The 70,279-nt window shown below is 39.2% G+C and overlaps 8 protein-coding genes across 8 annotated transcripts in view; 3 read left to right on the top strand and 5 right to left on the bottom strand.

The window, feature by feature from the left end:
- The window catches only part of chatb (choline O-acetyltransferase b), a 13,506-nt gene extending 9,783 nt beyond the window's left edge, over window positions 1-3,723 (bottom strand). Inside the window, exons 1-5 of the mRNA XM_086140065.1 lie at window positions 3,391-3,723; window positions 2,863-2,956; window positions 2,194-2,388; window positions 1,582-1,700; window positions 1-7 (exon numbers count right to left, since the gene is read on the bottom strand). The exon at window positions 1-7 is cut by the window's left edge and continues 47 nt beyond it. Of these exons, the coding sequence (XP_085996191.1) occupies window positions 1-7; window positions 1,582-1,700; window positions 2,194-2,388; window positions 2,863-2,907 (366 nt within the window). The 5' untranslated portion in view covers window positions 2,908-2,956; window positions 3,391-3,723. The remainder of the gene's footprint in view (window positions 8-1,581; window positions 1,701-2,193; window positions 2,389-2,862; window positions 2,957-3,390) is intronic.
- Window positions 3,724-4,401: 678 nt separating this feature from the next.
- slc18a3b (solute carrier family 18 member 3b) lies at window positions 4,402-6,866 on the bottom strand. The gene has a single exon (XM_086139651.1). It carries the CDS (start codon window positions 6,804-6,806, stop codon window positions 5,238-5,240), a length of 1,569 nt encoding a protein of 522 aa, XP_085995777.1. The 5' UTR covers window positions 6,807-6,866; the 3' UTR covers window positions 4,402-5,237.
- Window positions 6,867-13,263: 6,397 nt separating this feature from the next.
- On the bottom strand, window positions 13,264-18,159 carry rgrb (retinal G protein coupled receptor b). The gene is made up of 7 exons (XM_086140021.1): window positions 17,640-18,159; window positions 16,773-16,929; window positions 15,663-15,784; window positions 15,155-15,308; window positions 14,803-14,920; window positions 14,029-14,142; window positions 13,264-13,814 (listed from the first exon to the last, which is right to left on the bottom strand). The coding sequence occupies exons 1-7, from the start codon at window positions 17,713-17,715 to the stop codon at window positions 13,674-13,676; spliced, it is 882 nt and encodes a 293-aa protein (XP_085996147.1). The 5' UTR covers window positions 17,716-18,159; the 3' UTR covers window positions 13,264-13,673.
- A 3,926-nt stretch (window positions 18,160-22,085) lies between these two features.
- Window positions 22,086-25,137, top strand: lrit1b (leucine-rich repeat, immunoglobulin-like and transmembrane domains 1b). The gene is made up of 4 exons (XM_086139796.1): window positions 22,086-22,396; window positions 22,766-23,226; window positions 23,458-23,763; window positions 23,897-25,137. The coding sequence occupies exons 1-4, from the start codon at window positions 22,275-22,277 to the stop codon at window positions 24,964-24,966; spliced, it is 1,959 nt and encodes a 652-aa protein (XP_085995922.1). The 5' UTR covers window positions 22,086-22,274; the 3' UTR covers window positions 24,967-25,137.
- A 1,890-nt stretch (window positions 25,138-27,027) lies between these two features.
- On the top strand, window positions 27,028-29,609 carry LOC147215212 (leucine-rich repeat, immunoglobulin-like domain and transmembrane domain-containing protein 2). Its single transcript, XM_086139956.1, has 3 exons — window positions 27,028-27,161; window positions 27,360-28,141; window positions 28,333-29,609. Exons 1-3 carry the CDS (start codon window positions 27,052-27,054, stop codon window positions 29,118-29,120), a joined length of 1,680 nt encoding a protein of 559 aa, XP_085996082.1. The 5' UTR covers window positions 27,028-27,051; the 3' UTR covers window positions 29,121-29,609.
- Window positions 29,610-30,450: 841 nt separating this feature from the next.
- LOC147215211 (cadherin-related family member 1a) lies at window positions 30,451-44,031 on the bottom strand. Its single transcript, XM_086139957.1, has 18 exons — window positions 43,800-44,031; window positions 43,564-43,568; window positions 43,335-43,455; window positions 42,883-43,028; window positions 42,756-42,806; window positions 42,404-42,493; window positions 42,225-42,311; window positions 41,204-41,320; window positions 40,591-40,734; window positions 40,403-40,481; window positions 40,185-40,285; window positions 39,878-40,081; window positions 39,269-39,421; window positions 38,177-38,341; window positions 37,501-37,568; window positions 36,260-36,488; window positions 34,972-35,226; window positions 30,451-32,140 (listed from the first exon to the last, which is right to left on the bottom strand). Exons 1-18 carry the CDS (start codon window positions 43,858-43,860, stop codon window positions 31,598-31,600), a joined length of 2,619 nt encoding a protein of 872 aa, XP_085996083.1. The 5' UTR covers window positions 43,861-44,031; the 3' UTR covers window positions 30,451-31,597.
- A 1,490-nt stretch (window positions 44,032-45,521) lies between these two features.
- Window positions 45,522-51,250, bottom strand: ghitm (growth hormone inducible transmembrane protein). Its single transcript, XM_086139668.1, has 9 exons — window positions 51,162-51,250; window positions 50,489-50,647; window positions 50,221-50,323; window positions 49,688-49,799; window positions 49,440-49,581; window positions 48,315-48,423; window positions 48,014-48,202; window positions 47,426-47,597; window positions 45,522-47,313 (listed from the first exon to the last, which is right to left on the bottom strand). The coding sequence occupies exons 2-9, from the start codon at window positions 50,618-50,620 to the stop codon at window positions 47,226-47,228; spliced, it is 1,047 nt and encodes a 348-aa protein (XP_085995794.1). The 5' UTR covers window positions 50,621-50,647; window positions 51,162-51,250; the 3' UTR covers window positions 45,522-47,225.
- A 954-nt stretch (window positions 51,251-52,204) lies between these two features.
- chst3b (carbohydrate (chondroitin 6) sulfotransferase 3b) lies at window positions 52,205-59,074 on the top strand. The gene is made up of 3 exons (XM_086139738.1): window positions 52,205-52,472; window positions 56,500-56,728; window positions 56,899-59,074. Exons 2-3 carry the CDS (start codon window positions 56,649-56,651, stop codon window positions 58,127-58,129), a joined length of 1,311 nt encoding a protein of 436 aa, XP_085995864.1. The 5' UTR covers window positions 52,205-52,472; window positions 56,500-56,648; the 3' UTR covers window positions 58,130-59,074.
- Window positions 59,075-70,279: the final 11,205 nt, after the last annotated feature.

Raw genomic sequence — 70,279 nt, 5'->3', positions numbered from 1 at the left:
TGAATATCTTAAAAGAATGAAAAGGAGGGAGTCAGTGGACACGTGGTTTGCTGTAGAACACCGATCAGACAGAATGTACCGGTAAATGATTATAATTATACGTACTTCTACCTCGAAGGACTAACAGTAATCACATTATGGGAAATTACGAGGCTACACGAGGAAAGCTGTGTGCGTTTATCTGAGTTTGTGCGAGAGAGAGAGCCCCGACCAAGATGCTTGAGTGGGTGGTGTGGGCAAATAGGGAAACACAGTGCCTTGTCAGGTCTTATGTTGTATGTAATTTGTCTTGGTGTTATTACGTTCAAAGCTGGATCAATACAAAGGAGGCGGCCGCTGTGCACCCTACCCCTAAATGAGGCCTGACTAGCGGTCTCTGTGGAGAGCTTGGCCCTGTCACTTCCAATCTAATAAGTGGCAGTGTCAGTAGATTACCAGCTGCTCAGGTTGCTCTGGAAATATTTAGTTAGTGAAATGCAAGCTCCTGATGAGTTACAGACTGGTGTAAAGTTTGCAGATACCTTATTAACAGGCAAATATTTGACTGTAGATATGTATACTTTCCAGGTATAGATTCTTCTTATTCTGTAGATTATCACTGAGCTCTTTTCAGGTCGTCAAACTGAATGACGGAGGTCTCTAGTACAACTTTGTCAAAACTATCGTTCACCTTACAGGTCTGAGATACTTTCCCTTAACTGACCCTAACTCATTTGCCACATCGTGCCACACAAACATTAAGGTTTGAAAATACATATGAACAATACATATGAACAACTTTATTATTTGTCTGATACATATTTCATTGGGAGAAAGTATATAGTGGGTATACACAACTATTTTCACCATCATGTGACACAGTCGATGAGATGATAATGTGACATGACAAAAATTCTGGACAGCTATTGATAATGTGCAAGTACACGGTAGATAGATAGATAGATAGATAGATAGATAGATAGATAGATAGATAGATAGATAGATAGATAGATAGATAGATAGATAGATAGATAGATAGATAGATAGATAGATAGATAGATAGATATGCAATTATATATGCACATAAGCACCCACACACATACCTATATGTATATGTATATGTATATGTATATGTATATGTATATGTATATGTAGAAGTTGAAAACAGACATTATGTGTAAAATCCTACAATACATCCTTCTGCATAATGGAGGTCAAAAAAACAACAAGTGAGAAGTAAAACAAATTTGACTGGAGGGGGGAGCTTTAATCAAAATATTTTTACCCATGGTAAGATATCATGTTATATGATGCTGTCCAATTTGGTTTTAATTGTTGAGTATTGGGTTCTTTATTTGCCACATTTCTCTGATCAACTTTGAATGTGTTCGAAACAATTTTAAGTAAATAGGGGTGGGGTGTAAAGCTAGTTTTTACCTGTAACAAAAACCATAGGTAGATTCTGTTGGGAAAAGGAAAACCCTATTTTTCTTTTATCAATTTAACAGGATATGTTGTTGGAAAAGAAATAAAGAACAATTGGTGTATGCACATTCCTTATAGGGTCGGTGTAAAATTTGGAAATAAACTTCCAGCACGTACCTGAGAGCATCTTTATAGTCTCGAAATGTCTGCTTCGGAAACACCATGACAGGACTGGAATTGACCGGGAGGGCCAACCTGTTGTTCAGGTACATGTCTTCAAGCCAGTAGTCATAGACCTAAGACACACACAGATGTTTTTTTTTTAGATACATCGCCTCATTAAGTGATTAAGTGACTCAAGTAATTATAATCAGACTTGAGACTTGTGGGCATTGGAGTAAAAATCCTATTACAGTGCTGCCTGGTGCAAGGGAGAGTGGGTGAGAGTCAGTGTGAGAGTAGGAGTGTGATAGATTTCACTGAGCTGGATGAGTTCTGACTGATCACCTAGAGTCTGAGGTGAGATTGAAGAAACAAACACAAGTTTCATTTCAATCTGATCCAAAACTCTCTTATCAATGGATCTCACACATAACATACATGTATACTTGATACATGAATATGTCTGAAGGATTTTGAGGGTGATTAATGACATTTCTTTATATGATAATGATGTGGTAATGATTTTATTCAGAGAACTAACTTTACCTCGATACAGGAGGAAGAAATTTTTGTATAGATTTATATTTCTTTTCTCTCGCTCAGGTAAACACAGGGAGGGATTTTTACCCAGTTTATTGTCTTGTCCCTCCTCTCCAGAAGCTTCTTTTGCAGAACCTCCCCGATCCCTCCCGGAGCCCCGAACCTTTCCACGATCGCCTTGGTTTTCTTAAACTGCTCCACCTCCACCAGATGCTGGACACACTTCAGGTATGTTTCAAGGGTCTGCTTCAGTGGCGGTACAGGGACCTTTGGCAACAGCAGCTGAGAACAGTTGAAAAATTAAAGTGATCAAATCTGGAATGAGGTGGCACTTATCAGATATGCAGATATACAGAAACTGGTCTGAAGGAGGAAAAACGCAGCTTGATTATCTTTTCTGTCTGATTTTTTTTTTCCCATTTGCAAAAAACGTCACCAATTTGAAAGCGATCCAGAGATTTTATTTTGGACATGTCGTTATTGACCGTGCTGACGTTTTACGAGGAATATCAATATCATAAATGTTTTCAAAAGTCATGAAATAATTCATCACCTGCTTAAGCATTATAGTGTAAGTGCTATCAGGCTTTCAGAGGCCTAGAATCAAATCTGTGCCTCTAGTGGTCAGTGAATGGTGGTAGCGACCCGTGGTGCTGAACTCAACACCAGTGAAAAGGCATCCAGTATACTTTAAGACGTCGGTGAGTGACACCTTAACACCGGTGTGAACAAAAACACTTATAAACGAAGCAATACCTGGTGGCCTTGGTCCCTGGCGGTCTCCTCATCCAGAATAGGCATGTTTGCACTCCGGACCGGTCAAAGGAAACGTTGAAACTTCCAAGAGGAGCTTGAATCCAACACAAAAGATGCCCGGATAATTCAAAAGAAAGTTCTCTAACTGACAATTTCTTTGACACTAAGAAATGACAGAACCATTTTTTGCAATTCACATTGTCGGGTGTCCTTGAGCATCAGTCGCATCTCATCACTCACTAGAGAAAGAAACTCATTTTCTGTCATTAAAAGTTGTTTTTTTTTTTACTCATCCCCCAAAAAATACAGCTATATACATTTGTAGTTTCAGTGTACTTGTACTTTAAATTTTGTGTAACAATAATCTCACCATACAAAACAAATCCTTGACTGTATAAGAATATGAAAACTTTTGTTTGTTTGTTTGTTTTGACTTCAAATAGGGTCAGTGTTTGCTTTCCTTGCATTTTATATGAAAAAGAAATAAAAAAAATAAATAAAAACTCTTTGAAAAGACAGAGTAGTTACCTTGTGAAGAGGTCAGATAAGTTTGTGGCAGAGCAAATTGGCTCCCACGTCCAGGTCCAGATATCCCATATCAGAGTTGGGCTCCGGCCGGGCGGCGATCCGCTCCCCGGTCTGCACGCCACGCCATACGGCTGTGACTCCACGATGGAGCGTGTCTTGCAAAAAGATGCTGAAGGTGTTCGCATCCATCCCCCCCGCCACCCACCCACCCACCCATCCCCTTGAGGCAAGAAACTCCTCCCATCGAAATCTATTCGTGGAACATAATATTATCTGACGGCCAACGCCGCCACCCACACCCTCCTGCACACACCCAATAATGATATTAATGTGTAGAGAAAAAAAAAAAGAAATAAAGTGAGTGTCTTTCATTCGTCCTGCAGTTGAGCAGAGTGAGCAGGAGACGTTTACTATGAAGATTGAACGTTTTTATTTTAATTTTTTTTTTCCAGAATGGGACCCTGGCACGGCAGATCAGTGTTTTGCAACAGCAGCCGGATTCCCTGAACTCACACATATTTACTCATTTAATGTTCAGAAACGTTTATTGTAAATTGCATAAATCCCCACAGCACCTGTCATGCGTCAACAATTACATGTACCTGACCGTCACTTTATGTATTATTATTATTATTTCATTTTGCACCACCTCGTTGATTCGTCTCGAAGGATTAACTGTATACATGCACAAATGTACTGTTTTTAAATACAGGTGTATCATTTATTTATATATGTTGAATCTGCAGAGGTTTATAATACCCATGCGCCCTCGGGAACAAATCAAATGATTCGGATTCGGATTTCCTTCCTGATTCGCTCGGAACTGAAGTTCGAATCTTTCCGTGGATCGGAGAGTCATAACGGAGAGGAAGTTATTTGTTTGGTTGTCTCCCGCAGGTGCGGTTCTGGTGCGGTTCGATCGACCATAAATTTGCTCCTAACGAAGTCCCACAACCTTCTCTCCTTTTTTTTTGAAATAACAGAAGAATCAGCGCAGTCGCACGGATCCGAACAGAGATTTATTAAAACGACAATTTGGTAAATGAATACATGTCTGTTCATCTTCAGGAGGTTGACTTCTTGACAAAAAAAATAAAAGTTACTTACATACGCGCGCCCGCGAACACACACACGCACACACGCACACAGACGCACTTACGCAACCTTTGCAGAGGTCCACGCATCTTTCAACAATTTACATTGTGTATATATACATATATATACAAAAAAAAACAAAACACTAATGATACATTTAATTTTCAACAACAATAACAACAACAACAAAACCCCATCTAAATGATAAAGAATAGTAACAATAACAAACAGGTCCGTATTTTTTCGAATTAAAACTAAATAATTAAGAATAAAAAATAAAATCGGGCCTTAGATGTGCAAGTAAAAAATGGTCCTCCGGCCGGAGACTAAAAATAGAGGCTATTTGTGTGCTGGGTGGGTTAGGGGGAGTTTGTGTGTGCTGTTTATTGTTGGTCCCATATAATCGTACTTACATTTAATCTATTTATATTTTTTCTTTTTTTCTTTTTTTTACAATACTCAATTATACACAAAAGTTCAACATTAGATCTCTCACGAAACTCCGGTTACACGTCCGTGACAAACGCTACGTACACTTGTTGGACACGATGGAATCAACCAGTAGAAGAAAAGATAGAAAGAAAGAAAGACAGGATGGAAGGAAGGAAGAAAATGAAAGAACTTTGGATAAACGGGTCACACAATCGTGATTTTGGTGATTGTTGGGTATCGATATTGCACGTCGGTACTCACATAAACTAGTCTATAAAGCGCTTGCTCGGCAGAGGAGCCGGTTTGTCTGCGCGGCCGCCTCAGGTGAACTCCGGACCGGACGACTCCTCTGACAGGGATCGCTGTGCTTTAAAGGGATCGAAGCCGTTTTCGTCTACCGGCAGGCAATTCGCCGACGAACTGTAGCCCTTCTTTTTCCCCCTCCTCTCCTCCATCTTGATGGTGTCGTACAGCCCCTGCGGAGCCTCGTCTAACAGGTTATCCCTCTCCGAGAAGGACGGTTTCATTTGGCACACGTTGCGCAGCAGCAACAGAGCCGGCGCGTAAAGCACATTGACCAGACCCATCCCCAGGTTGAGCTGCACGAAGCCCAGGTTGTGCACGATTTGGCCGGCGACTATGGGACCCATGGCGTACGCGACGGAGTAGGAGATATCCGCGATCGCGTACACGCTGCCGTACACGGACACATGACGCACGTCGACCAGAAACGCGAGCGTGGGCAGCAGCGCGGTGTCCACCAGGGCGATGCCGAAGCAGATCCCGCACAGGGGAGCGATGAGCTGCCCGAAAGTTTTGCACGCCGGCACCGTGCAGGAACTCGCCCCGATGATGACCATCCCCAGGGCGCCGTAGAACCACTGCAGATTCGGGTTCTGGGCGGCCAGTTTGACGGTTATATACACACCGAGGACGTGGGGGAAGAAGGCGGGGAGCCACGTGAGTCCCATCTCCCACTGCGAGGAGTGCATGGTGGTCTCCATCCAGCTGGCAATGGTGGGTTCCAGGAAGGCCAGCGGGATGTTGCACACGGTCAGCGCCCCGGCGACCACCGCGATGTAGGGGTCGATCATGAGTCTGTAAATGGGGGTGCCCACCGGCATGTTCTCTCTAGTCCTGTTGGAGAAGGGCTTGATCACGGTGAGCAGCAGGAAACCGTCCGCCAGGCAAATGCAGGCGAGCACTATGAACGGCACTTTCTTGCCGGCGAACTCGTACAGGACGCCCCCGAAGGGAGGCGCCACCAGGCTCCCGAACGAGATAAACGCCAGGGCGATGCCGAGCGCCTTGCTCCTCTCCGCCTCCTCGGTGTATTTGTCGGCGATCATCGCGATGCCCGACGTGTCCGCGAAAGCGGAGCCCAGACCTTGGAGACTCCGAGCCGCGAAGAGCGTCGCGTAATTCTCCCCGACGGCGAATATGCAGGTGGACACGAACATGACGGTCAAGCCAATTAAAAGTGGGATGTCGTATCCGACCCGGTCTATGAAAGTTCCCGACAGCGGGTTCACTAGCAGCTGCAGGATGGCTTTGGATGCGAAAAGGACTCCTATCTGCACGTCTAAATTGTCCTTGTTGATTTTGGCTTGACTCGTGCTGTTGGCCGAAGTGTTGGGATGCATCACAACGTGGACGTGCTCTGACTGCTCGCTCTCCAGATCAGCCAGATAGTCTGGAATAATTGGCACGATCACCATGTAGAGCATGTTGTCCAGCAGGAGAGCCACGCAAACGATCACTAATATGATCCGTCTTTGCTGGTGGGGATCCTTCATCGCGCTTCCCAACTGCTTGGTTCTCTCGCCCATCTCGGAGAGTTTAACCGCGGCGGACTTGGCCAGCCCGGACGGTCCAACTTCGGCGTTCATGATGTGCTTTTAAAATGATCTTCGATTGAAAATCGTGCGGTTGTGCGGGTCCCCCCCCCTCCACCCACCACCCACCACCACCACCACCAAGCCACCCACCCCCGGTCTTTCAGCACCTCTGATGACTCATTGGTGTTTTCTCTACCTTGACGCGCTGCCCCCAGTCCTCGCCTCGCCTTGTGCGTAAAGGAAGAGGCGCAGAGGAACTCGGCTGCTTCATCGGTGTAGATGGCACTCCTCGGCGTCCTCTTCGTGTCCTCGCGTCGTCCGGTGCTGTCTCATGATATTCCCAAGAAGCTGACTCGGTGAGATCGTAGACTTTGGCCTTTCTCACATGGCAACGTTTGTTTGGAGCGGTTTATGTTATTTGTTTGCGACACGTCGGACACTCGGAGTCTCTGGATTCATCACCTGTGGCACTTTGGCGCTGCGCTCTGGAACCACGAGTGGCCATCGGCGCGCATTGACTCGTCAGGTTGAGCGCTATTTTTATTCTTCTTCCTTTTTTTTTCTCTCCCTCCCTCCCTCTCTCCCATTTTCATCGAGTGATATGACGCATCACCAGTTTGCCCCCGAGTGGATCCATTCGCCACTTGCCTCCTTTATGTTAATTTTCCAAACCGTGGCTGCAATCACTTCAACCAATAAGAACCAGTTGGCCAGTGAGCAGTACATCACGACTTTCCACAAGAGCGAGGAAGGAAGAAAAACAAAATAGAGAGAAAACAAACGGAACACTTGTCTTCGGTGTTGGGGGGAGGGGGTTACAAGATTCACCCTCATGCGGACACCAGACAGTAATAGATCAGCTGTGATTTATGCCTCATTTTAAAGCAAAATCAATTCACGCCATGAATTGTAATTTTTTGCTTTTTTGAGCTATAGAGGAAAAAAAAGGCAGACCTAATTGACAGCAACAAATCTAAACTGAAAACAGAATACAATTAATCATTTGAAATCAATTAGTTTCAGTGTGCTGCAGATAAATTGTCATACTTTAAAAGTAATTATCATAAATTAAAAGTAACAAATCATGCAGAAAGAACAACGACATTACTGTTTAATGCATGTAAAAATATGAATGTTAACTTTTCCAGACATTATCCTCCGGGTGATGGCCGATCTTTTCCGCCATCGGATGAGAGTGTTTCGGCTCCAGATCCTGACTTTGCTTTATCATTATGACCCAAATGTTAATTATGTGATTCAATTTGATAACATGAAAGTGAAATTAAGACTATTGAAAAGCAAGGTTCGAGTCCGGGGGTGATTTCATGTCGATGATAGTTTCTTTTTTAGAAAATTTCTGCAAAAAAAATATTATCCAAAGGATTCGGAGGACATCTCGTGGCAAATACCCGCAGGTACATTTCCTGTCCCAAGAAATAATCCCATGCCTTGTACGTGTAATTAAAAAGTGCAATGAAAATACGTCACGAGCAAAGCATTAACACAATTTAATGCACAATTAAGTTGGATTAAAAAAACAATAATAATGATAATAAAAAAATAATAATATATTGATTGTGTTTTGTGGAATGTTTCCCCTGTTTATTTGCTCGGTTTCTGTAAGTCTGTTACTTCAATGTTATTTTGTTGTTTCCACAAGCATCCGAGGAGTATAACAACGTATTTAGTGAACCGCGTCTTTTCCAGCAGAGGGCAGTAACAGCTCATAAGTAGAAAATCAGGGACAAGTCATGGAACTCCTTCTGTACCTCCTGGTGATGAAATAATATAGAAACTACAGTTTAAACGGTTGGTTCCATGTATAAAAACAAATTCTAGCTTGCTACATCTCATAAACAGTTATTTGATTATGACAAACAAGTCATTCTATATTTGCAATTTACACAATTTCAATGTTTTTTAGTATGTAAAATCAAAAAAGTATTTCATCTAGTTGATGAGGTGGCCTTGTGGGACCTCATGTGACATATCCCATCACCCATGTCAAAGATTACACTTTAAAATGTTTGTTGAAATTATTGCAAGCAGTTTCTTCAATGCACATTTGTAAATGAATTCATAGTTGTATTTATTCATTTTGTTTATTTCAGATTTCAAAAAAATTGTGCTTATTGTGATTTCTTCCCTCAGCCGCAGGAAATCTTCAAATCTTTGTACTTAAGACCATAAACCACTTGATAGCCTTAACCTTGACAATTGATATTTTATTGTATTTCTTATTCTCACTCCTTCCTACTATTATCTATCATTGTTATGTTTTTGCTTGAAACTCTGGCACAACAATTTCCTTCGGGATAAATAAAGTTGTTCTTTTCTTATCTTATCTTATCTTATCTTATCTTATCTTATCTTATCTTATCTTATCTTATCTTATCTTATCTTATCTTATCTTAACTTATCTTATCTTATCTTATCTTTAACTTTTTTAATCAGGTAAATTTGGGCTTATTTAAAAAAAAGAATTGGGACTCATTTTTTTTGGTATTTTTCTAATCATTTAAATTTCCTTCCATGGCTACCCACTCTAAATGCTCCTTATCTGTACACCACCAAATGATAATTTAGCAATTGATTAAACGCATTCCTGTATATTTCTATAAAAAAAGAAAGTGTAAATTGTTTTATTCCAGGTCCTTGTTTAGTCAAGTGGTTCCCCCAGGTACATATCCAATACCATATGTGGCTAATTTGACTAAATTTATTCTGCATATTTATAAAAAATAGCAAAATATTTTATGTACTGTTTTACATTCGCAGGTCATAACCAGACGCAGCCCTTTCTTCTCAATCTTCAACACTTATGCTGATTACTGTTTGGTTGAGGTGGAGGGGCGTTTCAAATGTCCCCAGCAGATGATTTGATGCAGAAATGCGGCAACAGGAGGATTAACATGGCACAGGGAAAAAAAAAAAGAACACAATTTCACTAATGAGAAAGGCTTGGCACATTGAAACTTGTGTGGGTGTGTTTATATGCGTGTGTGTATGTGTGTGTGTGTGTGTGCTATAACCAAATAAACAAAAAGATAAATGAACAGAATGCAGAGTTCATTTACTCCAGGAAATTTTGTTTCAATGAGGCCAACCAAGACATTATTGGTCTGTTATTTCCTCCCTTGTGATGAGTTAGAGAAGACATCTCAGGTCCAAAGGCGACATGAGAAACGGTTTCAATGAATGAAACTTGAAGAAATTCTGTCTTGAGCAACAGTGACACATCCAACCTCTAATCCAAGATTACAGGGCAATAGATTGCAAAAATGATTTCAAGAAAAACCTGCAGGGATAGACGAGGTCCTATCTTAGAATCTTAGATTCTGTTTGCCAGGGGGGACTCAATCTGAATATCAGTGACATTTATGAAAAATAAATGATTATGGTTCCAGAGCAGACATGGTATTATGTAACGCCTCTGTTTCCACCGCCCAAGTCTTCTCTCCGTGTCGGCCGACTGACCTCTGAACTGTAGTGTTTAATGTGTTATGACATGTCCACGCTCTGTTTCTGTTTCTGTTTCCAACACGTCGCTCTCGCCTCGATTCACCTCGAATTTCTTTCCCAAGCGATTGACAAAATTATCACATAATTAATGTAATTCTTATACACAAAAATAAATGCCAACTACTTCGCTTATCAAACAAATATGAAGTTGATCAGTAACTAGGCTTTCATGATCTCACCCCAGTTGATTCGGCTCAGTTGAGTCATGTGTAATTTGTTTATCTTGGGATTTTAAAAACAATCTTTTGATGGCCTCATCTCATTCCATTATCCTCGGAAAGATCTTTGACACAAGCAGAGTTCACCTGGCAAATGCATTTAAATATTTGCCCTAAAATCAATCTTATTATTACTTGCTTCTTCTGACTGATCTTCACATGGGTTGAGTTTTAAAAGTTAGAACAGTTTTCACACTCTTGCTTATCTTATTCACGTTAACGTTCCAGTGACTTTTTTTAAGGCTCAAGCCAGAGGCCACACTTAGCAACTGAGTTTAGCAAAAATTAGAGAGAGAGAGAGTGAGAGAGGCTTTCCTGATGGAAATTTCCTGCCCTTGTGCATCCATGTTCAGTATTTTTTGAATAATAAAAAAATGACCAAAATAGTTGTCAAATGCATCTTTTTTTTTTTTTTGTTAATTGTAGAAATCAGTTATAGCCACAGGACATCAGAAGATTTATTCTGGAAAGAGTCTGCAAGTTTCACCATGATCTTAATGAAAATTAGTTTTATCACTTAACCGTTCTGTTCAATATTCTACTTTATCTGACCTTTCTTATGTGTGAAAATGTGATCTCTGGATTTATAAATGCAGGTACTGATAAACAAAATCTATGTTGCGTGGAGCCACATGTGCCATTGTTGGTGCCTTGTTAACAGATGTTTTTCTCAGACGCAAATTCATCCCCTGTATCATAATAATGACAACTTACCGGCACAGTTGGAGACAAAGAAAGGGTTACTGTGCACAGGTTTCTGTTTTTGTCCAGCAAGGTGGGGATCACCTCAGCCGGGCTATGTCTGTCACAGACAAGTTTGTCTCTCTTTCCCTGAGCTTGTTTCTATTAGTGTCACTTCCATGTAGAGCTCAGACTGAATTGGATCACTGGTCCACGCTATCTTTTAATCTGCTGTTCAGTCAGAGAAAGTACCAGGCTGGATCTGAGAATGTGCTAGTAATCCTTGATCTCCAAGAAGGAGCCTAACATGTGATGGGGCAGCCACGGAGCCGATGCGGAAGTGCATGGTTGTTAACACCTACTGTTGTGCGGAAGTATGTGTTTGTGTGTTAGCGAGTAACAAGCTCTGACATTTGACACTTTAGAATTAGTTGCGTAACAGAATTGTACTTTGATGACACATTAACAACATCAGAACAAAATAGCATCCGGTTTTCTGAAATGAGCTTCCTTGATCGGCATGTTGAGCAAAGTTTTAGTGGTTTTATTTTGTAGTTAATTTTTGTTTAGTTTATACAGTGCCGGAGTCTGATCACATCTGCGGGACTGTCTCAGAAAATTAGAATATTGTGATTAAGTTCTTTATCTTCTGTAATGCAATTACAAAAACAAAAATGTCATACATTCTGGATTCATTACAAATCAACTGAAATATTGCAAGCCTTTTATTATTTTAATATTGCTGATTTATGGCTTACATCTTAAGATAACTCAAAAATCCTATCTCAAAATGTTAGAATATCATGACAAAGTAATTTTTGTTTTTGTAATTGCATTACAGAAGATAAAGAACTTTATCCCAATATTCTAATTTTCTGAGACAGTCCTGTATATTTCTAGCCCAGAGTCTGATGTTGCTGTTTTTTCAATGTTTAACATGTCAAATTCTTTTGTGAGAAAACAACTTTGCACTGCTTTTATACATAGTGGGCAAATATGTTTAAACATTTTTAGATAATACCAGTATTTTCTATACTTTCAGATTTTGACTATGACAGTGTCTTGTACATCTCACCCCATCAACTTTTTCCAACTCATATTTTGACATTTTTAACTGATTTTTGCAATCTATTTTCAGCTGTGTTTTTGAAAAAATCTGCTTCTTTTTTCTTTCCAAATGAGCAAGACACAAACACAAATGACAAGTCAGAGAAAACCAATTGATCCCGCAGCTCAACTTGAACTGTTTCATATCAAAAGATTTCACTAAACTCTCTACTTGTGCTCACTGACTGAATCAGAAGAGAACCACCACGATTACGTTGTTTTCTACCTATTTAATGCATAAATTCAGAAAAACTCTTCATGTCCACCAGGACTTAATAAGATACCTTTTGTGCAAAAAGAAGAGGCCATCCTATTTTGTTTTCACGCTACTGCTCTTTCAGGACCTTCTCCTCTCCCGGTAGCACCGGGACGGTGAGAGGATCAAGTCTGAGCACCACCGGTTAGTGGGACAATGGGATTTCGTCACGCTGTCATTTATTTCTGGAGCAGCTCAGGGATCAGAGTGTCAACTGTTTTTTCAGTCCAGAACCAGGGCCAGGCTGTATTTGGACTATTGAGCCTAGGTGCTGGCTTGAATGCATACAATTACACTGTTGAATTTTGATCTTCTTTTATCTTGGTGCTATTTTTGGCAGTTTAAAAAGAATAAAAAGAAGGTGGAGTATTTGACCGACTCCAAAATAGAGCAGGAAGATGCTTATATGTTGCATGCATGTAAACTGCATTTGGATTGATAGGATTGAAGGGTTATTATGTCACTTTTAGTCACTCATTTGGTGTATTTTATTTTAATTTACTGTTGCCATGTAAAATCATGTTTTTTCCAAAAAATATGGACAGACTTCATTTTCTCTTAAGGGCTGTGTGTTTATGTTTGAGAAACAGGAATAATTATATAAATCTTTGAATACTTTCCAATTCAAGAATGTATAAAAGAAGAGCCACAGCTTCTTAAAAAAAAAAAGAAAGATTTTAAGGACACGCAATTTGCACAAGTGTTAATGCAAATAGATAATCCATTACCATGAAATGTTTTTGTGGTTTATGTTTGTACCGTGACATAATAGAGTCTTAACACATTAAATGCTTATACTGACAGCAGACATTACATCATTGCAGACCATCTTCCTAAGGGAACCGTGGTTGGGTAATCTCCTTAAATCTTTGAGACTGTTATAATGACACATCAGTATTTACAGTCTATTAGGGTGTTGATTAGCTTTGCGACTGCTCTAATTTCAAATAGGTATTTAAAAAAAAAAAAATTGCATTACAATGTGTTCATTGTAAGCAGTCTGTGATGGACAGTGGAGCGATCAATGCGTAAACCTTAAATGAAGGTTTTTTTTTTTTCTTTTTGAAAATATAACCGTACAGACATCTGGGTGGTTCTGTGACTGTTTTCCGTAAGAACTGAGAGGGTTTCCTTTTATTTTGACTTCTTCAGGACTGGATCGACAATCTTCTGTCCAGTGAGGAAGTGCCACACACCGCCTCGGTAGAACTCGTTGCCGAAAGAGTAGAGCAGGGCGTTGAAGATGGGATTTGTCTTCGCGAGAACTGGGAGTACCTGCAACAGAAAGTTTTTGAAAGGTTTTAAAATGTAAGAAGAATTTGGTTTGTAAAATTACGATGCAGTTTTCTTTGCACTCTTGTATCATTTATTTCAGTTATGATCCGTACACTGCAGGCATGACATTACTCCACCTCTTTATCTATATTGGCATATGACTTTAATTCCCCACAAACTGGAATTAAAAAAAATAAAAAAATAAATTGGTTACCATTCTTAGTTTTGGAGATACGATCTTCACATTCTCGAAACAGGCGTAGATGCACATGAGGACGTAAGGGCCCCAACACATCAGCATTACCCTCAGGGGCAAATTGGTGTTAAACTGAAAACAAAAAGGCCATTTAATTACATTTCATAGTACTAATGTCACATTTTAAATAATTAGTTTAGTAATGTCGTTTATTTTGTTGACCGGTAGGAGCACTGTAACCTTCAGTGTGACCATTTTTACAAGTGTCAATACATGCAGTCCTCATAGAATTGCTGAAAAGACATAGCTGTGTCAGATCTTATGGCTGGAAGACTGGGTTGATAAGGTCAAAACGCACTTACTTCGCGTCTGTAGAAACTGTATATATCTTTTTTTTTTCAAACCTTCAGTTGTTAAGAGCTTTAACATAACAATTATCACTGGCTACCAGATTTGGACAACCTGTTGACAGTGATGTATTTCTGTGCCTGGGCTGAAAGTATGAGAGCCAGACCAGAGTTGTGATTGCGGGATGGACCACTTGATTCTGATTTATCTTTATCTCTTATTCGGACATTTTTCAAACAATAAAAAACCTATATTGTGACTTAAGCTAATGCAGTTTACAAAGAAAAAACAGCCACCGCAGACTCTCAGGCCAAAAGGTCCTTTGCTGAGTAGATTTGAAAAAAGGTTTAACAAAATGATACTATTTTGTTGTGCTTTTTTTGAAGGAACATTTTACACCTTCACGTTTTCCTTTAAGCTTCAAGAGTTGAGTGGCACATTTACCCTATAGTGATGGATCTTCTTGAAATGTTTGTTGATGGAATCATAACACGACACCATCGTGAGCGCCGGGAACAACAAATAAAGCAGCACCAGAGTCAGCATGTAAGTAACATAGTCCCTGTTGGGGAGATAGACACGAGGTTATTAGGGCATTGCAGAGATCCATACTAAATCCTATTAAAAAGTTAAGTGAAAATAACCCCTCTACGATGCATTATTCTGCTGGAAGAAGATCTAATCGTGTGCTGGTTGTGCTTCTCATTCTCCCAGTGCATTCTGCTCTACTGTCACTTAATTTCTACCGTGCAAACATGCAACATGTGGTGCTGCTTTTTGTTTTAATTAAATCCACCTGTCTCCTCTGGTGTAGTCGAGTGTGCAGCAAGTCCTCATGGGCTCAAAGTCGTAGACGCCCCATCCCATGAGAGGAACCGCAGCCCAGAAGATGGAGAGAATCCAGATGATGCCGCTCATTGTCAGAGTCGTACTCCAGAAGAGTTTTTGTCCTGCAGGATAAAAACACGTTGATTGTGAATTAAAGTCTCTTCTGGGGGAAAAAAAAAAAAAGACATTACATGATGAGGACATAAAATGTTGTGAATATCGAAACAGCTTCTGATTTCATTCCTTTGAAAATGATTATAATAATTACTGTTTATAATAATAGATAGATGATATATATAATTACAGATATATGCACTGATAAGCAAAATCAAAAGACCCCAATATGGAACATATTAAATCATGGGCATCAGAAAACAGGAGCGTGAAGTGGTTTTCTCAGTTTTCCGCATTTGAATTGTGAGTGAGTTGAGCTTAACCGGGGAAAAAGATTTAATTAAACCATTGGTGGGACTCACTGGTGCAGTACTGGTGATATCTGTCCCAAGCGATGGCGGCCATGAAACTGATGGACGCCAGCACTGCGATCATACCCTGAAAACCATGGTAGGCGCATCCATCTTGACCAAAAGGCCAAGCTCTGGGCAGAATAAATAACCAAAAATCACATTATAAAATGCATAAAAAAAATCTGACTGTTACATCAGTGGTTGAATGGCAGGATTATTATGGGAAGTGAACAATTTGGAAACCTGATGGGGAGAACATTAAATCAGAGTGGATGATTCACAAATTTACTCTTTAAAGATGTAGCTAAGAAACTCCTAAATGCCTGCTCCCAAAATTCAAACACAGCTGCCTGAGCTGTATAACACAAGAAAAAAAAACATCAAAAGTGCTGAAAAGAAGTAAATTAAAAAAAGAAAAAAAAATCAATACTGTGCTGTAGCTGAAACATTGTGCCACTCTTTTTTTTTTTTTTTTTTTTGCATTTAATGACTCGCATCCCTTCACATTTATCTCCCCTTGTACGGAAGACCGGATCCCAAATTCCCTTGCGGACACACAACCAGAGTCAGCAGGCACTGTGTTCGATGCCGGTAATTATTTTTTGTCAGTAGGTTGCAGTCAGAAAAGTATCTTTAGAATTTTTGCTGAAGACGGCAGCATCTGTGTTGGGTCAAATGAGGGACCATATTCTTCAATGCTATTCTTCAATTCAATTGATATTGAGCCCTGGACTATAATTTGAATAAATAAGTGCTTGAACAGTGCAGAGATTAAGGGGAAATAAGTGGAAATGATCTTAAAGCGGAGCCCCGATGATCTTAAAGTGGAGAACTACAAAAGGAATGGGTATGTTTTTAAAAGTCCCTGTGATATATAGGTGATATAATGGGATCAGCTGACAGGGAAAGTTTGCAGTCTTAGTGCTTGCGACGTAATCTGACCAAAAGAGCAACTATTACTGGCTTCAGCGGTAAACGGGGACAAAAAAAGTCCACGGTGACACATTGATCAGCTTCAGCGCTTCTTTCCAGACAAAAACAAGAAAATATCAGCTTGACTTTTGGAACTGACAAAAGACAGTTCACAAAAGTCTGAAGAAGTTAGTGTGTTATTGATACCGGAGATAACTGGCATATGCGGCGGTAAGTCCGTTGATATTCAGACTGATGTCGGCCACAGCGAGGTTGAACACAAAGAAGTTGCTTGGATTCCGGAGCTCTTTCACTCTGAGGAACGAGACAATACTGATGGCGTTGAGGAAGAATCCAAGCAGGCCTGAAAACAGAAGAGAATTCAGATCTAAATTCCACATGTGTTTCTCATACATGTTTGGAATTTTCTGAAGTCTGCAATTTATTCAGTAAAAACAAGTTTATTATCCAACCATTCACTCTCTGGGACCCCCCTTTAAGTTTTGAGCCTTAAAGATTGAAGAGACTTAAAATAATACAAAAAAAAAAAAAAAAAAATTGCCTGTTGTTCAATGATTGTTTATTTTATCACATTTCAATCCAAGCAAACTCTGAAATCAGAAAATTGTTAGTTTACATATATTTTCTGTTTGAAAACAACATTAAATCCACTTGAGGCAAAAACTTGAAAAATCTGCAAAGCAAGAAGGCGACTACAATTCACTTAGTTCACCCACAACTTACCTAAAAATTGTTAATAACCTCTAAGACAAAACTGCTACAAAAGATATAGCATGTGAGAAGTAAAGATTAATGTACATACTGCACATCTGAATCGGTTCACATGTTTGTGTTTACGGCTTAATGAAGATTATGATGCTCTGGTACATTTTGACCGTTATGTTATGTTAAAAAATGTTAATAGTTCCTGAGTCGGTGAAGTACACAGGTAGTTTAGAAGACTTAAGCTCTTAGATGTTGGAAGGACATGAAACTCAAAGATTTTTTTTTTTTTTACTCAAAAAGAGCCGCACTGTCCTTTTCATTCAAGACTTCCCTTCCTGGTCCACTCACCTCCGACGAGGAGCAGCGTCCCGAAAGTAAACATATCAAACTCCGTGAATCCCTCGGGTAACGTGTAGGAGGCCATGTTGGAATGTGCAAACTCAACTCTGCTCAAAGTCCGCTTGTCCCTCTGTCGCAGACCTCCGTCTGTTACGGAGCGACCCTTTATAAAGGCTCTTTCACGTGAAAAAGCATAAAGAGACTAATCTTTGTAAACCTCCTTTGCAATCCCCTGAGGAATGTCCTAACGAACAGACTTTTTTTTTCTTTTCAAACTCTCCCCAACTTCACAAGTGTCCAATCTTTGCGCGTCCGCTGCGCAATTTTGGTTGTTAAAGCGGAGATAAATGGTCCTCTTCATTTGTCCCGCTTGGGGAAATTTCGCTTAAAATAAAACAGACTTCACTCCTGTTAACTCACACAAGTCACCTCGGTGAGATAAGACCGGAGAAAAAAACACACACGGAAATGTTGCGCGCAAGAAATAAAGTTGGACGAGCTGATCGCTCATCTGTAGAAGTTCACTGTATTCCTGAAGGTGACCTGAAGGCAACACTGCTGACTTCGATTGCCCAAAAAAGATACCAGTCATTCAACTCAGTGACCGCCTCCCATTTAATCTCAAAATGCATACAATAAAAATCACATCAAAGTTGGGGATAAAGTCAAAGATGGTTTGGAAATGCAAATGTACAGAGGATGATCGGAAGAGGAGCGCTGAGGTGGAGCCGGAAGAAGACAAAAATTACATCACATGTTCATTGTGTTTTTTTTCCACTCAAGCCCCTTTTGTCCTGGCCTTCGGTTATTTGGTTTTATGTGGTTGATATAATGGTGTAAATATGTAAGGGCGTACTGAGGGTCCAGAACAGAGCAGTGTAAGCCAAGGTCCTCATTAATATCATTTTAAATTCTCCTAACGGTGACTTGAAGTTTGCGATTGAGAGTGAGTGGGGATAAAAGCAGACAGGACTCAAGTCAGTCCTCTTGGGTTCATGTTTATAGAAATTATAGTCTTTGAAATTGTAGTTATTAACATGGTGTGTTTGGGGGGGTTACAGGGTCAGAAATCTAATCCATTTTCTGATTGATGTCACCCAAAACCGAGGACATTGCTAAATTGGCCCATAGTTCTCTTAGTAGCCGCAACCCCTTTAGTCTATAGCATTTGGCCAGAGTCTGATTGCGGCACTAATCTGGCCTCAGATTACCGAAAACTCATTAACTATGAAGTAATGATGTGTCCCAATGGACTTATAAAACCCCTTTTCTCAAACTGCCCATATTGTCTGCACTGCCTGACATCCAGTGAAAGGCTTGCTGAGATCCTTGGTGGATGAGCTGCACTGCTGCTCCCGCAAGTTGTTGACGAACAAATCTGGTGATTCCGATATCCGACAAATACATTCAGTGTATCAGCATGTTTGCTCGCCGCCCCAAATCCCACAGGGGGGCAGATAAAAGTGTTCGGTACCAGCTGGGAGAGCAGCGACATAAAGGAGCAGTTTCAATAAAACAATCTGTTAATCCACTCTAGCCTAGTGTGACGAAATAAGAGCCGGTCTGAACCAATGCGATCGAGAACTCGAATGCAGCGGTTTGACGACCCCGTAAAACATTTTCAGTCTCACAAACTAACAAGACGGCTTGTTTTGTGTGTTTTTTCCATTATCTCGATGAGGTCATTGAGTGTCCAAAGTCACAATGACGTTTTTAACAAAACAGCAAAAATATTTCAAGTCAGTGGATACCTAAAACTGTAATCATCCAAGATAAATTACGGAATATGATAATAAGAGATTTATTCATATATGAATATATTCAGTCAGTTAGTGGCTATTTAAAGTACTGCTGCTTTGAAAGCCCTGGACACTGTCTCTAATATTATTTTCCCAAGTGCTCACATCCCTGTTGTGTTTGTACTCTACAGTGTGAAAATAATACTGTAGTTAACCACAGCATCATTAGCTGCAGGATTTGTGATGAAACAAAGGTTTCACTGTTGCAATAAAATTTGCAGTGGCACACTTAGCGTGAATGAATTTGTGTGCTTTTGGCACGTCGAGGGGTTTTATTTGAACAAGTACCTGCTATGCCAGACCTGCACGGACCACATCTGTCCCGTTTTGCTTTTTTTATGCGGCCCGCCAAACTATTTTCTTTGAACATTTGAATAAGTATTTTCAATCGATATTGAATTTAGAAATTCCTTAATTTTTTCCTTTTGTTTAATTTTGTACGGATGATTCCATACAGAATAATGTCAGTACATTTATATGATCATTAATGATTTTAAAGTTGGGATAAAACACCAAAAAATTTAAATTGCAATTTTCATTTTGTTCAATTCAAATGATACCCAGTTGGCCTGTGCATAAAAATTGAATTAGAAATGTGGCCCATCGGCCCAAATAATTGCCCACCTCTGTGCCATGCTTATGCCGAGTTTTCATCTCAAATGGTAAGCCAAAGTGAAGTTGCTGGTAACGTTACATTTCTAACACTCTTGATGTATTTTTACTGTTTATATTGGCAATGAATGGAAAACAGAACGGCTGTATGTCAGATCTCGACTTATCTCATTGGATGAGTACTAGAGTCAAACATCAACAGGCTCGCATTCTACAGACCATTTTTGATCCAGATCCTTTAGGTTTCACACTTGCTCTGTGGTGACATGACAACACATCGCTGCACACCTTGATGTGCATTAAAATTTGAGAGGCGGGCTCAATCCCCTTTTCTCTACATCTATTACACACCCTCAGGAGATGAAAATGTGCATTAGAGGTGACAAGGTGAACTGTGTGCGTATGTGTGTGTGTATGTGTGTGTAGATCCAAGCTGAGGCTAACCCTCTCTAAAGACACAGAAACATTTATTAATAAGAGACAGCGATGACTGGATTAAAGGCTTTGCACTCTGACGGAACAGCCGAGCTTTTAAAACTCCACCTGTGAAAAACCCTCAGGGACTGTGACATTGTGTCTGTCCGAAAAGTGTGTCACATAAACACACATGAAATAGGAACATTTTCTTTGGGACACAAAAGACAGATACTAAACTACTATTGTTGATTACTGGCTAAAATCAAACAGATCAGTACATAGACTTGCAGATTGCTGGACTTTTAAATGCTCTGTGGTCCAGGGCAATGTCAGCGTCAGGGCAATGTCTGTCATAAATTCTATCATTTTAAAAGATGTAATCCCAGGTTAAAGAACAGATAATTTTAAAATGGATTCACATTTTCAATAGTTCACTTAAGATATACAAGGAATCAGATAAAGCCATGTGAGTGAGGATTCACACTCTAGTGCCAAGTCTAGATGTGTAAATAAGGAGTCACAGGAGTGAAACTTAATTTATTTTTAGTGTATCTTTCACAAGTATTATCCTCTTCTACTTTTCCTTTCGGCTGTTCCCTTTGGGGGTTGTGATGGCGAATAATCATCCAACATCTTACCCTAATGTCAGCATTTTTATGTGTGTATAAGCAACAAAAACTATGAATGCTTGTTAAAGATCCAAAAAATAAACTGCAAAAGAACCCATTTAGTTGATTCAGTTAGTCGTGTATTTTTTTCACAACTCGGTCTTATCGATCTAATTACAGCTGGGTAGTACCAGGAGCTCCTATAATGCATATTTAATTTCGGTAACTGATTTCTGTTTGCCTGTAAAAAGGATTTCTTCTGTTTTATTGTTTTGTTTTCTGTTGCTTTTTATTTTTGGAATGTTTATTGATTTTTATTTGTTGCTTGATGCAATTTGGTCTTAGTTTTTCTAATTCTGCTTTTGCTCCAGTCTCTTTTTCATATATATTTGAACATTTATCTATTTATCAACATCTATTTTACAATTTGGTACTTGACAGATCAAATCTGTCATTGGGTTTATTTAATTAAGGGGCGCATCTACCTGACAGTCTGATAGTTTTTGCACTGATACAAGTTCATTGTAAATCAATTTCATTCAATCTTATACGATTATTACAGATACATTTAAGTTACCCTCACAAAGGGTTACAGTAATTTTCTAATTTTTTGTCTCAAAACAAGAAATTGCACTTTATCTACTCTCTGCTGCCACCCAGTGGTCACGTAATGAACGACAACAGAAAAACGGGCTTTTAGAGACTGGAAGTGAAAAATAGTGTTATATGTTCATTTTGTTGACTTCATACAAATGGGGTTTGCAGAATATTACATTTTCAAATTTGAATGAGGTGACTGGACATGTATATATCATTTTATTTATTAAAGAAATGTATTAAAGAAAAAAAAACATCTGAAGGTGGGATCCTGTTGTATTCTCAGGCAGACCCACCATTTCCATGTCAAGTTTTTCAAGTCCTCTTCATCAACCAATCACATATTGGAGCATTTCCCTAATAATGAAAGTAAAAAGCACTCAGCCTATCAGCTACCAGCCAGCTATAGCCTAATCGTGTGAATGAAAATAACCCAAGTCCTTCACTAATCCCTGCCTATCCTTTTTATCTCTGGGTTCAGACCAGCTGGGGTAGTATGGAGCTGGAAGCCTGCGAAACACCACAATGCATTTCAAGTCCTGTTAAACAGCCGTAGCTATTTTTTTTTTCTTCTTAAACTGTAGTTCAGTTGAAAGAATTAAGCGGGAAAAATGAGTCGACATTTTGCTTTTACACTTTGTTTGGTTTTATTTTTTTACCCTTTCATGGGCCGTTCGTGTCCTGCACAGTGCAGCTGTTTCTTCCACAAACTGAGTGATGGATCAAAAGCGAGGTAAATATACGTAAATATTATGTTGCGATACCTGTTCATGTTATTTCATATAAATGTTTTGCGGTTCCTTTTCGTGTGCAAAGTCAATAATTGCAGCAGCCTTCCTCAATTCTGTCTGTCTGTATGGTGGAGGATTAACATGGGGTTGCTTTTTAATCTCCTTTGCTCGTTACTGAACAATAGATATCAAGTTTTCTCAAGTATTTACTATTTTATATGTAGCACAAAACTGGCAAAAATTGCCAACTACAAAAAAAGTTCCATGTTGTGACCGTGCATTAAGATAATTCTGACAAATATCAGATGGCATGAAAGAGGATGTCTTCAATATTATTGTACAATAATAATAATAATGTTTATTCCCCACAGGAGTGTGCTTTGCAATGATCCAGAAATCAGTGTTATCCCTCCAAATTTTCCTGCCGACACGTCAAAGCTTCGTATCGAGAAGACGGCAATTACCAGGATTTCTAGCGAAAACTTCCACTACCTCAACAACATGGAGTTTCTCTGGATGTCTTTCAACTCACTTAACTCACTAAATGTTGACAGTTTTCGGGGGCTCTCCAACCTGGACGAGCTCAGGCTGGACGGAAACTCCCTCACCTCTTTTCCCTGGGCTTCTCTAACGGACATGCCCAGCCTGAGGCTCCTGGATCTTCACAACAACAAGATCTCCACTATGACTTCTGAGGCCACCATGTACATAAAGAATATTACCTATCTGGATTTATCTAGCAACAGTCTCACAACCGTTCCCCCAGATGTTCTCTCATTGTGGCTGAGCGTGAAGCCTTCCCAGGACACGGATTCTTCCAAACTGATTCTCGGTGAGGATCAAACCGTGGTATATATTGACGCTTTTAAGTTTTCTTTGTCTTCTGCCTCGCGTGGCATCTTTGACCTACCCCCTCTCGCAGCATTCATCAAGGATTAGTTTAATTTTAGCTGTAGCGTGCAACGGTTGAAGCTTTCTGACTTAATATATGTATTGTAAACTTTACAATCTGGGCTCATTGGTCTCAATCCGCAGGGATAAAACCATACGGTTTGATTCGCAGGTCTCCACGACAACCCTTGGCTGTGTGACTGCCGGCTGTACGATCTGGTGCAGTTTCAGAAGACGCCCTCATCGTCTGTCGCTCTGATTGACACGAGGCTGAGGTGTGCGGATCCCGAGAGCTTGTCGGGGGTGCTTTTCACCGAGGCGGAGCTGCAGAGGTGCCAGGGCCCTCGGGTGCACACGGCCGTAGCTCGCGTGCGGAGTTCCCTGGGCAACAACGTCCTGCTGCGCTGCGGCACAGTTGGGGTCCCCATCCCAGAGCTGTCCTGGAGCCGCGCCGACGGCAAGAAAATTAACGGCACCGGTGAGCACTGCTGAACTAATTCAAGAGGTGCTAAGATTAGAGAGGCATCTATTTCTGTGTAAGTCATAGTACCTAGCAGATTATTCTTTTTTGTGCCAATCAGCTTAACTCTGGACTTTTGTTTTATTTCCAGTTCAGCAAGAGATTTCAAAGGAGGGCATCATCTGGTCGATTCTCAGCGTTCCTGCAGTCTCTTACCGTGATTCCGGAAAATATGTTTGCAAGGCAGCCAACTTTGTGGGCACCGCCGATGCCATCATCTCTTTGGTGATCACCGACTCCTTTCGGTCAGAGGAAGTCGGCGGCGGCCTTTCTAAGAGAAACCGAGGAAAGAAAGCAGGCGGCATTGGGAGGGCGGCGTACCAGGAGAAACTCATCGCCAGATATGTTCCCCCTCCAACCACGATGGCCGCCCAGCCCATCATTGAGCCTCTCAATGGTAAAGGTGTCACCGGAAAGTACGAGATTGAGAGCTACAGCATTTCCAGTGTGGACTCTCAAGGCCGGAGCAAAGGCTTAGATACTCAGAAATCAGTCACGCTTGAGCGCGACGCTTTGAGTAATCTGGCAGCCAATGCCTCGTCCCTACAGCAAGCTCCAGAGAAAAGGATAGTGCGTTCCGTCAAGGTGATTGGAGACACCGATCACACCGTGTCTCTGAACTGGCGAGCCCCTACAGCCACCAACACCACAGAATTCAGCGTGCTATACGCTATATTCGGCGAGAGGGACATGCGTCGCATTAATGTCGGCGCGGGTAAAAACCGCATCACCATTGACGGCCTCGTTCCAAAGACAAAGTACATTGCTTGTGTTTGCGTCAAAGGCCTGATCCCGAAAAAGGAGCAGTGTGTAATCTTCTCAACGGATGAGGCGGCCAGTGCCAGTGGCACTCAGAAGCTCATTAATGTGGTGGTGATAACTGTGGCATGCGTGATCGCCGTCCCCCTGACTCTGATTGTGTGCTGCGGAGCCATAAAGAAGCGCTGTCAAAAGCTCCTGGGGAGGCAGTCCAAGGAAATACAGGACTCGTACGTCACCTTTGAGACCCTCGGTCCCACGGGGAAAGCTAAAGGGATGGAGGGCGAGTATCTGACCAGGCTGAATCCCGATGAGTCCAACAGGCTGCTCTCGGCCCGGTCAAGCGTTGACTCGGAGGCCACAGCCAGGACTGAGGGGCCGCCCAACGAATACTTCTGCTGATACCCCATGAATGCCTCAGCCGCGGGAGGACGCGCTTGGTTTTATTATCCGCCTGAGACATGAAGTCTCAGAGACTGAAGGATTCATTATTCCTCTCGCAGGGGTCGTCAGGGGACACGGAGATCGGCCCGCAGTGGATATTATTACATTATTTCACAGCCTTGTGGGAATCTAAACCACCGTTTGTTTTGTGAATAGCAAAAAAAAAAGAAAAAAAAGGGAAAATACACAGTGGCACGGTTTCAATATTTACATGCATTGTAATTGTGTACAAATGAAACTTCTAATGCACTTTGATGGTTTGCAGAGTAAAATGTCGTCAAATGTCGCCCTCTGCCCAGAGCCAATTCAATCTATCTTTCCAAGAAACTCTGCACTGTGTTAAGATCTTTACCTAAATGTAAATGTATTTAGATGAATGACATAACTGCAATTTCTAGTCCTTTTTTGTATATCAGTGATAATGATCCACATAAATTTTCAAATATGTAAATACATGTGACCTTAAACAACTGTGTATGAATGAATGTATTGAAAAAAATAAATATTTTTATATTGATGCATGTTTACAATCTTGTTCTTCAATCTTGTACTTTTTGAGTGAATATTTGGAAAAAATGTTAATTTCAAATTATTTTTCCAGAACAGAGACACAGAAACAGAGACACCTAAGTGTTGATATATTAAAGATTCCTTGAGAAAATGAATCACTAAAAAATTATTATCCTTATGTTTTTTGTCCTGATAGAAATTTATAATTTATTAAGCAAATAGAAGTAATAATAGCGAAATCCGAAATTAATGTAAATGAGACTGCTTTCCTTACGTAGATCCATTTCTATCAAAGACTTAAACCACAATTCTGTTGGTTTTGCATGTATTCATAAGATACAAGTATTAACCACCAACCCCGTGCTCGGTCAACTACTTATATATATGTTTCTTCATGTAATATGAATTGCCTAAAAAAGTTAAATACTCGTAAAGATCCTGCCAGCAAGATCCTATGTATACAGAATAATACATACAAAAATATCTGTCTGTTTTACAGGAAAAACAAATATTTCTATAGTTAAATCTTTGAATTCCCCTTCTCCTTGGAATTGCTGCATTATATTGGTGTTGGTGTAACACAAGACCAGGGGTAACTTAAATGCATTTCTCACGTTACAAGCTGTGCTTTTGTATCTAATTTATAGTGGAGAATATTTGCTTTGTGATCAAATTTATACATATAACCATTTATTTGTAATTCTTGTTCAAAATATTGTGGCATCAGTTTACTCTGCAAAATCTGATTTCAAAGAAAACTGAAAAAAAAGGTTTGGTGGCTTTAATATGTATTACTACTTGCAGTATTGTGTTTTCTTATATATGAGGTACATACTGGGCCCTTTCCAAGTTGGAAAAATGTAAACACAAACTGAAGCGACTGAAGAGTTACTACAGCAGTTACTATCCGTAGAAAAGGGGAATTAAAATTATGCTTACAATAGTAGACAAAAACAAACTCGCAGCATCATTTATTTCTAGGGTTCTTTGTAATGAAACTATATTCAGAAAATAGATAATAGATAGTAACTTGAAAACACACAGCAAACATTTTCGGTTTAGTTCTAGTGTTGAGTCGACCTGTTACCTTTTCACACGTACTCTTTATGCTTATTTGGCCTTTAACAATCTGAGAGAATAACCGACATTCAGATTATTGAGGTCAGATTATCCCCCTCTCCAGACATCTGTCTCTCGGCTGCCCTCCCTCTCTCTGCTGCTAAACCTGATGGGCTTCGGCCCACTTAATTTAGACCCAATGTTTTGCTGTGGCCCTTTTTTTATTGAGGAGGAAAAAAGTGACTTAAAAAAATCTGAGATTGTTTATGTATCGACTAAAACAATCTGGATTTTCAGAAGTTTGGATGAACCTGATATGTATGAGTGCTAAATGTAAAGCTTCGCTGTGCGTTTCACTTGCCATGTAGTGTCTTAAATGTTACGTCAAGGAAGATTAGGGTAATAGGCTTTGTTTCACGTAGCCCACAGCGTGTCCTGCCCTGACAGGCCTATTTCACACGCTCCTTCGGGAATATGGACACCTTTTATGCTGCGTTACGTATTACTTTGGTGTTTTGTCTCGTCGCTCATGGGTCATCAACTTGTTTCCAGGGCTGTTCCTGCTCAGATGACCATTTGGGGAGGTTAGTGACCACAAATTTCCACAATAAACGAGATTAGTTTTTTTTTGTGACTCCCTTTTAGCAGTATGTTGGTTTATGTAGTTTCACAAAAACACAATGAGGATTATTCAAGATACAACATTGTAAGTGGGTGTAAAGTGGAATCTAGATGTCTTGTGTGCTCCCATTGTCTAATCACATCTCCACCGACTATTTTAGGTCTTTGCTATGCATGGACACATCCATGAGGCAAATCCCATCAGATGTCCTTCATGATTTTACAAAAGTCCGTATTGAAAATTGCCACCTGACTGAGCTTCTCCAAGGGTCATTCTCTGAAGTAAGTACATTGGAGTTCCTCTGGCTGAACTTTAACGACATCGCTCTGATGAGCACCAAAAGTCTGGACGGGCTGGGAAACCTGACCGAGTTGAGGCTGCAAGGGAACAAGCTGACTTCAGTGCCGTGGACAGCATTTCAAGATACGCCCAAACTCAAAATTTTGGACTTGAAGCACAATCGATTGGATGTCCTCCCAGAATATGCTCTAAAACACTTACCTGTTCTGACCTACTTAGACGTATCCTTCAATCAGCTTAGTGTTATATCGAAAGACGTGTTCGTGAACTGGCCCCTGTACCAAAAAGCAGAGAGAGTGTGGGGAAAGGAAGGTTTGGTCTCAAATGTGGTCCTGGCTCTCCACGACAACCCTTGGATGTGCGACTGTCGGCTCAAAAGCTTTGTCGAATTCATCAGGGTTGTTGGCCCTCCCATCATTCTCATGAACTCGTATCTGATATGCTCAGGCCCCTCCTCCAAAGCTGACAAGTTTTTCCATGAGATACAGTTAAAAACGTGCATAAAGCCTGTGGCCTCTGCCCCCGAGAGGAACATCACTTTACCTCTCGGAGCAAATGCAACTCTCACATGCTTAGTCGCTGCCCGGCCGGGCCCAACCATTCAGTGGATGTACAGTCAGAAGATTATAAGAGGATTTACTGGTAAGAATTTTTTTTTTATGACTTTCAGCCATTAAACTCTTTTGAACCGTCTGTCAGAGCACTCAGTGAGGTATATATTGAATCTTGAGGCCACTATAAAATGTAATAACAATAGGACTACGCAGTAGGTTTCACCCACAATGCCTGATTTAGATATCAAATGTTTTCTTCCTTGTATTTTCTCCATCCAGCCACTGAAACTCATATAGATGAGGAGACAGTCACCTCCACACTGGTGATCCCCTCACTTCACCTTGGGGACAGAGGACACTACACCTGCATGGCAAACAATTTCATTGGCAATTCGTCTATCGTCATCACGGTCAACATCAACTCATCCGGTAGTTCTGCTCCTCTTCCCCCACCTGTCCCTATGCTGTCCTCTGATGAGAACACCTACATTGACATACGCATTGCCAAGCAAACTGTCTATGGCATCACTCTGGAGTGGCATGCTGTTACAGAAAACCCCACAGAAACCTGGTTCACCATCCACTTTGGCAAATACGACACCCCCAAAAAGGAGACAATTTACATTGGTCCAGGCATCAACAGCTATTCTGTCACTGATTTACTTCCTGTGACAAAATATGAGGTTTGTGTGACCCTTAAGAATCACCCGCCCAGGGAAGGCCAATGCATCGTATTTGTAACTGGAAGCGACATCAGTGAAATGGAGCAGAGAGAGAGGCTCATCCACATCATTGTGATCGTGTGCGCCATGGTGCTGGCCGTGCCCGCTGGCATGTACGCCTGCACCACCGAGGCCCGGTTTAGCTGCATGGATCGCTGTGTAGATCTTTGGAAGAAACGGAAACTGTGCAGACAGAGCCAGCAGGAGAGTAACAGGCAGTGCAGCTTTGACAGCCTGCAAGCAGCAAGCGACGAAGGCCTTTGCAGAGACTCAGAGGAAAAGCCAAAAAAGTGTCGAAAGTCTGACGATAAATGCAAAGGAGGAAGTGCCGCTTATTTGTACTAGCATAGTACTACACATTGTAAATATTGCCAATTTAGATTCATTATCTAAATATTAATTTCATAACGCTATATTTTCTTTTTTTTTACAAATAAATCATCATGGAAATGCCTTCACTCTTTAATATGAGCACTTGTTATTTTGATAGATGTAAAGTTTGACCTGAAATACATTCCATGTTTTTTTGCATCTCTTTAATTTTTGATGATTTATACTGCAAAGCTACACACTCCAGTATTTGAAATATGTAAATATGTCTATGGATGTGCAGTACACATTTATTTTTTGTGATTGTCTTATAACATTCTTGGGATTGAATGGATTTTGACATAATATGTATTTTTAATGTTTTTTCCTTTATTCCTGCTATGTTGTCTTTTGATGGAATGACGTGATGCATGATGTGGATTAAAGGGAAGTCAAAGACAAATGCTGACATACTCCGATTTTTTAGCACAATCACTCAGAGGATTTGTTACATAAGCTGTGTTTTCTCTTGCATTTATCCATACACTGCTAAGCAGATTAAAGTGATTTTCTCTCTGAATCCTTGTCAGCAGGACATGATATTTCCATTTAATGACAGCTCAGGGACCACTGTCTGTACATCAGTATCAAGGCCAAGAGCACACAAACCTGGTATTTAAGGGTCTATTTATTTTCAGATTTATTTAAACTATTGTACACAACAAAAACATTCAATTTCCATTTTCCTCCTGTATAAACCAAATTATGTAAAGAGGGACAAGGTCAGCACATTACATAAATTGCAAAAAAAAGACCCTCAAACAATACGGTGCCACTCTGTCGGGGCTTTCTGTGAAATGACCAAAATCTCATCCCTGGGTTGAAGTGTGTGACAAAACAACAGGTTTGGATATTAATCTGTCAAAATCATTATGTTTTACTTAAAATAGGAAAAAAAAAAAAAACAGACAAACAACAAACAAAACCCACTATCTTCTCATGAGAAACCTTCATCTGATAAGGAGAAGTGGGGACTCATAACATAAAATACCAAATACATGGAATATAATAACAGAGTTTAGAGCAGTTGAAATACATTATGTTGTATGAATGTATGAAGTAGGTACTATATATCATTTACTTCATCATTATATCATTTACATACATCATTTACTTACTTTATATCATTACTGATATTTAATTTCAATGTGTCATGGCTCACTCTGAATGCCTTATACGGGGACAGGGGAGGTGTTACTTGCTTTTTAGAATTTTGTTTCATCTAAAGATTTTTCACCTCACTGTTTAGATACTATGATCTAACTAAACAAATGTAACCTGTTTAAAAATAGAGCACGGAACCAAATATTTCCAAATATTTATTCAAAATCAAGACAGTACAAAGACGATACAAACATATCACTCCAAAGGACCAGGCAGTCATCATTTATAGTTTATATGTACAATCTATTTTTTCTTTAAGATAGTTATATGTTAAAATATATAACCAATGTATGATAGCTAAGACAACTATTTTTTTTGCCTATATTTGAAGGCATTGGAGAGTAACATGACACGGATCATTCATTTCAATGTCTACAAAAGTAACATCCAAGCAGTTTATATACAAAGGGACCTGAGCTGGAGATTTTTAAGCCAACGTTTGATTATCACTAGGTCAATCCCTCTAGAACAGTTTGTACTTCATATCTTTTACTGCAACTGTAAAATGTTCACAGAAGTATATTTTACACAATGAAAATAGTACTGCGCTGTCACTTTAAAATGAACATATTGATTTATATAAAAGCACATTTATTTACTTTTTACTATTGCACACAAATAAATAAAGCAACTCCCTTAGCTTTTGTTACTGTGAAAATCTATCGTGGCACATTGTAATCATACAAAAGAGCAACTTGTCAGCTCTCAAGCGGCTGATTTAAGACAATAAAAATATGAAAACACGGGTCGTTCAGCACTTGACAAAAAGCCGTGTTGTTTTGTCATTACATCGTTATTCAACTAGATGCTCCATTGAGCAAGAGTAAATTGGTTTGTTTTGAGGACCTATTGGGAGAAATCCCAATTGAGTGTTGAAAATATTACAGGGTCTTTCACATAGAAAAACATTCAGGAAGTTATGCAACTTATGCATGTACAGTAAGTCTTACTAATCCTCTCCACGATGAATTTACTGTGGTGCTTCTTACTGTTGTTAAGATGATGTAATCCTTCCCAAGATGGCAGCGAAGAGAATTAACTCCAACTGCCCTATCAACATACTTAGGCTCCTACCCTTCTTTCCCTGAACAGGGTCATCGAGGATGCAGCGGAGTTGAATATCCTTTCTTAAACAAACATGTAAACTTTGCTCTTATTTAGTCTGTAGTCGACAATAATTCAAAGGTAGACATACTCTTCCGCTTGATCATCGGAGGCTCAACTAAGAACTCTTCCATTGCTGTCAAAGAATGGACTAGTCCACCTCACATAAAACATGATTTTGACATTTAATAATAGCCTTGGTTGTTCTCAATTATTTTCTGCTCCAGCTTCATTTTAAGCTCTGACACTAAAGCCGAGCTAATGTTGCCCTCTCTGCGGCGGCTAGATCTAACTTTCTTTAAGCCTTTGGAGGCCAACGCACCTGATATTGTTGGGACGGCCCGGGACCTTTCAGTGGGTCGTGTGATGGACGGGGCTGGAGGAGGCAGACAAGGAGCGCTGGGTGGAGGAGGTCTTGGCCGTGGGTTTGTGATGTCCAGCTTGGGAATATGCTTGGGGTCCTCGATGAGAAACTTATCTGAAGGGCTGCTTGATTTAATAATAGGGATTTTAAAGGTCCAGGACTGTTGGTCCCTGGGTCGCTTCTTGATGATGCGCCGCGCCGGCATTATCCTGTTTGACTTCGAATTGCGCAGGTACATAGCAGTAGAGATCAAGACGGTCGCTCCTACAAGTGCACTAATGATTACAATGACCATACCTAGAGCTCTCATTGGATTGTCCCTACTTTTCATTAAAAAGGCCGCCATAGGCCCCTTGAGAGGAGTCTGTAAAAGAGCACAAATAGATTTTAAATCAAGTCCGAATGTCTGCATCCAAGCATTATTGCAGCATTTGATCAAAGCGTGCAAGCGTAGACGGATGAGCAAAGCACTGGGGAGGCCCAGACAAGATGTCTGCCAGCAATGTGATGTGCGCACATGCATACCTATCATCTACCAGCTTGCTCACTAGACACAGCGCTAGTTGTTGACAACGAGCCTGGCAGTGCGATGCATCAAATTTTTCTGTTTGGCATGAATGTGATGAGGGCTGAACATGAGAGACAGTTTATGAGATGAAAACAAGAGCAACAGACAAGTTTTTGAGTGAAGAATTTAGATAAGATGAGAAAATCCACTTTTAAATCCTGACCAAAAGAAGTCTATCTCTGTCACTTTAACAGCCAGATAGTCTGTCATCCTCTGAAAAAAAAAGAAAACAAACCAGGCTATTTTCTACATGGTATACCATCTACACTAAATACGTTGTAATAGTTTGATAATTAATTTTATAATTAATTTCATTGTAGCAATACCGTAGGTTTATGATAACAAACATTGTTGTGTTTAAAATATTCTCAAATCACAGATAAAAAAGAAAATTTAAAAAACCATACAAGCAGAATGGGTTTGTTTCATTCAAGTACTCTTTTACAGACAGTAGCAATTCGGTAAAAAAATAAAATTATTTTCAAAAGAAACAAAAGCATGACAAAGTGCAGCGTATATTTCTCACTTTAGTCTGCGGACCACTTTAATATAGTTACTCTCTGGGTTGATTCTAGACTTTTTCACCGCGTTACAGTACAGGATGGTGGATATGCAAATAGTGAGTAAAATGAGGGAGATGACAATGCTGACAAAAATTCCAAAAACAGTCAGTGGACGTTTGCTGAGGCCCATGAAGTATGAAATAACTCTGCCTTTGATCTGAAAAGCACGATACACAACACAGAAACAAGACCAAAAACATAGTCATGTCATCATGCAGAGTGAAGGAATGAATGAAATCATGAAGTGATGAGAGGTTTGATCACAACAACAAACAATAACTTGCTCATAAACTACACTGTGTTATAAACACAATGCACAGCATGGATCTGTTTAGCCTAAAAAACTGGGGAACTGATTGCTCTAAACAATTAAAAAAAAAAAAATTTTGAAAGAATGTTCTTTCTGCTGTGGAAAAAACAGACTTTTAACATTCCATGAAGGGGCCAATTGATGTTGACAACATCTTGTCCTCAGCCACACATATCTAATAAAAGGTTCAACCTAGGTAACTTCAAGGCTCTATCTTTTTCCTATTATTCCTGAGTGGCGTGATTAGTGTACATGCCATTTTTATACTGCTATGCAGATGACACTCATCTGTATATTTCTGCAAGTCAAATGGTTTTATTACGTGTAGCTCTTACATTAGAGACTGAGTGACATAAACAGTTGGATTTCCAGGACTTCACTCCAGTCCAACACCATTATGACAGAAATCTTCGTTGCTGGGGCCCAGTGGATCACTAAACAAACACTGCCCTCTTCTGGTGACCTGTCTTAACATGTCAAGTATCTTGAAAGTTTTATATTGTGATTGTGAGGTCACTTACCATATCTTGTTTTAATCACTTCAAAAACACAGCAATAGTCCATTTTAAATCTTTCCTGTTTTCATGTCTCAATCAAAAATTTAAGTCAGTCTGTACAGGACTCTTCTGCTTTGCTTTTAGCAGAGCTAAAAGACCACATTACATCAAGCTTTTTTGAAACCTTTTAACCCTCTCAGGCTCAAATTAAGTTGTAGTTGCAGGAAAAATCTTATATTTGGCTGTCGCAAATCTGCAACATCTGCCTGGAGAAGGTTAAAGCCATGGCATTTTTAAGACATGGCAATTTTGGTTTATTTAATCACCTCAGACAATCCCATAGCTTGAGAGTTAAACAAAGGTGTTTTTTTCTGACTGTTTCAGAGTCCAGATGGAAAACTGAAGGGGACAGATCCTGCAGACTCTGTAATGACCTGCCTGGCCTCCCCCTAAATGTGTTTTGAAAGACTCTTCATGAAATTGTGTTTACTTTTCTTGGTAAATAACTCAACAAGATGATCCTTGGATTTTAACAGTTTCATTGTCTCATGGTTAACAGTTTTGTATTAGCCAAAGAAGAGAGCGGAAAAGTAAATTGGGCCACTGTTAACAAAACAGTCAATGGACTATTTAAAATAATTTACTTCAGTACTCTAAATCTACATTAATATACCTTTCCAGCCACCAAAAAAACATCTATTGAACAAATAAAACAAAACGATGACTATACTATAGATAGTAAAAAGAGGTGAAAATGCTCTCAGAATTTCCAAGCTTTATATTTTTGTCAGAAGATGGCCAACTGAAAATAACTTGCATCACTTACAATAGGGACACTTACATTAATGTTCGATTGAGGGACACATAAGTTAAATAAATTATGTTATGAAAACTGCTGGACGCTAACTGTCAGATATGGGCTAACTGTGCCAAGGTTGGCTATAACTGTCAAGCTCCAACACCATCCGCCCACCATCCTACGTAAAAAAGTAGAAGTATAATTTATTTTGCAGCAACAGTTTTACCAGCGTCATTAGATTGTGATGATATTAATATTAATTGCTAGTAGTATCAGCTTCTATGAGGCGTAAAAATTCCTGATTAATATGAGATATGACTGCAGAAAGAGAGATCCCAATTTTGCGGCTGTGTAGCATGGCATAAATCTTCCTTGAAATGCTTGAATTTAAAGCTTATGCTTACTATTTCTCAGGCTTATAGCTGCAAGCATGCATATGAGTCAGAGCAAGGTCTTACCGCCTCTGTGATATCAATATTGACCACGGCTGTTGTGCTGAAGGATGGAGAACCTCTGTCCCTGGCCTGGACCACCAGAGACCACTTGCAATCTTTTTGCTTGGTGATATTCTGCACTATCTCCATGGACTTGATGTACGGCTTCAACTTGATCTCCCCTGTGTTTGCGTTGATGTCAAATGCATTGTCTGGATCGGCCGTCATGATGGAATACTCAATAACGTTGTTTGGTGACTCAGCATCATCATCCACTGCCTTTAAAAGCAAATTAAAATGAATTATTAATTATAATATTTAAAATGATTAAAAACTTAATTATCACTGATTCTAATCATTTTTTGCATCATGCAGAAAATTTCCCACATTTTGCAATTAGAATAAAAAGTTTGGTAATTTCAGTTAGATAGAAATGAAAAAACAAATAATAAGAATAAAATAAACAGACAGCTTAGACAGATCACATGAAGCCATCCCTGGAACCACATGAAAGTTACAGTAATTCATGACACTTTATGTATGTTTGTTTGCCACATTATTACAATATAATAGTCCATCCATCCATTGGCTGTTGCTTATCATACTCAGGGTCGCGGGGGATGCTGGACCTCTCCTAGCTACCATCAGGTGAGAGGCGGGGTACATCATGGACTGGTCGCCAGTCAATTGCAGGGCCACAAACACAGACAACCATCCGCTCAATCATCTGGGTAATTTACCCAATTTTTCCAATTAACCTGTTGCATGTTTTTGGACCGTGGGAGGAAAACGGAGAACCCGAAGGAAACCCACGTATACATGTGGAGAACATGCAAACTCCTCACTGAAAGGTGCTCTATTGGAATCAAATCAGGGTTCTTCGCACTGTGAGGCCAAAGCGCTAATCACTGTGCAATGTGACCACACTGATATGCAATTTGCGAACGGTTAAGTTTAGAAAGGAAAAAAATGGAAGGAGAAAAAGGCCTCTGGCTAAAATACTGGGGCATTCATGAGCCACCAAAAATAATGACTGTCAGAGGGACTGCAATGGGACAAACAAAGTTTCTTGTTTCTATTTCTTTGTGATGTGAGCAACCGATGGCATCTGCAACAGCTGCTTTTAGACGTTTGATTGCTGCTCCCTAATCTTCTTCTAATTTAATATTTCCCAGCTGCAAATTTTATTATTGAAAAAATGTAAATAACTTTTTCTTTATTCTTAATAACATTTCTTTCCTACGTTATTTGTTCTGAACGGCTTATCAGCACAAATTTGTTGCTCTAGCAATGAGTGCTACACCATAAGTACCTCAACTTTAACAGGAGTGCCAATAATCATTGTCTTCTCCGTGAGTTTGAAATCAAATTCTGGAGGGTGGTCGTTCATGTCCACGACAGTGACAAAGACTTCTGCCAGGCTGTACTTGCTGTCTGAATCTTCAGCCTTCACGTAGAAATTGTATTTTGACCTGGCCTCAGCATCCAGGCTGGTCCAGGGTTGTGTGAAAATGAGGCCTGATGATTGATTGATGGCAAACCTGCAGATCAGAGTGTAGACAGTGTGTGTGAGTCATAATCACAGTTGTCCATACGTATCAACGACACAAGAGCCAAATTCTGCCTGATACTGGTTTTCAAATTTATAGCAGCGATGATTCTGACGTAATGTCTTGTGAATTTCTGCATGACTCACAGTGTTCATTATTTCAGAACTATGTGTGATCATTGCATGAAAATAGATCATGTCACGCAAGGGATATGAAGGTATGACAAAACGTATTTTGTGTTTTAATTGGATCAAAAGAGTATTTTCAGAAATCTGGAAGATACAGCAACAATAAAGATTATATTTAACATCTTTATGAGTTTTAAGTGCCTTATTAATTATTATCCTTATTTACTCTTATATTCCCAAGAATGTGTCATTTTTTGCTGGATATTTAAACACATTTTTATTAAGGCATGATTTAAATGAGAACAGTTTAAAGAAATTAAATAAAAGTATTTTATTGTCTTGCGGATGTTTGCATTTTCCAGCTTGGCTTTAGGATTACTGCCATCTTATTCACTGTGACAATTCACAAGTTGCCTTGAAACTGATAAGTTTCACACAATTATCTCAGGTGCTGCCTGTAGACAAGCATAAATTTGCACTTTTCTTCCACTGCCTCCTGCCTTGCTTTTCAAAGCTGTCATTTCTGTGGCTCCAGCTGTCACATTGCATGTTAATTGGCTCTCCCAATGTGAGACAGGCCAGGCTGACTATTTTTAACCCTCCAATCCAATTAGGAGATTAGCCAGCATCTTGCAGCCATTTTACAGTGAGCTGTTTGTGCAGCAGTGAGGCCAATCAAACTGAGTTCCTGCTTACTTTTTCCATCAGAGAGACAACGATGAATCACAACTGGTCTCCTGTTAAACAAACACTCCAAGACTTGGAGCAGTCTTAACGAGTATGCACATGAAAATTAAGGTTTATCAAGTGAGATTCGTTTTGAGGGAAGCAGGAGTTAAATATTATACAGTATTATAGAGATTTGTTTTACTCACAAATCTGATCCCGATCCATAAATCGCATATGTGACTTCACCCCAGGATCCTGAATCTGGATCAAGTGCCTAGAGGAACAAAACAAAATTAAACAAACAAAAAAGAACATACATACAATTGCTATTGGATATAATTCAATACAACCATATTAGCCTAAAGACTCAATAAATGTTATCGAATTTGCACGTCTACTGCTGGTGTTAATAGCTATTGAAACCGACAGAAAAAAATCAGCCATGGAATTAAAGCTCATATTCTGGGTGGGGCTGCCTGTAAGTCTCTTCCTGTAGTGAGTGGGGATGGAGGGAGAGGTCAGTGTGATTAACCTTGGGCTGAAATTAAGCTTTTTACTCCATGCTGTCCAGCTTACACAAATTGCCTGGTTACAGAATACATGCAGTATAACAGAATGTAAGAGACAAATGTGCCAGTATTTCTATTAATTACACCCCTGAGCAAAAGCCAGAATGTCAGATGGAGACATGGATTTCATAATAGGGAAAAAAAAAATAAAAAAAAATCAGGTTTTCCTTTTTTGCCTTTTATAAATTTGAGTCCAGCGACAAACCACTTTCATTGAATGAACTACTGCTGACAATTGCATTTCATTTAAGGTTGCTGGATTGCATAATCACTTTTAACAGGTTACAGACAATAATAATTGTGATGGACTCACTGTGACAGACACAACGCTGGTTCCTCCAGGGCAGTTCTCGGGGACCCTGGCAATGTAATACTCCGATGTGAATTTGGGGGTGTTGTCATTTGTGTCCAAGAGGTTGATCACAATGTCAGCTGTGGCGCTGAACCTTTCAGGAGTGTCGATCTCCACAGCCAACAGCTGCGGGGGGACACATTCAAAGTAATTATAAATGACAAACTGAGCAGTTATCCCACTAAAAGTGACTCTAGACAGGATATATGTTATAGTAAATGAAACGATGAATAAATAATGAACAAAGAAAATACAGAAAATTGGCAATCTAAATGTAATGACAACAAACTCTTGATGGAAAAGGAATAATTTCAAGTCACATGTTTCTACTTTGAATAAATCATCAAAAATATGCTGAACAATGTTTTGTCCCCTTTTCCTAAATCTATGTCTATAATATATGTAGATGGTGGTTAGTTATTTGAGTTTAATCTGAGTATGGAGAGGTGTAGACAATCAAACTGGCTTCTTTTGGACGCCTCCTTCGGATGGTCCAGGATGGTCTGTAGTCATGACAATGAACTAATATAGACCCTGATCTCGAAAAATTTGGTGTTTGGTCATATATTTGTCATCTTTTTGGAGCACATCAAAATTGTCAAGCTTTTCTTGCTGTTCATTGGAGAAAAAAAATAATCTAAAACTGTAAACTTGGGCTTTGAAGAGCCCCTCCATCCATATTCCAACATTTAGAGGATTTAAGACCTGTAAAATGAAAGCTACTCCAAGCTCATTAGGGTTCTGACATTAGATTAATATTACCAAAAAAAGCGTAAAATGTGTCTGCTGCAGACATCCTTTATAATGTCACTGCTGACTGTCTTCTTCGTGATCGTGATCCGGAGGCTTAGAGTTTCAACATCACAATAGCAGATGCTGAAATTAACATTTCTGATGTGACTGATCTTGTTTATTGCTCCATTTCTGACAAACCTGATAATCCAATGACATGGATGTAATGTACACTGAATATAAACGAATGTAAGAAAAAAATGTGTTTAAACTCTTCAGAAATTTCACTAGTGAAAAATGAGTCACATTGTCTCATCTAACCTTAAAGGAAAGAGATGGTCCTTTTTCAAAGTCAATGCCAGATGTGTCTTCGACAATGATGGTGACCTGCGCTTCATTGAGGACTGTCTGGGGAACAACTCGCAACACTCGGCTTGGCCCCACGAGCCTCAATTTGAATTTTGCATTAGCCCCCTGAGGAAAAAAAAATATATATAAAAAAAAAAAGAAACAAGTGAAGGTGATTGAACAGTGTAACTGGTCAGTGCAACTGACATCAATGGAAGCTTATCCAGTCAAAAAATTACTTCTGTACACCTTGGTGTAAATTTGATGAAGGGATAAAGATGATTAAATGAATAATACTGTTGTGTGAGTCATTAAGGCAGGATAGAAAATGTGAGTAACATTTTGACTTGAATTAATTAACAGGTTTTATAAATATGTTGAGCAGATATTCATAACACATTGCAGCCACAGGTTTCGGTAGTGCCTCTGCCAGCATGGGATTAAACTCAAATCTTCAATTTCTCCAATCCCAATTTAGAAAAGAAAAACAGTGCTCCCCACTAAATCCAATTTGTTGACGAAATTGATCAAAATACATTTCAAATGTTTGCGATTTTTTAAATATATTTGAAACATATCTACCTGATCAGAATCATTAACAGTGATCTTAAAGCCACGTAGGATCTCGCCCGCTGGAGGATGCTCAAACATGGTGACCTCAAACTTGTTCTGTGGCCCATTCTCTCCATAAAATGTGGGAGGGTGGTTGTTGAGATCCACCACCCGAACCATTACCATGGCAACAACATCATCCTGCAACCCGTTGTCTAGCCCTTCCTCAGACGCCTGGGTATGAATAACATTCAGACTGTCACCAAATTGCGGACATGACAGTATATTCACCAATAAAACACAGATGTCTTGAAATTACCCAAAAAAACAAATTTACCTTGACTTTAATTTCATATAATTCTTTCTTCAGCAAGGATGGATAAGTCGTCAATGTGATACATCCACTGGTGCAATTTATATCAAAAACACCTTCACTACCTGAAAGGAGGAAACAAATTGTCTAGAAACACCTTCAGATCATGTCCTGAAAGATTGGACAAAAGAAACATCTACAGCAAGAAACCTCCCTTGTTTTTTATTCAACATATTACTCACCATCAACGATGGAATAATTAATGGCATTGGGATTTCCTTGATCTCCATCTTTGGCGTACACTGTGAATATCTCAGAGCCCTGAGGTGAAAGTAAAGGAGAAAATTTGTTTGCAGTTATACAGCATGCAATCAAACACAGTGATATGACAAGTGTTGCTGGTATGTGCTGGGGAAGAGAAGAGACTTACAGGAACTGATACTTCGTAGATGTAGGCAAAGTAAGGGGTTCCTATGAAAGTCGGAGGCATATCTTGTGCGTCAATGACATTGATGGTTATGGTGGCCGTGGAGGTCAACACTTGGTGTTTCCCCTTATACTTTCCTCCTCCATCCTGAGAATGTAAACAATGAGAGAAGAAAAAGTATGTTTCAATCCAAGGCAATGTATTATTAAATTGTAGAAAATTAACCCCTTTTGGTTGAAGACACTTTTGCATTAGTACAGTAGATGGATTCCCACACGTGTTAGTCTCCTCACAAGGAGATCTTTGAGTTGGCTGCGAGGTGGGCTGGATTATCTCTTTATGGATTTGGGTGAGTTCCCAGGGGCACTAGCCATGGGGATGGGGGTGGGGGGGTGGGGGGGTGCAACACGTGATTTAAGAGATTAGACATATAAGACATTTGAGATATTTTTTAAACAAAATAAAAACAGAAAATAAAAAAATACAAAACGCAAACCAACAAACAAGCCTATCAGCCTTAATTAATCAATCTTAAAAGTCCTATTTCTTCGTCAAGAACAGGAAATCTGAGACTTGGGGCATAGCTAAGAAGTAAAAGGTAAAAATGTCTTCTCACCTTTGCAACCACTGTCACAAAGTGTGTGGGCGTGGTCTCATAATCCAATGTTTCCCCAGGTTTGACACGGAGGATCCCACTGTTCCCATCAATGGTGAACTTGGCAGTTGATGAGGCCTGATGACGTAAAGAGATATACATTCAGTTAAATTTCCATTAACACAAGTGTTTGCATTTTGATGATCACTGTTGTGACAAATTCAAATTCTAATCTGTAATCTGCACCTTTTAACAAATTTCCAATAGGATAGTTGTGTTTACCAGAAACTCCATAAACACTAACTACAGTATTGTCAGCTGCTGGCCAAGAGCAAACCTAATCCGCTATTAAGCCTTCAAATGTAATTAAAATTTAATCCACTCAAGTAACACCATTTCCAGACTGCTCTCTGCTATGAGATTAATTTTTCCCTCCACACACTCTTCCATCACCCAAATGCTCTTTTTTCCTCCACGTGGAAGATGAGCCCCCATTATGTCAGCTGACCTCTGGTCTAACCCTGAGGGTTAGGGTCATTAAAAGCCAGTTAACAGTATGACTGCACTGGAGGATGATGGCACAGTTGTGAAAAGAAAGATACTTGTGAAAAAATCGTAACCATCTGTAAAGAATGAGAAGGAAAAGGGTATTGAATTGATTAAATAAAATTGTATGACATCTGTTAATTAACTTTTAAAGGAATACTTTAGCATACAACTTTGTATGCTTGAAAGATGACTAAAACTTCACAATAAAGTTACCTTTGTTCAGATCTGATAAATACAGAGCCAGGACTGACATCTAAATATCTCTTACATATCTTATCCATGAAAATGTATACTTGACACAGTCTTGTAGTATCAAAGGCTGGGAAAAACATTATCTGACACAGCAAAGCTGAATCAGCCACATGCTTAAGACATATAAACGAAAGTGAATTAAGACAAGAAAAAAAGTACTTTGCAGGCTGCCATTGTGAAACCGTTAATTGAGTTGGCACACGTTTTCATGATCTGCATGACAACAAAGTAGTGGGTTTACCTGCAGGCTGTATGTGACACTGCCTCCGGAGCCCATGTCTTTATCCACTGCGTGGACTTTGTAGATACTGCTGCCTGAAACGGTGTCCTGGATGGGAGACGAAAATGAAATCCTTGTGGGGTCTTTGAATAATCACCCAAGCAATTTCGAATGGAGTGCATTTACAGGACATATTCTACCTCTGGAATGTCAATGATGAAAGGCAAGTTTTGAAATTCAGGAGACTCGTCATTGGCGTCAGTGACGAACACTCTTACTGTTTCCATAACCTGATAACAAGAAAGACATTTCTTGTATTGCTACATGTTTGACAAAAAAGACAAACAAAAAAAAAGAACTACATTTGTTTTGCGCCCAGTAAAGAATCAATGACTCCTTATTTTTTTTTGTCTCACTCTTAATTTTTTTGTTTTTTATGACCATTTTAAAATGTAATACTGTTCTCATTTAAATGTACTATCAGAAATAGCATTAGTACGATAAATGCAATTTAAACAAAAATAAATTTCACATTAACAATAAAAGCCATACTTTGTTGCGGCCATCCGTGACACTCACAAGTGTCAATATTTCATCTTGTTTCTACAAAAGAAGATGGATTCTTGTTACTTTTGTGACACAATTCATTGCAGGTTTCACAAGAGGGAATCTCATTTACCTCTCTGTCGAGCTCTAAAATCAGAGTCACATTTCCTGATTTTGGATCCACCCTGAAATATTCTTTGCTGCCCTTTTCAAAAGTCAGGTCGTATCGTATGGGATCATCTTCGGGATCTGTGCCGTTAAGGATGTATATTTGTGTCCCTGTATGGCGGAAAATTGGCAGGGGGAAAAAAAAAAACTAATGTCAATTTCTTTTTTTAAGGCGGGAAATATCTCAGTGTACAAGATAAATTAAGTGAGCCTCCACCCATATCGTTTTCTTTAAGTAAGTCTAGATGCACGTGACAATCCAAAAGGAATTAGTGATTAGGTAGAGCCTCAACACTAGTGTGGTCATTTCCTCTTTACACCTGTGCAAAGATAAATACTCCATGCTAAAACATAATTACAGAGGGCTAATGCAGCCAATCTGCTGCTGTTTGTAAACAGGCTGTGTGAGGGACTTACCAACTGGTGTATCCTCAGAGATGCTAAACAGTGCCATATTCCCATTTGCACTGCTAGGTCCATTGTCATAAAAATATGGGGCGTAGTCTGACTGTCCTTTATTGGAAAACAGATTAACATGCTCCGATGTAATTTGGGTAGAAAAAGATTCAGTAGTAAAACATCTACATTTTGTTTTAGTTCAAATGAAAATTCCAAAGACAAGAAAGGAATAACTGATGACAGTTACACTTACTTGCTGAAAAGGGCAGAAGCCAAAAAAAAGCAGAAGACAATGTTGAGTTATAAATACAGTATGTCTGGATATTTTCTTTTTCTACTATCACAACACACACAAACATTAAATCACAACATTTACTAGTGTGTAGAAAGATGGACATTCCCTCTGTGCATTAGAGGATTAACCAGATAAGAGGAAGGCAAGGAGTCTTAACCACATAGACACAAAAACAAGGCAGATCTTACCGGAGGTGAAGTGAAACAGGAGAACAAACACTAATGCGTGTGTCTTCTTTTCTTTTTTCATCCTGGTGGGGAGGTAAGGCTTGGCTGGCTCATGTGGAAGGCTTGGTGAGGGAAAGCGAGCAGCGAGTGTCGTGCCCTTCTCGAGGCGTCTCAGCAGCTCAGAAGGAAGAGGCTGGGACAAGATTCTCAGGCACTAATCCGGTGACGCATCCCCTTCTCGCTGCAGACATCTTCAACCACACTCCTCTTGCTTTGATTTCTTGTGAAGACTAAAGATTTCTGTTTTCATACAGTATAGATTGGTAACAGCTGTGAGCCTGTGAGGCAACATGAAGGCACTGCATCCCTGGTAGGTGTGAACTTAGAGACTATTAAAACTCAACAGTTCTCTGCCGCACAGTGGATAGCAAATACTTTCAGCAAGGCATACAAACTTTTGTTTTTGTTTAAGGAAACATGGCACATTTGGCTCCCCTGGCTAATGATTTAAAAGGTTTTCAGCAATACTCATTAGTAACATGTGACTCTTGGGGGCCTAAGCTCCCTGTGGATACTCTTCCTGGCAGCTCATTGACCAACAGTCGCCTCAGAAGCACTAGTGGATCCCTCATGCACCTAAATCGCTCATTGGCCCCAGCAGAGTACTTTCCCCAGGAAACCCAGTGACCGGGTAAATCCCTAACCCTCAAGACACATAAGATGTGTTACTTTTTTTTTTCTTTACAAAAATGCACTGGTGTACATCAAGACAACTTGAGTTGCAAGTCCTATGGTGACCGTTTTATCGGATGTACAGGAAATAGTAGTTTCTAATTTCAACTAGTTTCTTTTTCCTTAATGGAAAAAAGAAACTAGTTGAAAAATGTCTCTTATATAAGCTAGTCCTCCATGATAAACAGAGTAAAAAGACTGAAAATATAAAGCAAGTGTGAAACTCACTGAGTGAAAGTGCAGCTCTGTTGTAACTAACCTTCACGATTTTAATGGTAATCATGAGATAAGAAGAATCATAATATTTTACGACACTAACTGCCTTTAGGAGTGTTTCGCACCTCAAATGATGCACATGTGTATGTACATTGACTTGCTCACTGTGAGGTACATTTCCTGTGTTCGCAGTTATAAAAATAGTACCTGACGCTAACTGACACCCTCAGTGATGACCAGCTAATGATCTGACTGAACCACAAAATAAATGCAGAAACCACGAGCAGCTTAGTATGTAGTACTTTTGGGAATGTAAATTCCCTGTTCAATTGATCAAACATAAACTTTTACCAGAACATATATCATGTATCAGTATATAGTATGATATTCTTCTAGGATATTGACGAAAGGTACATCACAGATAAGTAATGTCAATACTGCAAAGCAAATACTAACTTTAGCTGAGAGCTAAATGTGATGGACAATCAAATTTAAACTGAGGCCAAACTTGTAAATGTACCCAAAATGCATGTAGATACTTCTGATATTTTATAGATTTGATCCCAACCCTAAGCTTCAACAAATTATCATCCAATGATATTTAGTTTTATCTGGTTTCATAACCATAACCATAACATGATGCTAAAATTAACCCTTTTTTTTTTAAATAATTGAAAAAAAATTATACATCATATTTGAGTTGAAATTGAGGGGTTTTAACAGACAACAAAACATGTTGTGTGAGGATTATAGTCTCACTCAGTGCACTGAGCAGCAAACCCATGAGCAGAAAAAAAAACTTGGACCACAGCCGTTTATTGGTCATCAATCTGAAAATGACTGACAGAGGGTAACATTTATCCCCATTAATGGCAAAACTCCACATGCTGAAGCTTTTTCCAATCTCATCCATTATTGCAGTATATATCCCTCCCATCTGCAGGATATTTTGATGGACAGAGTGCGTATGAATCGTAGGTGTCCTAAACATGAATCTGATCTGAGAGGTTGAAACACTGCCTAGCAGCTGTGTCTTCAACGTGAATAGCTGTCATGAAACACCTGCATATTTACAGATGTTAGCATCTGTTGCAAGTGCCCTGGTTAGGGGGTTTAATTTTAGAGGACCAGCCAGATGGTGGACAAGAGGATTGCAATACTAAGCCTTTATCATCTGCCTCTAAATACTGACTTTGGGAAATACAATGTGGACCCCCACTGGCCCTGGATAGATCTGCTTGAGACTAGGAGTAATGAGCAGGCTATTGGACAATAAAAAAATGTCCAAGTTTTGGATTATCTTTATAAAAAAAAAGATCCCCTTACTCGTATCTTAACACTACATACACTAATCTTGGCTGTTGATCTACTTGTTTGATACTTTTGCAGGTTCTTAAAACATTTGCTTATACTAGTTTGAATTGATGAATTTCTAACAAGCATCGCTTACTGAACCTAATTGTTTACCATAATGTTTCAAAGGAAAGCATGGAAGAATGAGCCGATTAACTGAAAGTCATTGCAAATATCCCTTTGCAAATATCTCCTCCATTAATAGATTTTGAAATTGATGTTATCTTCACCTACAGATGACAAATTTGCGAAGAGCTACAAAAAAAGAAAAATCCAAAGTTTTGTTTGAATGTGCTCGGGAAGAAACAAGCAGCGCACTGGGGATTCCAACAATACTTTGTTCAATGACATTTAATTGCAGTTCTTTAACAGAGGAAAATATAGAAGTATGCAAAAAAAAAATCCCAAGAGGAGGCGGGCCAGCATCACTACTAGTGTGAGACAGAAGTGCAAACAATACCTCTATCCTCTCTATAGGTATCAGACCATTTTTAAGAAAATCTTTGTCCTTTAAATAATTTGCCTGTAGTTCCAGTCTGACAATAGGAACATTGACAAATGCGGTGTTAATTAGATCTGACCGCTAACGTAGTCTTTAATTTTTTTCTTGACAGTTTCTATAACTGAAATCATTTGATCTAATGGAATATTCCATAAGACTGCAACCTTATGGAACTTTGAGAAATATAGGAAGTTACCCAGATCAGAAGAGCAAGAGGTTAAAGCATTTAGTTTATTGTATTGTGAAGCTATGTGTGAAATGACATTTCTGTGAAGGAAATAGCTCTTGATCTCTATTTCTTGGTTGAAACAGAAATTACCTAATAAATAGACAGATAATCAACATTACAAATTACAACTGAGGTGAAATACCAAAAAGAAAAGTCCATTCCTCATAACCCCAGAATAATACAAGATACTTCTGCAAGCGAAAGCTCTAGTCTCAGGTTTTCATCAAAATTCTTCACTATCTGCAACAAGTGCCAAATATAATCCTCTTTGCAAATATGCAAGGCAGTGATGTTTACTGAATAATGAGATTAGACTTGTTGCTAACAGGTCACACCTTGTGCTGCTGGATAGTAATGTAACCTGACATTGTTTGGCTCATAGGAAGATAACTGACCATGAGGTCAGAGTTCTTGTTTACTTCCTTCTGCTGCCACCGCCATTTGCCAGAATCATCACCAGCCTCATGAAGATGTTCAGTGTGTCCATGTAAATCCCCATACACCTGTAAGATATGATTACTGTGTTAATGCATATACTGTATAAGACCATGTTTTATAAATCACACAACTACTTCAGTTGACTTTATGGAACAGAAATTTTCTGGAGTCACTTACGCATTGATGGGGTCATATTTCTGTACAGCGTAGAGTGGGTGAGTCTCTGCCCTCTTAATGACTTTCTGTGTATCATACAGGAGAAACATGCTGAAAAGGACGAGGCCCCCATAGACTGCAACAGAGTAAAGGCCTGCTCCAAACGCTGAAGTCGGTGGCAGGAACATTGATCCTGGAACAGAAGCCAACACAAATGATGAATACAACACATATATATGAATAATGTAAACTACAGATTTAATCTGACACCACTCAATTCAAACTGATAATAAAATTGCAATGAGACAGGAAGATGATTGCAAAGTCGCTTCCCCTGAAATAATGGGCATGGGAAAACTCCTCTGCAGTGCCTTTTCAATTACAACACTGGATATTATGTGCAGAATCATGATTCATTATGTGTTTTTATTTGAGTAGCTTCCCAAACTGCCATCAATTTCCTTACTGTTGTGAATCCATCAGGTTGGGTGTGTGTTTAACTCAATAACATATAATGCAAAACAATTATCAAGATTAGAATTGATAAAGATCTGAAGGTTCTCACATGGCACTTTAAATGGAAAAGAGGATGATCGGAATTGCACTAACCGATTGAAGAGGCAAAGACCACTCCAAACCCAACAGCCAATGGACCGCCCATATTGAGGAACTTCTCGCTTGGGGCACACATGGCAACAGTAGAAAGACCTCCCACAATTCCTGCTGTGTACCAGGCAGCCCTCATCATCAGAGGCCCTCCAAGGAGAGTAAGTGGTGCAACAACAGCACCCATCACCCCTAACCAGGACGTAAGACAAAGAGGTAAGTGTAATCCAGGACTTTGCAACACTGCCCTCCAGTGTTCATAGTAGAGTTGAGCGATATGAAACAAACGACATGATCTACAAACCTGCATGCAGCATCCAAGCCAAGTGTTTAGGCATGGGGCTGTGCTCATATGAAATGGATCTGACCAGCATGCCAGCACCAATCATGGCTGCAAATGTTGCTCCAATAGCCTGTAATAGAATAAACAGTGGGCGTTCCCATTAATTACATATAATCTTATAAACATTTCTCAGATTTCCACATTTGTGGACATATTGTTTGAATTTGAAAGCACTAATCATGTAAGTCTCCAGGTTCTTATAATGTATGGACACTGTTACTTTGACTCATATCGTCCACCTTCACATGATCATTATATCCAACAAATCATTTATGGTTCGATTCCTATAAGGGGACCTTTCTGTGTGGAGTTTGCATGTTCTCCCCCTGTCTGCGTGGGTTTCCTCCAGGTTCTCCAGTTTCTTCCCATAGGCCAAAAACATTCAGGTTAATTGGAAAACAAGGGGAAAATTGTCCCAAATGAATGAGTGAATGGTTGTTTGTCTATATATGTGGCCCTGTGATTGACAGGCAACTGGTCCAGGGTATACCCCGCCTCTCGCCCGATGACAGCTGGGATAAGTTCCAGCATCCCCTTCGACCCTGAGTGCAGGATAAGCGGAAGAAGATGGATGGATGGATGGATGGATGGATGGATGGATGATATCATTTAATAACCCTCCTGTTTTCCTAATAATAATAATAATATTTTTACTTTATTAATCTCTGTGGGGATATTCGTTCTCTGAAATTAACCCATCATGGATGAACCATGAGTAGTGTGCATGCTGTTGACCGGCGCCAGTGGAGCAGTTAGGGGTTCAGTGTCTTGCTCAACAACACTTCCACACACTAGGAGGAGCTGAGAATCGAACCAGGAATGTACGGTTCCAAAGACGATTGCATCATGCGCCACGCCGCCCCAATTTATGCATCTAATCAGCGCCATCAAGTGTCCAAAAATATTACAAATTATTTGAAGGAAAAAAAAACATTATAATGTAGTGTTGAAACAAACACAAATGGCTTAAGTACATGTACATGTGAATTTTCAAATAGCGTAATATCTTGAAGTTCAATTAAATATCTTAATTTCTAAATATGCCATCACAGACTATTATGGTCCTACTGACACAAAAAAACTTACCAGCCAGGATCCTCTCATCATCAGTCCCATAAGAGCTGGAGTCCTGCTTACCGCTACAGCTGACAGAGCTGTCATCCCAATACTACCTGCAAAGTACATATAGGTGGAGTGGATCCTGTCCTTCACGTACTGAGGCCAGATCCTAACAAGAGGGGAAATTCAAAAATGTTCAGTTATGACACAACAAATTCCAATCTGGGCTTGAATCTATATGTAGAAGACTACATAAAAAAGGAAATGAAACTCACATTGCTTTTTCGATGGCTCCGATATCATTGGACATGCCAAGTCCATAGTAACACAGAGCTCCCAGACCAACTGCAGCACCTCCAGCGAGAATCATTCTTCCCATACTGTCAACTAAAAATATATCATTTGAGATCCTGTATATTAAATGTTCTAATGCAATAATCAATTGATAAGCTTGAAGACATATGGAGACAACCAATGTGACTTCCAGTTGTAGTAATTCAGCTCTCAAGCAGATATACAGTACCTCCCTGATGTATGTACTATTCAGGCATGAAATTTCATCAGCCTTAATGGTATATCACTATGCCACAAAAACATGTTGCCACTACTGTCTATAGAGGCTCTCAGTCATCCAAGTCAGTGTTAATCCTTGTAAAAATCTTTTCGTGGCAACCAGGCTTGAAGTCCATCCCTTGAAGACGTTTTCAATATCGTCTTAAACGTCATAAAGGAAAGAAATTCTCTTCCAATTGACACAAAAAGATATTTTGCATTGTCTGCACATTTTTTTTAAGTAAATACCTCTTACTTTTAATAGCAGTGTCTGTGGCTGGCTCAAATGCTGCTTCCTTCAGCTGGTCACGAGTAGTCCTCCCACGACGAAAACCAAATCTGGCTTTAGAGGAAAACCCCTGGTGAAAGAAGTTGTACACCATCAGAAAACTGCAAATGTTAATTTAGGTAAGCAATTTTAAAAAAAATATGTTTCTGTCACCCTGTCCAACTTATTAGTGAGCTCACAAATGGACAAAAAAGTGTGGAATGCTATCCAGAAGATGATCTTAAGGGTTACCTACCTGCTGAGGCCTGAACACAGGTTGACAGGCCTTAAGAGTGGGGGTTCTCAGGGCTGGGGAACCCTGAGTCAACACATGGCGAAACCCGGTGAGCGGGAGGCTCCTCAAGCACGTCAATCTTGCCACCAACATGGTTTCAATTTATTTTAATAGAGCAGCCTGCAAAATAAACAGAAGATGAGCGATCGGCATGTAGGACAACAACTAATAACACTTTTGTGCAACTCCTTTCCTTTTCAACTTAGTAGACAGGCAACTAGGTCAATCACCAAACTGATGTAGAACCGAAGAGCTCGAGAAAATAAAGCAAAATATAATAGTGTCCTAATAGACGCAAGTTAGCCTAGTAGTCTGATATAGAGAGCCTGTAAAGATTATGACTAGTTCGTGGTCAAGTACTTCATTTTCTTGTGGACGTTTCACTTCTCATCCGAGAGGTTTCCCCGGAGAAGCGAAACGTCTTCAAGAAAATAAACTGTATTTACGACAATAGGATTTGACATCAACATCACATCAGGTAAAGTTAGCTAGGTAGCCTAACGGAACTGCGTACACAAATGGACAACACGCGCTTAGAAGAACAGCTTTGATTTTTCATAAATGAAAGAAAGGTAAACATATAGCACATTTCTGTCATCAAGTATGTTTTGTAAAATGTATAAGCAGTACCCACCGGGAGCAGTAGTTGTCTTTCACCTTCCTCTGAAAAATTCTCGTTTGGTAATTGCGTATACTACTGACGCAACTTTCATGGAAAGGCTCAATTTACGTCATCATCACGCGACAAACGGGAGTTGTAGTTCTTCGTCACACAGTAATTCCCGTGTCTTTAATTTCTAATCAAATATATATAACGGGCCTTTACCGAGTCTAAGTTGCAAAAATGTTGCCCAGTAATAATAATTTTCATTCTGAATGTTAAAATGTGGGAAATATGTTAATGTATAATTTTTTAGGGTCTTACCATAAAATTTATGGTAACTTATAGTAACTGTATAAGAGCGCCATTTATGCCATAAATGGCGCTCTTATACAGGATTTCGCACCTCAGGTAACTTGCCCCACATTTGTAAAATTTGACCATGATTCACAGTGTGAACATATATTACTGTGTCCCCTGTGTGACATCACAGATTTTCCCTTTCGTATGGCAGTCTCTCATGCTCAAGCATAGCGCCTCGGGGACAAATAAAGTTTCTCTGAATCTGATTATAAACTGATATTGGACTCAGGGCTGAAAACTATATCTTGGTTTAGAGAAAAACGGTTAATGCGTTGTTTTTGTTGTCAAGGTACTTTATCACATACCCATTTTCACCAGAGACAACGACTTCACCAAATAAAAACACGATTCTCTGATTTTTAGATGCTATTTTCTGAATTTGCATCGCACTTGATCTTTTGAAAGTATTCAAATCCAGCAATTGTTGAAAATAGATCTATCAAGTAAGGACGCACTACACCAAGCCATCCACTAGAGGGAGTAATTCTCCTTATGTTGCACCATAAATATGAAACACGCGTAAACAAAAGCGCTGAATTAAAACACCAAATTTCGAGTGCTATATGAATGTCAGACTAACATGTAATATCTAGTTAACTCAGAAATCGTTATATTGATGTTTTGTGCGTCTTTTTCATGGATGTCAGACAGCGATGAGAGGCAGCGCGCTTCCTGCTCGAAGCTCCGCTCCGTCTGACCGAACTTGCCCATGTGATTCATTGAGTCGCAACAGTTGTATTGATTTGTCACTCAGTTAACCGAACTGCTTGACCTGCAACCTTGCTCAACATGTTTACATTTAATGTAACATCTATATGTATTACAACTGGTCACAATTCTTCTTTTGGACACACTTGTTTTTCGATTCACAAGTGAACTTTTTTTTTTCTTTTTTTCCGCTTTTTGCAAGTAATGGGATTTATTTATATTCGGAGACGCTCCACTTTATGGATGGCAGCTGGACCTCAACTATTCACGATGGTGGGTATGGCAGACATGAGCTCCCCTCTCACACAAGTTACCAAAAACATCATTATATTTATAGCAATACATGCTAAAGTTTAACAAAGTAATTCTAAGGACCACGCTTAGAGTAATTTGATCACTTGAGTCACTTGAGAAAAGACGTGTGGCTTTTGGAAGGTTCTTCATTAAGTAGGCATGACTTCAATTCTTCAGTTATTGAATGTACAGTGTATTTGACGTTGTGTCATGATATACTCCCAGAATAGAGCCCTTTTACATTTCCTGTTTATGAGTCGTTTTGTACATTTCCTGTTGTACAGCATCAATGTGAAAGGGATCTCTTGGTGATGAGTTCAGAAGGGAATTGAGAAATTCTGATAAGGGCTTGGAATGTAATGGAATTGTCTGGGCTTCAGAAAACTTGAGGAGCCCTCACTATCACCTCAGGGGTCCAATATTCTACATTGAAATCCAACGATATTTTCTCAAGGTGTAGCAGTATCATCAGGTGTTGCAGTGATGTCATGTCACTCTGCTCCGTTCATATCTTTTCTTCTCAGCCTGATTAAACCAGCATTAAAGAGAGGGGTGACTAGATGATGCAGTCACATTACTTTCCCGAACAAATGCAGGTGTCCCCTTTTACCTATTGCACTTTGTGATGTGAGCAATACCCATCTCTGTTGCATGCACTCGGTATACATTTCTTTCGATGTTGTTTTTCTTTATGGAAAAGATGGTATAAATTTTAAAACACTTTTTCTTTGGTAAGCGTGTTATTAACTGATTTTAATATATATGAACAATCATTCAGTCACAATCAACTAACAAAATGTTACATTTGAAATTATTATTTTTTTTAATTTTTTATATTCGAAGTTTCTTGGACGCATCATCAGTGATAGTACCTAGGGGCATGGGGGGTTTTGGCTGTTATGAAGCTGGATCAAATGTGTGACACTTTTCAAAAGAAACTCCTTTAATTAGCGTTTGCATTTAGTCATATCTACTACTGTGCCTCAAAAGAGTACCTAAAGGTATTGATTAACACCCATGTGAAGACAATGTTTTTTTTAAACTTTCACTGTTTCAAAAATCACCTCCTTCATTAGTCAGTCACAAATGAAATTATTAGTTTTTAATTTAAATTTTAATGGGATACTGGATGGCATACAGTGTGCAGTGGCAGCACTATAGTAACCGCTTCGTATTTAATTTGTCTTCACATAATAGATATAAAATAGCTATTAAAACCATTTGTAACTAGATGATAAATGGCACAGTGGCGGTTTTGTTATGAACAGATGATCAAACATGTCATATGCCTCAGTGGTTTGTGAATATTCAAAAATGTCAGCGCATGTGTGTTTTTTACTTTGCACAACAGATGCTATAAGCTGAGATAATTGATGCAGATCTAATTTACCATGTAAATGACAAAACCTCAGACCACTTATTTTCTTGGTAAATTGTTAGAGGAGGTTTTTTTCTCAGTTAATTTAACAATCAAATGTTGAGAGGATAAAAGCTAATTAAGTACAATGTCAATCCTTCGGAATCACAAGGTTCTTGTTTGTCCTACACATTTAGTCGAAATCAAAATTTTTTCGCTCTGAGAACAGTAATCATTCACTTGCTTCTTATTTATTAGGCAGCCAATTGATTGTTTAATTTGTCTTCATTCGCCCAGATACAGAAAATAAACTCTGAAGTGTATATGCTGAGCCACAAGTGTAGATCTAATCAGATCTGTTGGTTTTAGATAGCCTGTGTTTGTCTTTGCACAATGCTAAATTATGGGCTTAAAGACTAATTTCCTCCGCAGCTACCTCCTAACTGACCAGTTCTACATGACTTGTGACATCCAGGGGTTATGATGTGTGAATGCACTGGGAGTTAATATTCTAAGATCTTAACCCAAAGGGGGTTTGGAGTGATTCCTGTGAAAAGAAACCTTTCTGGTTGTGGCATGCGGCAGGGTGGTGCAAGACGGAGCTGGTTTTTCCTCCTGGTAAAGACATGGCTCTATATACAGACCGGTCAACTTTTCATTACATGGGGTTCCACGTCAACAGTACACTTTTGGAACTTAAAACGTCCCATTCCCTGTGAGAGAATTTCACAGGTAGTGTCCACCCAGTCTCTGTGTTTAGACTGTGTGCAGTCATCTGCACTTGCTTCTGTGTTCAAAAATGGCCCAGGACAGAGGTCACCGCAGGATGTGAGAATTGGATCTCTCGAACAAGTTTCCGACTCATGACAGTTCAGAGGATCATCTGCTCATCTCTCAGGCCCCAGTGCTTGTTTTGTGTCAACCCCACAATTACGTTGCTAAAGTAAGTGAAGAGGTTGGCTTGTTGCTCGTGGCCCAGCTGTTTAACAGCATCAGCGTCACTAATGTGCTGGCCTGAAGGGGAGACCTGCCATCATTCTGCAGTGATCCAAAAGAAATTACACTGTTGGATCCAATAAACTGTTGTTGTCATAAAGTTATTCATCAGATTTACAGTTTTAAAAGGACAGAAAGCAGACATCTAAAGGCATATTATGAAGATCTGAAAATAACTACAAGTACACATCTTTGTTTTTCCACTCATCCCAAGTATTCCCTTATTTTTTGTTTTGTGGCGTCACATGAAAATGTCACACCTGGTTTCCCCTCAGGGTGATGTTCTCCCCCTTCATTGGCACAGAAATTAGGAACAGAAATGGTAAAAACCAAAGAAAATTAAAAGCATGAGCCAAGCACTAAGTCTTTTTCAAAATGCAACTGATATGAAGAGAGATGCAAAACTGTATCTAAACATAATTAAACCCACCTTTACTTTTATTTGACCACTCTTGGTACGTCCTTCTAATGCACAGCAGTGCAAATCGCCTACAGGCCCAGAACACTATAATTTAAGCTCTGTGAGAAGCTCCTTTTCCCCCTCAATTTCAGTGCTATGTCGTTACAGCTTTTAAACCCACATTTTAAAAGCTGTCCCCTTAAGTGTCTGCCAGTTTTTTGAGCAATGGCATGTGATTACTAATGAACTTCAAGCCATTACAACATAACCAGAGAGTCTTCTGTAGCAGTAGTTTATGTCACTTCATTCACAAGGGTTCCTCCCAGGTCCGACATGGAGGAGCAGCTGGTACTTTGGACAAGAGAATGCTCTGTGACCTTTTCCAGAGGGGAGTGGTATTATCACACTTACCCAGACAGGGTTTTGCATTTGAACAGCTTAGCAGTTTTGGAATTACATTTTAATTACAGAAGTGCACTCGATTGCAGTGTGTCGGCCATTACTCACGTGTTCCCTTATTGTTCCATCCATCCATTGTCTATCGCTTATCCTATTCACAGATATACAGACAGACACATCTGGACAATTTTTCATTCATACATCTCACACAATTAACCTGCTGCATAGTTTTGACTATGAGAGGAAACCGGAGAACCCCAGATACACGAGGAGAACATGCAAACTCCACACAGGAAGGTTGGGATTGAACTAGGGTCCTTCGTGCTGTGAGGCCTCAGTAGTAACCGCTGCGCCACCATGCCGCCTATGTAGTTTTTTTTCTAATTTAAAGTTCTCATTTAAGTTCTTCTCAGACTCATAAACATATTTCCCAGTTGTGAACTGGTCTTGAGTCTTGCATGGTGGGTGGGCAAGTTCTTGAAATGCACTGGTGCACTTAAGATAACAAGGACTTCCCGGTGGAAAGGGCTGAATTAGACTTAAGCAAGACACACTCAGCTATTTTCTATTCCTATCTTCGTAAGGTGAACTATTTTCATCGTAGAGTAAAATCACTCTTCTTTGTTCATAGAATATGCAGAGATGTGTGATGCACCTATGCTTAACCACATCCATGACTCAACACAACAGTTCTGTTTTTCATATGCAAAACAAACTGTCAACTTCCCTATATCAATGACTGTTGAAAACACATATCTTAACAATGAGGGAATTGAGACCCAAGTAGATACTCTCGGTCGTGCTCAAATGTGCAGAATGTGTAACTGACAGGTTGATGTTCATTTCATTTATAGGATGAAACACTGCACATCTACAACATCTACAACGGGGAATACAAATAACTGGAAGGCTCTTTAAGGGGGCGACTGGAGACTCGCAAGATTGGCAGAACCTATTAAGAAGCAGTCTGTAACAGCATACACTGGCAAAGCTACATCCAAGAATGAGGATCAAATACACAATATCCATCGTCTTTTTTGTGGCACTTGTTATCATTGAGAAGGAAAACAACATTATCTCAAGGTAAGTCCATTTCAGTGATCAATGGAGCGTTTTGTGGTTTCCAGCAGGTTTGTGTAAGTTTATGTCTCACAAGATTTAAACATGTTTTACAGAAACTTGAGTACTGCAAATACTGTTATCTTTTTGTCTTAACTTTGAAAAGTAATGACTGCTTTATCTCACATTTTCAGAGTGTCCGATAAGCTCTCCTTAAAGGAGTCTCCCCAGATACCATCACAGCCTAGTGTTTCCTCCAATATACTCCTGAAGCACAATGCTTCCTTCACTTCAGTCAGCAAGATGAATTCAGCCTCCACACTGATGAAGCGGCGTCTGGAGAACTACAGCGAGCACCAGGAGGTGATGACAAGAGGCAGGAAACACATTCTCCTCTTGGCTACCACCAGGACAGGCTCCTCATTTGTGGGAGAATTTTTTAACCAGCAGGGCGACAACATGTTTTACATGTTTGAGCCTCTGTGGCATGTGGAGAAGATGTTAACACTGGACACCGGTGGAACCAATGCCACTGCTGCAGCCAAAGCGTACCGTGATGTGCTCCAGCAGCTCTTCCTGTGTGATTTCTCCCTGCTGGAAAGTTTCATTGACCCCGTCCCCGTTGATCATATCACCCCTGCCCTCTTCCGCAGGGAGTCCAGTAGCTCCCTCTGCGAGAAATCGGTTTGCAGTCCTGTTATCAAAGGTGTCTTCGAGCGCTATCGATGCAAGAACAGGCGTTGTGGACCCTTAAACCTGACCATGGCATCTGAGTCATGCCTCCAGAAGGAGCACAGGGCCATCAAGTCAGTCAGGGTACGGCAGCTAGAAGCCCTCCGTCCTTTAGTTGAGGACCCCCGTCTTGACATTAAATTTATTCAGCTGGTTCGAGATCCTCGTGCTGTACTGGCCTCACGTATGGTCGCCTTTGCGGCCAAGTACAAGAACTGGAAGCAGTGGGCCTTAGATGGAGGCATGTCTATAGATGAAGATGAACTGAGGAAGTTAAAGGGGAACTGCGATAATATCAGGATGTCTGCTGAGATCGGCCTGAGACAGCCACCTTGGCTACGTAGGCGATACATGCTGGTGCGATATGAGGACATTGCAAGGTTCCCTATGAGGAAGGCGTCTGAGATGTACACGTTTGCTGGAATCCCCTTCACTCCACAAGTTAAATCATGGATCCTGAAAAACACACAGGCCTCTAAGGAGACCAGGGGCCTTTACTCAACACAGAAAAATTCCTCAGAACATGTAGAAAAGTGGAGGTTTAGTATCCCATTCAAAATTGCCCAGGTTGTGCAGAAAGTGTGTGGACCAACACTTAAACTTTTCGGGTACAAATTTGTAAACAGCGAAACAATGCTAACAGATAAGACTATAAGTTTGATAGAGGATTCAATTGTTTATAAAAGAAAATGACAGACATGAACTCTTAACACTGATGCTTGAAAAGCTAATCTGCAGAATTACATATTTATTAAGGTCTTTTACCATGTTACAGACACCTTTTCTACAAAGATACTGTACTAGTTGAAGTCTATTACTATTTAAAATAACTGTATGAAAATGTACTAATCAGCACAAATATCCACGTAAAGCTTAGGATATTTGAAAAAAGGAATGTCTGTAATGATGTTGAAATTCCATATATGGGAAAAAAGACAACCTTATCTTTGTTTTGCACTATTTTCTCTTTCTAGCTTAAATCGGGTTGACCTACATGTCCCAAATATAATTTGTTAATGACTGAGGGGAAGTCCTTAGAGACTGTCATGGCGATGCAAACAGTAATGACCCCCATTTGCTATTTTTTGCCTGTAATCCCATATTTGGCAGCTTTTCCACCAAAGTATCACAAAACTTCCTGTTTTTCAAAGCCGAAAGAATAAAAAAGGCAAATAATTACACAATTAGAATTTGTCAGATAATTTAAAAAAACAGTTTTAGATGTAATGTCAACTGCTCAGTAATTTATTGCCCCCCTCTGCTATAAATGATTTGGGATGTAGCTCTGAATGTCCGCAGGTTCTTATCTCCCTTGCTGGAGCATCTTTCTTGTACGTGTAAACTGTATGTTGCTATACATGCATGCATGTTGCTGGCCCTAACGCTCTTTCAACTCCTCGGGACTGAAAGAGCCAATTTTTTTTAAACAGATGTTCACCCTGTTCCTGAATACAAACATTCCAACTGCAGCTGGTTTGCATGGATGTGTGAGGTTTATTCACAGGTCTGTCTGTTGACACCAGTCTCTTGGCTGATGATCAAAACATGCTCCTAATGCCCTTGTTTGCAACAAAGGTCATTGATGAGATGTGCTGTATATTTTGCATTTTGTTTTATACAATAAACACTTTTATATTGGACACAGTGGACTCAAATTTGACATTGTGTAAATAGTGCAATGTAAGCGTACTGTGCTGAGTGAAAATGTTAACTAAAGTAAGCACCACATTAGTTTGTTATTTGAGCTTCTTTATTGAGCAATGCCATTTGACAAACAGACCTTCACAAATATTACATACATATTACAAAGAAGTAAAAATATATGTAGACAATCTATTCTCGAACCCCACCTTGTCTCTGAGTGCACAATTATTGAATGAATGAAAGACTTTTATATCTTTTATGTCCTGCTTACTTCTACCTGTTTCTAAGGCACTTAGATGAAAGCACTCCACACACACACACACACACACACACACACACACACACACACACAAAACATACACATACATATACATATGTGTGTATGTATATTTATGTGTGTATATATATATATTGATTAGAGCCATACATTGATAATACAGTTGAAGCCCAAGTGTAATATACCTTAAGCAAAACAATAAAATGGATAAAAATGACAAAAAAAGCTAATTAAATAATTTCCCCGCTGGCCATTTAGAAGTAACATAAGTCCATGTCATTGTTTTATTTCTTTCCTCCTTCATAAAAACATAACTCAGCTAACTCACACAGCTAACCAATACAACAATACACTATAAACAATAGTTCTGTGGCTGAGGAGGGTTTTATTTGTGTAAATTGGTTTATTAAATAATTTACAGAACAAATTATTCAACTTCCTTACTTCTGGGTGAGATAATATCCAAAGTGGATGACTATCTGTACTGAGTTTTGAAACACATGTCCACTGTTTATTGATGGATATCTGTCAGGAGCAAAGTGGTGAGCGTTTCACCATCAACATCACAACTACACACATGTGGATGGACAAAGAAAAAAAGTCAAAACTCAAGCTGCAATTGCAGTTTCAAAATTTGAGATTCAAAAGTGTTTATTGTTGCATTTACAGTCTGGACAGGTTTTCCTTATACAATTAAATTTTTATTTTGCTTTCAACAGTGAAGCCAGATAGATAGCAAAAGGAAAACACACCAAACAATAAATAATGAGCATATTATTCCAACCAAATGAAAACGGTTTATAAAACAATTTAGACCGATGTATTCTATCTTACGTCTTAGAATAAATGTATACTAAATAACTTTTGAAATACACGCTTCATGTTGATGTACGGAGACAGACAGTTAGAGGGCTTTATCCTCTGACGAACACAAATGTCTCCCGGGACTTCCCATGTAATCTACAGCTGTAGGGATATTTTAGGCTCAACCATCTTGGTGGACTAACCTTGTTTCAAAAAAATAAATCTGGTATGCATGAAGTGTTTTATAGAAATGTGATTTACTTGCATAGAAATTTGTGCAGTGACTCATAATTGCCTTTCTCTTCTAAATAAGTTTATATCGCATGAGAGAAGTAGCAAGAACAAATGTTCAAAAAGTATTCCTTCCAGTATTCGCTTCCTGAGGGAGCGAAAAAAAAGGATACTGCGGAGGCAGCTTCCTTGACTGTGAGTGTTTACCACTGTGGGCTATTTAAGTTTCAGAACCTAGTAATTATCCAGCATATAACATGGGCCGAGTCATTTTCAGCCACCTGACCCCACCCAATTATGGCAAAGGAATGGTGCTGTCAGTTGCATGAGCTTCTTATGTCTTTGTCTATCACATTTTTAAATGGAAAGTAAATTTTGATAATTCACTCAGAGATTAAGGTCTCAAAAAAACAAACAAAAAAAACGAAGAGCTACGCCATGCAGGCTGTACCCAAAGTGGCTATTCATACCACCAGATCATTATCTGGTTAGCATGGGCTGGGTTTGAGAAAAAAAATGTCACCAGATCTGCAGTGTTAAAGTTTAACCCTAATAAGGACAGGTTTTGCATTTATAAAGTCATTGAAGTGGCTTTATGTGGAGGGTGGAGTCATGGCATGGTCTGCCTAAATATAGAATAACCACTTTCCACTGAGTTAAAGCTTTTTCAACCCCATTTTGCAGTAAAATGAGTTAACCCTGCCATCCAAATCTGTTGTATGAAATCTTATAATGTTTGTGTGTTTGTGTGGATCAGGATGATACTTTTCATTAAGATCCATTATAATCAGACACACAATTAAGGTGAGTCAGATGGGTCTCAGACAGCCAATGAAACCTGTGCTATTTCAAAAGATGAATGCCAAGATATTTGGATGTGATTATGACTGACAATTTGCAAGGGGGAAAAAAAAAATCTTAGTGTAAATAATGAGAAGCTAAATAATTGATCTAATCTTAGGTGAAAAAGAAATCAGATTTTCAGTCATGAAATTTACGGCACATAAAATGCCCATCAGCTGTGTTTCAGAAGACATAATTTATCTATTTTAATTTGGAAGAGTAGCATTTTATATCATCTTCGAAGTTTCGGGAGCTGTTTCAAATAATTTTACTTGAACTTTCTGTTTTTCACTCATGCCAGCCATAATTATCAGCTGAAAAAGGGAATTTATCAATAAGTTTTTTTTTTTCCCCAAATACAAAAATAGCCAGACATGAAAGATATCATGGAGATTGGTTTCACTTCCCTCTAAGGTTCTAATAGCTCAGGATCTTTTATTTCCCTTAATGCTTTTTTTTTGTGGTTAGCAAGTGTTTTGATTGGAATGGTCTTTATCATTCTGATGGCTGAGATCACTGTTTATGCAGAGCTCTGTTCCCAGCCCTGCCAGCAGGCATGAAGGCCAGCTCCCAATTGAGATCTCTGTTCTAAATTCAGCAAACTAGCATGGCATTTAGGTTGAGTGTGACCCTTGTAAAACAAACAATGGTTTTGTTGACGGGGGTCAAACACATTCATGGGGTTAAGTTTGCAGGTGGTGCAGAGAAAACAAGGTGAGTAATCTCAGTGAAAGACTGCCATCCTTATTGGTGCTGTTTACTTGGTATTTCAGGATGAAACTTATAGTGAGAGATATATAACAAAACACTTACTAGTGTCTATCTCTCAATTTGGTATAAGATTATATACATTTGTAAATTGGTGCCTTTTGCTCACATTGCTCACTCATCTTTGAAGTTAAGACTCAGCATTATAAATGATAAAGGTGCTGCACAATAAACAAGGTTTGTCTGAACAAAGAACTGAGTATATATATTTATGGAGCCCCATATATGAAACAGGTCAACGCAATCACAAGAAAGATATGAACAGGGTGGTACTTTAATTCTTCAATATAACAACACAAATTTGTCATCTGTGCTGGGGGCCGTGTGAAGAGCCCAAGTGAGACAAGGAAATTCCCAAATTCTTATCTTCTCAGACAAGACGGACAGGGCTGTGCCCTCATCGTCCAAGTTGGCTGGTTCACAGTTCCTCATGCCATCCCTTTTTTTAGACTTATGTGTGGAAAATGGTACAGTGTGGCCAGTCACATCCACAAGCAATCCAATAAAAGCACTGTTCTCCAGAGACAGGCTTTGGCTCTTACTGCATATACAGTATACAGTAGGTGAATTCAAGACAGATTTGATTACAGGTTTTCAAACTTAAAACTAAGTACTATTTACAAATTATGATTTCTTAACTGATTGGGTGAATGTGTTTCTTAAATAGACATGCTAATTCTGATGAATAAGATGGGAAATCATTCATGTTTGGAGTTAAGATTTGTGAAAAAGCCAAACTGCTGAGTTGGTTCTGCTGGGTTAAACAAAGCTTCAGTCTTTCTAGAGATCAATACCTCTTTTTGTGTTAGCGTCGAGTTATAGGAAGAAGAAAAAAAAAATTCAAATGAGGAGGCAGTGGATGGATTCTTTTTTGTCCTTTTCTTCTGGCTTTTTCCTAATACAGAAGTGTCTCTCTGTTTCTTGTACTTGGCACACTGTTACAGAAACTGCATTTAAAGACCAAAAGCAGTTTGAAAAAAAATGGAGTTAATGGAGAAAGTTGTCTTTTCAAGTAATTAATATGTTCAAAAGATGTACATATTAATTTTCAAATCACATATTTAGGTCAGGAATCAACCATGATGCTGAAAAGCTTTTTTTAAATGAGTTTTTATTTTATTTGAAACAGATGTCTTATGAGAACCAACCACGTAATACTACGGCTAAGCTGCCACACATGAAAGGTCTCAATACAAGGTTTTGAAAGATATTTTTACTGTCGACCAAAGCAAGCAGAGGAAACAGACAGCAAGTGTCCATTTTTACGTGGTGGAAATGCTTGTGGAAAATGGAATCACCGCCATTCCTTCAAAATCTAAATTGTGGGCTTTCATTCACCTTTGTTTGTCTTTTCTACTCAGAGAAGAATCTCCAGAAGACATTCATGGTTTTGACACACAGTGTATATTGTACAGCTGACAGAAACACATGTATAATTAACTCTGAATATATTTGAAAAAAATAATAATAATAATTACAGACAGTGGTAGACTGTTGTGGTATTGGAAATGTTGGTATATTCATAGAAAAAAATGAAAAGGATATTTTTGTTATATTTTTATACTGTTTCTACTTTCATATGAGCCTATACTTAAAAGGGTCAACACAAAAAACAAGAACCGTGCTGTATTAATGATACTTTTGTGTCAGCATCTGACTACGTCTCTGTTCACCCCACCTCATGCGCCCTTCCACACACAGTCGTGACCAGAAGGTCTCTGCAGAAAAGCAGAAAATGAGGATCATGGTCGTGTCATGGTGCCGAAATGTACTCGAAAAGAATCTAGATATAGTCATTAATAATAGACAATGAGGGTATTCTTTTCCTATTCCTGCACTATCTCTGTGTCAAATGTGAGGGGACTCAGCACTGCAGGGTCCACGTATGCCCTTTCCACAGTGGCCTCTCATTCCAAGATTAGGGTGGCAGGAAAAGAACATTTTCATACCTTTGCCTCGACCGTTCCGTGTGCACAAAGCTGCTCTATTTCCAGTGTACAAAGTTGCAGTCTTATATCGTTGGCGAGAGCAGATGAAGTACAGGAGAAATTGCCCCAAGATAAACACATGCTATAAAGTAACACCAATGGCTCAAACAGGTGGGCATTTACCTACCCCTAATTTGAGATTCTTATCAAATAAATTGGGCCCTTATTTCAAGCGGCACCTACTTTATTTACTGCACTAACATTGCGTAACAGCCAGCTTACTCTGCCCTGGTATGAAAACAACCAATTTTGCATCAAATGTGGTTATAAAATCTGCTGTAGAATTACATACAAGAGATTAAGAGCAAACAAAGAGCAGAGAAGACAAATATTGAAGGAGGGCTTGTTGGTCTGCAGAGGAAAACTACACCACAACTGAAATAAATGAATTACTGTCTGAATTTATACAAAAGTATGAAATGAAAGCTGCAGGAATCAATCCCATTTTTAAAATAAATTTTAAATATTTACAAATAAAACAGATATAAAATAAAATCAATAATTTACGGTGAATTTGGAAATCTAGTGTAATTTGAGAAAATAAGAAAATAAAGATGGGGTAGTCTATTGACTAAGTTTTTCTGGTAACGTAAATCTTGCTGGAGAGTGATGTCAGTGACAGAATGGCATTTCATAATGTACTGATTTGACAAATATTGTGAAATAACAAGTGATTTTGCTTAATTCATCTTCTCATAAAAGTAAAAAAAAAAACAACATTTTTTACCATTACTTGACGGAAAACAAAGAAACAAACTTTTTCTGGTCCAACGCCATATCAGAATGTGCAAAACAGGTGGTGAAACTGCAACCTTTCATTAATGCTCGCTGACAGACGAGCAAAAGCAACTGCTGATTTGACTTCCTTTCCTGTGCTTGACAAAATATACCAGACGCATATACTGGGTGTACAATGCATGATCTAATTAAGCTGCCGCCTTAATTTCCCCTTAAATAGCGTCATAAAAATATCAAGTCAAAGCACAGAAAGCGTAGACTCTAATTAGGAGTGATTTGAGGTCGTGGGGGGGTTTAGTGGGGAACTGCACCACTGGTTGTCTTAATGGTTGGTCCCTGGTAACACCTGACCCACAAACACCCTAACATTCTTGTCTTGGTCCTTAAGCAAAGGAGGCTTGAAAGCCCCTTCCCCTCACCCTCTTCACGCTCCTTCTACCACCCTGTTACTTTGTTGGTTTGTGTCGGAAAGAGGCCCCTCCGAGGGGGCAGACATACCTCCCTTTACTTTCAAAGCAAGAAGTTTAAGTCTGAAGGTGACAGAAAGACAGCTTTCAGTATTTAATGCTTGCCAATTTAGTGCAGCTGATCTCTGAGAGGGAAAATATTCATTAAGTGGTAGTGTTAAAAGATATTTGACATGCAAGATTTATTTCAGATGCAGTCCTGCATTGCAAAATGTCAAGTATCATCTGTGAGTTAATCAAATAAAAACATTAAATCCCTTTTGGACTGTTACTGATTACTTAAACCACTCAATAAAAGTCATTCATAGTGCCCACTTAGATATATTTAGTTCAGTTAAACAGTAGAGACGTGCTATTTACTGCTTAGTATGGCCCGTAAAAGGCCAGATGCTCAAAGGCAGATAGGTTTCTGTTCATGTTTTCTTTTTCATTCACAAATGCTGCTATTCAAACCTCTGGTAGACTGTCATGAAAACGCCGCAACCGATAATCTGACGGCAGCTGTCTGAGGTGACTTTGGCTCTGAGACCATCCAGATGGATAAGAAAACCCGTGTTGGAGAAGAAAGCGAACATTAAACAACATGCCATTGAAAAGAGGAAGAAAATTTTGATTTAACTGAAAACATTAGCTGTTAGTTGAAGATCCTTAAATCCAACCTTGTTCGGGGCTCATAGCGACTGCGAATGCCCTGAGACGCTACGTGTGCTGTTGTGATCAAGAGTCAGATTTTTTTTTGTGCCACATTTATATCAAATGTTGAAACCTTTAAAGATATTGTTTTATGAGTTATGACTAGTGAAACCCTGACAAATCTGCCAGTACTTGATGAGCAGGGGCTTTGTGGATTCTGGTAGCCCAAATGGAGCCAGTAACAAACATACAGTATACATGTCCAGGCTTTCAAATACATTGCAATGAAAAAGAGGCATATTTATTGATGATGTATTTTTTTGTGTCCAAGTAACCTTTTTGTGCTGAAGCATTTAGAGGACAACATTGATTCTTGTTGCATTTCATCACCTCAAGGACTTGAATTAGAATTTCACTCTTACAGTTACACTTTGAGTGAATTTTCAGGTTAAATTTTAGTATTACAGCACCAAAGTATTGTGAAAAATAGCACTGAAAGTATAGATAATGTTTAGACAGACATCATGTTTGCAGTTCTGTTGTGGTGAAATTTCTCAGGAAGATTATCAGTGCAAAGACCTCTGCCATGTTGTGCAACTGTCTCGACAGACTTCTTACTGACTTCATAAAAACCTGAATTGCACGTCACAGAAACAATTCATGTGTTGTGACTTGCATACAACACTAAAATGTGGAAACACCCACAGTGAACCAAGCAGTGCGACCGTATCCCTGATAATCGCCTCAAAAAATAGCTGTTTACGTGCAAACTTTGAAAACAAGTGCGACCTACAGCCTTCAATTTAGCTTTACAAGTCAGTGATTTAAGACAGCCAAGAACAACAACACCAAAAAAGATACAGCTCTGAAGGAGGGGACAAACCCACAGTGCTATATACAACACTGTCTGGTTGGTTTTGGCGATATGCTTACAATAAAGTTACCCGAGACCACCAGAGGAAACCATACAGAAGAATGCAAACCATTATAAGAAAAAAAAAAAATTCAGCCTCAGTATCCTGGGAAACATTCTAGATAACATGTGCTTTAATTTTATCTTAAAAATGAATTACCTTCATTACCGTCATTCTTAAATCATAAAGCCGTTTATCCTTTTGAAGGATATCGCTCCCCTTTTTCGAATTTAAGAATCAACGTTAATGTCAGTAATTGAGGTTAGATAACTTTAGAATGGACCAGCTGTGCACAGGTGACAGCTGTGGTGTAGTACAAGAAAAAAGCAATAAGACAAACAGACAGCTACTGTTGTGCGGCTGCGGCGGTTGCTGTTGTTATGTTGGTTTTATAAATTGGCATCTTAGTCTTAGATTACCATCTATATGTTCTGCTAGAGCATGGTGATTTTGTAGATAAAAATGGTAATTTATTTGCCTGCCTTTTAGCTTCGGATTAAAAAAAAAATCTGCCTGTTACCCCTTTGTCATTGAGTTCCCACGCATCCTGAGCCGTTGCTTTATTCTAGCAGTGCTGTGATATTTCAAAAATGTATTCAATCTCGCCAATGTGTACCATGAAATTGCACAAGCACATACATTCTAAGAATCTAAGATTGTGACATCATAATGATGTTGCCGGAGGTTGGACAGATGTTGAATGGACGGATGCAACTGTGCTGAAATACAGTAATATATACGCGTATAAAGACAGATTACCGATTTTGAAGAAACATTTGATCTCAGTGTTACCCCATCCGTTTTCAGCATGACTGCACAACAGACATCCTCTACTAATTCTGATGTCCCCTTGAATTTTCTGATGTGTTAAGTTTGCACAATGGCAGCCACTAGTCTAGGTCTTAATTGTGAGAAAAGAAAAGAAAAAAAAATGTCAAAGACTTTCCTGTCTGAACCATCTGCATGGCTTCTTTTATGATTGCTTCCTGATTTTCTATAGCAAGGAAGTGTGAGGAATTACCTCTTCAAAGGGATGTGTGCCCCACCAGCACTAATCCCTAGTTAATGGCCAGCAGAAGCATCAGACCCCAACAATCTTACATCCAGCAGAGGTTTCATGTACATAACTGCTGTGCCAGGAAAAAAAAAGTTCTAATTTGTGGAAATAAAACATGTGCATACATGATTGCAAGAGGAAAATAATAACCAGATTGTATTTCCTTAATATGTTGGACTTTTTTAAAGTTCAGCTCAAACATGGGAGAATAAATCCAAGCTTGTATTAAAGCAGCAACTTAAACCTGATATGATTTGTGTCTTTATACTGACAGATGTGATCAAGATTAAAAAAAAAATCAAAAAATCCTCATTTAATACACTGACAAATAAGAATGCAGTAATTAGTAGTAACTTTCCCCCATGGCAGGGCTGAGGATGTCAGGTTGGTTTGTTCCAGTGACTCTGAGAAACAGACACAGCTCTCCCTGGTGGCCTCGGGCTAAACCAGCAGACCGTAATTGGAGTCACAACCCTCCAATTTACAGAATTATGGAGTGACATCAGCCTGTCTTATTCTGCCAAACTCTTCTGAGGACAAATACTTTTTATATATTGGTGTCCCATGTTACAAAAAGGGATGTTGTTACACTGTTTTTATTCTTGAAAACAAACATGTACACCTTCAAATTATTGATGGTAAATAGGAGAATTACACACATAATTTCCCATAAAACAAACCTAATATCACACATATTGAGGTGCAGACCTCTTTACAGAGAGGGACCCTTATTCATGTGTTGGTGGTTCAAAGTCAAATATATACTCAATACAAGAACAGTTAATTGGGATTAATATAGTAAAATGGGTGTCGTTGCCGCACACATGTAGAACAGATGCCACTGAGCCTTGGGGAAGCACAAACACTTCACTTTCTCATCGCTGATCTCGCTGGCTGCTTTTCAGTGATTTAGTATTTGTTCAAATCATTCAGACATCACAGTTTGCACCGTGTAAACTGTCAGCACTCGTTAGAGAATGAATATGGCTTAAAAAGTGTGACACGCCAAAACATGCTGAGGTATTTTGGCACTTAAAAAAGGGAAGTTGTTAAAACAAGTATGATACAAATACAAAACAGCCTGGTCTGAAAATATTTGAAAATGATCCCTTTATCTTTGATTGATATATGCATTTATGTGTGTATGTATGTATGTAAGTATGCATGTATGTATTCAAGATTCAAGATTTGTATTGTCATGTACATTGTAAGAATGTGGTGATTCAGACATTGCAATGAAATTATTTGTACACTCCCTTCACACCAGGTGGATAGCAATGAGAATAACACAAAACAATGGAACACCACACAACAGTATGGGAGACAGCTTGCATAGATGTATGCATGTATGTATGTATGTATGTATGTATGTATGTATGTATGTATGTATGTATGTATCTATCTATCTATCTATCTATCTATCTATCTATCTATCTATCTATCTATCTATCTATCTATCTATCTATCTATCTATCTAATTATTGAGAAATGCTATGCTTAATCATCATTTTATCATTCACATGTAAAAACGAAAACCCATAGTGAGTCATCTGCATCCCAGTGAGTCAGTCCTTCCCATTTATTAAAGTACAGATAAAGAGGGTGTTGCGGATTTTATGTACAACGCAGATTGTAATTTGCCTCTCTTACACTGCAAACATTTTGATTGGTCATTTCTGGATTATTGCTGTCTTCCTGTAATATTGATGCTCTCTGTAATGGATATCAAGATAGTTTTCCTGATAACACAAGCTCATTGAGGAGACCATCTACAGGTCAAACCAAAAATGTTGAATTTTTAATCACCTCACTTTTTGGCTAATTCATAATTTAGTGAACAGGGAGTGAAGCATTTAGCTTTTCCTGGCTATGGCCCACTGAGTGAAATGGTGTGGAAAGTTGGAGGTCATTAACCTGTTACAGGAACGTTCTCTCCTAATATTGGGGATAATGTATTTCACCCAGGCGTGACAAAAAAGAGGGAGAATACGTTCACAGATGAGTGCTGACTCTCGACTTTTCATTTGAGAAAACTTCATTTTAGAACATTAGGTTATGAAAAGTTAATATTACTTTTAATTTCTTCCACCAAAGAGGTTATATTTTCTTCTCTGTGGGACCCGATACACAAACAAAGAGAAAAAAAAACAAAACACTGTTGTTTCAGTTGTGAAACACAGGCCGTGACGGAGCTTCCTCTATAAAATAATCATGTATCGGAAACAGGTTGCACGGATGTGCAGGTGGTTACCACTTCAGCCTGGCATAAAGAAGATCTCTGGTTTGATTCTGACTGGGGGGGGGGGTTCTGTGTGGAGTTTCCATGTTCTCCACATGGCCCCACAAACTGGGAGCCCTAAATGAAGGAGTGAATGGCTGTATGTCTCTAAAGACTGCCCTGCGACCAGTCCAGGCCGTACCGTGCTTTGTGCACAATGAAAGCTGAGCACGCAACACTAGTACAGGACAAGCAGTATAG

The sequence above is a fragment of the Fistularia commersonii genome, chromosome 32 (genome assembly GCF_037954325.1).
Source record: "Fistularia commersonii isolate RoL2024-O1a breed Wild chromosome 32, RoL_Fcom_v1.0, whole genome shotgun sequence".
In the NCBI taxonomy this organism is placed as follows: domain Eukaryota; kingdom Metazoa; phylum Chordata; class Actinopteri; order Syngnathiformes; family Fistulariidae; genus Fistularia; species Fistularia commersonii.
The sequence above is the reverse complement of the archived record's forward strand: the minus strand, read 5'-3'. Positions and strand labels throughout refer to the sequence as shown.

Bases quoted from the DNA above. Each gene is read 5' to 3' on its own strand.
- slc18a3b (XM_086139651.1), bottom strand. From the start codon at position 6,806: ATGAACGCCGAAGTTGGACCGTCCGGGCTGGCCAAGTCCGCCGCGGTT.
- rgrb (XM_086140021.1), bottom strand. From the start codon at position 17,715: ATGGCCTCCTACACGTTACCCGAGGGATTCACGGAGTTTGATATGTTT. The intron at 14,921-15,154 runs GTGGATTTAATT...TCTCCCCAACAG, and splicing joins GACTACACCAGAGGAGACAG to GGACTATGTTACTTACATGC. The intron at 14,143-14,802 runs GTAAATGTGCCA...TTTTGTTTTCAG, and splicing joins AGAAGATCCATCACTATAGG to TTTAACACCAATTTGCCCCT.
- lrit1b (XM_086139796.1), top strand. From the start codon at position 22,275: ATGAGTCGACATTTTGCTTTTACACTTTGTTTGGTTTTATTTTTTTAC. The intron at 23,227-23,457 runs GTGAGGATCAAA...TTTGATTCGCAG, and splicing joins TTCTTCCAAACTGATTCTCG to GTCTCCACGACAACCCTTGG. The intron at 23,764-23,896 runs GTGAGCACTGCT...TTTTATTTCCAG, and splicing joins CAAGAAAATTAACGGCACCG to TTCAGCAAGAGATTTCAAAG.
- LOC147215212 (XM_086139956.1), top strand. From the start codon at position 27,052: ATGGACACCTTTTATGCTGCGTTACGTATTACTTTGGTGTTTTGTCTC. The intron at 27,162-27,359 runs GTTAGTGACCAC...CGACTATTTTAG, and splicing joins TCAGATGACCATTTGGGGAG to GTCTTTGCTATGCATGGACA. The intron at 28,142-28,332 runs GTAAGAATTTTT...TTCTCCATCCAG, and splicing joins GATTATAAGAGGATTTACTG to CCACTGAAACTCATATAGAT.
- LOC147215211 (XM_086139957.1), bottom strand. From the start codon at position 43,860: ATGAAAAAAGAAAAGAAGACACACGCATTAGTGTTTGTTCTCCTGTTT. The intron at 40,286-40,402 runs GTGAGTAATATG...TCCTCCTTTCAG, and splicing joins TAATTATTCCATCGTTGATG to GTAGTGAAGGTGTTTTTGAT. The intron at 40,082-40,184 runs GTAAATTTGTTT...ATTCATACCCAG, and splicing joins TATATGAAATTAAAGTCAAG to GCGTCTGAGGAAGGGCTAGA.
- ghitm (XM_086139668.1), bottom strand. From the start codon at position 50,620: ATGTTGGTGGCAAGATTGACGTGCTTGAGGAGCCTCCCGCTCACCGGG. The intron at 50,324-50,488 runs GTAGGTAACCCT...TTCTTTCACCAG, and splicing joins CTGTGTTCAGGCCTCAGCAG to GGGTTTTCCTCTAAAGCCAG. The intron at 48,424-49,439 runs GTAAGTTTTTTT...ATTCTATTACAG, and splicing joins TGATGAGAGGATCCTGGCTG to GCTATTGGAGCAACATTTGC.
- chst3b (XM_086139738.1), top strand. From the start codon at position 56,649: ATGAGGATCAAATACACAATATCCATCGTCTTTTTTGTGGCACTTGTT. The intron at 56,729-56,898 runs GTAAGTCCATTT...TCACATTTTCAG, and splicing joins GAAAACAACATTATCTCAAG to AGTGTCCGATAAGCTCTCCT.